The sequence below is a fragment of the Hippichthys cyanospilos genome, chromosome 11 (genome assembly GCF_059441005.1).
Source record: "Hippichthys cyanospilos isolate Australia breed blue-spotted pipefish chromosome 11, RoL_Hcya_1.0, whole genome shotgun sequence".
NCBI lineage: Eukaryota > Metazoa > Chordata > Actinopteri > Syngnathiformes > Syngnathidae > Hippichthys > Hippichthys cyanospilos.
This window is the reverse complement of record NC_142379.1, coordinates 16,421,994-16,494,082: the sequence shown is the minus strand read 5'-3', so window position 1 is coordinate 16,494,082 and position 72,089 is coordinate 16,421,994. Positions and strand designations below refer to the sequence as shown.

The window sequence follows — 72,089 nt, the reverse complement described above, 5'->3', positions numbered from 1 at the left end:
TACATAGACAGCAATGCAATCGCTAGAGTATGCATATATTTGGAATTTGGCCTTCATAGCTGAGGTTGCAGAGTGGCTAGCTTGAGTTCTTTCAAATCTGTTTTTATTTCCCTCGGATCAGAGCGCTACCAACAATAACACACCAGCATTAAAACAAATCATATCCAATTGCTGATTAAGGACACTAAATAACCGCTGGTGAATTGCACTAACATTGTATGATACAGCACTCCAGCGTAAGCACATGCAGCCTACGTGGCATTCAAATGCAGTTGGACATTTTAAAGTCAGACAGAAAAAAAACATCAATGCATGAAACTTTATCAATTGCAAATAACTAAACAATGGGCTTTCTATTATTCTATAAAAGCTGGCATTTATCAAGAAGTTTGATGTAGGTTCAATCATGTTATTTTACTTCATTACAATATATGGTTCAACTATTCACTTCACTAAGATTCTCATATGTTGCAATAATCCAAAGCCTTGTTGTTTCTGGTTCATGTATATGCAAAGTACATGTTACACTCGCCTCCCCAACAACTCGGTCTCTGCTTTTGTTAGTGAGATGGAGATGACTATAGGAAATGCAGCAGTTGATCTCATTGTTTTCCTAACTACGCTTTTTTATTTATTTTTTTTTATTACAGCTTGCCGTCTGTCCAGCAACAAGGGCAATTAGGCTGTTTTACTGCTGCTCTTACAGTATTTTACAAGCAAGTAGGTTACTCTATATAACACCAATTAGAGTGTACAAATACAGATATGCAGCTATTATTCAACCTAGCTGATTTGTGTTGATTCTACCAAAATGTACACAATGGTGCGATGCACACGTTCAACGTTTCAAGGGATTGATGGCCCTAACTAAACTGTTTGAATGTGGGAGAATGTCAGAGTACAGAGAGACAACTGATGTGGATCCCTCTGTGAGGCAGACGCAGCAACCGCAAGCAGAATGCAAAGCTCAATGCCAAACAACCTTGGGAGATAATGAACCTCATTTTATACTGAACAAAACCAAATGGTATTTATCATGAATAATGTCAAGGCAAGTGTATACATACAGGGTTTGGATTAAAGGTAAGGTACGACTCCTATGAATTTGTGAATTAGGAAGGTGCTGAACGATGTATTGTTGTAGGAAATATCAAAACTTAAAATCACATATCACCAAAAAATAAAATAAAATCTGTGGGGACAAGGAGCTTGTGTATGATGGACCTTATAAGGGTAGTAATAGTCCATGCTGGGCCCTTGGTGGGATTCGATTTAGCACCCCTCTTCTGTTCCCATGTGCATGTGATTAAAAAAAAAAAAAAAAAAAAAGTACTTGAATAGTACTGCTTTTAAAATTGTCTTTAATTTATATAAAACACACACACACACAAATAAGAAATACATTTTTTTTTCAAATATTTAATTATCTTTAAAATCAAAAGCCTAATGCCTTTGCTCCTCAATTGCCAAAGTGCCTTTTTTATGTATGTATTTATTTATTTTACATGTACCCGTGTGCAAACATGTCCTGGTGAATGACCAATAAGGCTATGTATCTTAAAAACAACGACAAACACAGAATCAGGAATCAATAAAGTAGTAAGTGTTTGACTTGAGCCAAGAGTCACAAAAGGGCAAGCAAACCAAGCAGGATCAAAATTCCTGCACATGAAACATTTAACACTCTGCAATTTATTAAGAAATCATTATTTCTATTAGCTATTGTAACTTGATATCGCGATCACGATATTGCCTGCCGCAATTAATTAAGCTGATCCACGGCAATATTAACATTTAAAATTCAAGCACTTTTTTTGATTAACTGCACAGCACAAGACTGGAAGGCTCTCGAGCATGTGATCAAGTCTTCACAAAACATCTGTGGTGCAGCCTTACCCTCACTGCAGGACATTTATGACACCAAGGTTCTGCGGAAGATACACAATATTATCAAGGACAAGACACATCCACAAAATGATCTCTTTGAACTGCTGCCATCAGGCAGACGTTACAGGAGCCAGAGGGCCAGGACTGCCAGGCTGGCAAACAGCTTCTACCAAAAAGCCATCAACAAGCCATTCTCGACAAATCCCTCACATACTAATCAGCCTTTTACTGCATAAATGATATTTTGGACTAATATTTTGCACTACATGATATTTTGCACTACATTATTAGCACCATTGTTTCTGTTTGTTGTTTTATTGCTATTTGTTGCTATTTATTTATGTGCTCGATTATGGAATGCAGTCTGCTGCTCGGGAAGTGAACAGAATAAGAGTTTCATTGTTGGGTATAATAATACTATACATATGACAATAAACTCTTGAATTTTGAAATCAAGCACTACCGTTAGGGGGCAATGTTTCCCATATGTTTGCATGACAGTAGCCTCTTATTTTCTCACCCTAATATGTTATTTAGTATTGAGACATGGCATTGAGTTTCTCACCTGATTCCTAATAATTACAGTACTAGCTGTCAATTAAGACCCATTTTGAAAAACCCGATCCAAAGATTTTGAATAAATTTGGTTTGAAATGACCAAAAATGACATTTTGACTGCTAATTGATTACATTTAAAAAGTAAATAATGTGCTTTGTTCTAAGTAGGCTTATTTTTTTCCATTGGTTTGTACTCCTTGAAATCTGGTTTGTGTTTCAGTTCTGACATGGGAAATAAAACAAAATGATAACGCTTTTAAAGAAATTCCATAAAATATAAAAATGTATTAAATTCTAGGTATTCTTAGTAGGTTTGTGGTTCGGTACTTGGACTTGAATGGACTCTGGTCCGAGACTTAAGAAATGACGTGGAATCTAAAGACTAGTTCTTGTGGGTCAAGTACTGGAAACTTTGCTGGGAATTTAACTTAATTCAATCCTTTTTTTAATCTTTCTTTTTTTTTTCTTCTCCAGAACACATGTAGACAGCCTCTGGTCATTCCACTCTTCAAGTACCTGGATTACATCTGCTGAATAATTTCACTTTCATGCAGATCTTAATTCTCTTTGAATATTCAACCGAGTGAGCCAACAACTATGCCCACACCGTTGCTGCATTTGTTATAATGACACTGTCGAGTTCACTCCATTGTGCATGAAGTTGCTGGCAGCAGAGGAAATCGTTGATTAGATTTGATCCCACAAGACATTGTTTTCTGAACCGACTGTTTCTTGCCACCTTCATTTTATCACATCATCTTTTTATTACATTTCAAGAAACACCACTGTGTGAGTTCTGCTAGTCAATCAACCTCAATTTCTCTGAGCCTTGGGTCCCTGCTTCACCCACTGCAGAGATAATCTCCCACATACTTAATTACTTCTTGTTCTCAAACTGACCCCAATGAAACTGTATGTATGGCTGGAAAGCCTATAGCGTTGATTCAAGAATGAAGTATTGTACCTGTCAGGTTTAGTCCACTGAAGAGTACTATTTTTTTTTAACTGCAATTTTCCAAATGTTGTATGCATTAACGGGTATTCTCTAATAACTTACACAACTCGAACAAATTAGAATTTATGGTTACCTGGGCTTGCCATAAAAATTGGCGTATCTTCAATTTTGCAAGTCAGGTTTAAGTGTTTTATGAATTTGGCAGACCTTGTGATCTCTTTTCGGGTGTTCTGGGTGGACCGAGGCCACGTTCATTTACACGCTGTTGGTGCACTTGACAATTTGATGAAAGAAAGTAGATTGGAATCTCAGCGAGTCAAAAATTCAAAATCTTCTAAAGTTTGATCCATGTGGCTCAATAGGACTGGTAGATTGGAGTTTCAGGCAGATGGATTCTGAGTTCTGCGGAGATGTTTTGAAATATGTCATCATATTCAATTTAAAAATATGACAACACCATAGGTTGATCCCTGTGAATCATTGCAGTCATAAAGTTAATGAATGAAAAATGAATGTAATTTCAGAATGCACTGCTAACTTATTCCCAAATAGGAATGAACTATTCATTGACTGGCACTGCCATGCCTGGAAACTTTGACTTTTTTGACTGTAGTTTCACTCACAATCTGTTCCCATTAGTACGTACCATAACGATTTTATAGATTACCTTCAAGAGTCTTTTTTTAAAATAGTTGGTATTAATTGTACAATTTGTAATTTGCATCGTTGAGTCTAATCATTCACTATTATCAAAAATCTCCCACAATCCTGATTTAGAGTTGCCGCAAGGATAACATGAATTCCTATGAATGAAATCTTAATTAGAGGAGCAGCATCTGAGTAGGTGTGTGGATTTTCACCATGCTGAAAAGACACCAGAGAGAAGAGGTTAATGCTGTTATTAGTCAGGATTGACAGGAAGGCCTGTGCAAGAGGTTCTGCCAGAGGATAGAGACAGAACTTAATGTGGGATGCCTGGACTTGGAGAACTCACACGAAGTGTTCCAGACCAAAGTTTCGCCAAGATTAATTACTGTGCCATTCTTTTGGGAAGAGTAAAATAATTCACAAAACCGGAGTCAGTTTATTTAATAAGACTGCTCATCAATTGGACACTGAGACAAAGTCTGTTTCGTGATGATACGCAGAGTCAAGGTTAAAAGACGGATGGAGGGAAAGAACAACTTGTACACAGAGGAGAATGACTTTTAAGTTTAAATTGGGCTTACATTTCTTGTGTGCATGTGTGTGTGTTTGCAGGCGCTTGTAAAGAAGGTTTATCCACTTCTGCTAATAGCTGTTATTTTATTGGCTTCATGGGGCATATCAGCAAGCAGGCACAGCAGCATGAACGTAAACAAACTTCATCTTCACACCCAAGTGGATCAGCTACGCAAATATACACAGACTTTTTCACAATCCTCCAACAGAGGTCACGAGGACAAGTTCGCCTTATATTAATGCAGCACACATTGGCTCAAGCTCCGGACGAACTGAATGAAAGAAAAGGAAAAGATGCAAGGGACCAGGATTTAGGGGCGTTTTAAAACAATAAATTTACAAAACAAATTGCAGAAATACTGGCTGCAAGATAAGATGCTAAAGGCAAATGATTGCCGACCAGTTGACTTCATGCTTTAACCCTTTAATGGGCAAAGCGACAGGCGGAAGTAACTTTTATTAGGCACACATTTTTCTATTTTTAACAAACAGGCAAGCAATTTCATGATTTTTGAAAAACTTAGGGGAATACGTTAAAATTTAAGCAATGACCGTTACGGACACTTTCGGCCTTTCTGCCCATTTAGACTATTAAATGGCCGAAAGCAGCTGCTGTGCCCAATAAAGGGGTAAATGTCGATTTGTTGGTTAAACCACTACAATAGAACAAAAAAATGTTGACACAAGTTTGGTTTTTCTTGTTCTTTCCACTCTTTTTCATCACACTTATTCCAAATACATGGCGATTGAAAAATAAATTCTCAAGTTCTCAATGCTTGCAAGCAAGAGACACATCACGTCCTTTTTGGAAGGCAGAACATCATACTGCTTCTGACCATACCTGGAATGTTGACAAAAAGTTTTGTAGTCTTGCATGTTATAATTCTTTTTTTCTTCTTTTTCCCCTGATTCCCTTCCAAGAACCCACACTAATCTAGTGGAACTTGCAAGATAAAGGGATAAGATGAGACAATATGATGAATTGTTGCACAGACAAGGTAGCAAGACTGCCTCAGTTGCTTGTTAAGCAAAGGAAAAGACGCAGACGATTGTGCTCTCTCGCTGAGGAATGACACTTTGTCATCAAGAGGTTAGAAGATTCGTTAGGAGATACACTCCCCCTTTTCACAGCATTTGGAAACCTTGTCAGCAAGATCCCTGTCCCAACTAACAATAATGCAAAGGTAAGCTAATGCTAATTTTCATAGTATATTTCTATTAATAATAGTCTATAAATAGTTCTGGTCAATGTGTATCATGATGAAGCATACAGAACTCATGTTAGCCAGTACATTAAACATCTTTGCAAGGATGTTAGCTCGCTCCTAATGTTAGTCCCACCATAACCATCTATTTTCGAAACATTTGTTTCTAACCTAGCTAACTGTTCTTGAATAAATATTAACAGTGAATTGCGGAATGCATTGTTTATGCTGTGAAGCTAAGTAATAAAGGGATTAAAACACAAAAAACAAGATTTTGTATTTTGTCTCTAAAGGTTTACAATACAATACAGATTAAATGATTTGTACTGGTTTTAGGCTTAAGTGAACTAAGTTGACTTAAGTGAATGAGCTACATTCAAATGGTAAATCCATTTTTCCAGTTACGGTGGTGAAAGTCATATAAAAGCAATGCAATAATAGTGTAATGCATTACATTTCAAATTGTATTGTAATGTAATTAATTACTTTGAAATGACAGTAATAAGTAATACATTATGCATTACAGTTTTGAAGTAATGTGCCCAACACTTCATGCTTATGGATACAAGATGCGCTAAAACAATCATTACAATTTACAAAGTGCCTGCTCCTTTTCTGCCAAATTCTTGTGTATCAAAATGCAAACCAATGTTAAGATTAATCTTTCATGCAGTCAGTTAAAAAAAGGTATGCACTGTATATGTGCCAGTGTATTGTTGTTAAAATTGCTTTTTTGAGTCACTGCACATTCAGACACTAAAACAAAATCACCCACTTCAAATCAGTTGATGTGTGTGTGTGTGTGTGTGTGTGTTTTTTTTTATGTCACAGTACTTAAACTCACACTCAATGTCATATTTCTGTTCTGCCAGCGTGTTGTGCCACTTTGTTTGCGCCTCCAGTTTCCTTGGTGATTGTTGTGGGCGGAACGGCCTGCTGGCCATGGCAATCAGCTGGTTGTTTAGGTGCAGCAGAAACGGAAGGAAGGCGCCAGATTATTAATTTGCTTCGTTTTCCTGTTTTGTGCACTTTTTTTTTAGTTTCGTGTCCAAGTGGCTTTGCTTTCTATTTGTTCATTGGTTTGGTAAAGCATATAAAGTGAACTTAAAACCCTTCAATTTCCTCCACAACCTACCTTGAATTGAAACTTCAAATTTGACTCATTTGTTGTACCATTTCCTTCCCTTATATGCACTTTAATGCACCTAGTGCCTTATAGAATACAGTACAAAAGTTGTTTTTTCTCTATTTTTTTTAAAATAAATGTTTGTCTAATTCTGTGTGTATTCTTTCACTTTGCTATGTCCATCTCTTCGAGTTTTATTTTCTACACCTTGATTCATGCAAACGTTTGTTATTGTTTTACATATTTATATGTATATTTGTGACTTATTTTGGATCTTGCATTTATTGTGCACCCTTGGCTCAATAAATTATGTTCGATTGTCCTATTTTTGTTGAGTCTCCTTAAGGATCTACCATTTGCTGTTGATGCCGCTTGACACGGGAGGCCTCAAGGTATAGATTTCTGGGCCCATAATCCACAGAGTCTTGAGTTATATCTGCACTTATTTTTATGTATTTCATGTTTTATTGCCAGAGAGAGGGGCCATGTGTGCTTGTGTCTGGGAAAACACATAGACGTGTCTGAGTAAGAATGAGGAGGTAATACATTTAAATGAATTGCAAACTCCCCTTATGCTCGTCAAATATATGTGGGCCTGCCTACATTCAACTAAGCACACTACTGACTCGGCGGGGGTGATCAAACATCAATTTGCACAGATTCGCTATGTCTATCTCCTCCTCTTCCAGCTTTTCATCTCAATCTAGTTCCTCATTCCCTTTCTTTGCAAATCCTATGAACTTTTTTTTTGAAGCAGACAGCCTATATGTGTATTTTTTGTGATGAAAATGGCTTCTTCATGCTTTAAGAGAATAATGCATTAGTGCGATAAGTCATTACCCTAAATTTTGAACCAGAATATGCTACTTTTTTCTCACGCTTTGAACCCTACATCTTACAGTCCAGTGATACTTAGCTGCAGTTTTTTTAACTTGCCACCAGGGGGCAATCTCCGGGTAAACAAAAGGAGACAGAAGACAATGCTATCAAAGTATCAAGTATGAGTTTGAACTGCTAGACTACCTGCCATCAGGCGGGCACGCTCCAGAGGTAACTGCAATCAGACGTTTTGTGGGTTCGGTCCTCTAACAATTCTTGTGCGGCAATGTTAGGTTGCAAACATATTGCTGCTGCTGCTCTTATTTCTAAATGTGCAGGCATGTTCAGTCTCTATTGATGGCATGATGCTGCTGTAACCACCACCGCTCCCTTCAGTGAAGTCAGGCCAGTGTACTATTACACATCAAACAAATACCTGGAATAATAAAACCTAAATATTTGGTGAAGCGTAGCTAATGCTAGTACTTGCCCAGGTCACTTTAAAAGAGACACGGAAATATTGAAAAAGAACAGACCATTACAAGACATTGATAACTACATGTGTATGTGAATCCTCTTCTATTCCCCTGTATCACTCCACCCGTTCCTTCTCAGCTTTCACAGGTCATCCTTTGTGACTTCCTGTTCCCTCACCAATGTTACATTCCATTCTTGGTGTCTTTCACCTTGCACCCCTCGGCTTCCTATGCTCCCTACCTCTTTTTCTATCTCCTCTATTCTTTGGTGGAGAGTAAGCACATTAACATTAAGGACTTTATAGTCACATTCACACGTACACAATGGCCAATGAGTGAAATTAACCTAACATACACGCACATGTGCATATTTTGGAATGTGGAAGGAAACTGGAGTACAGTAATTGAAGAAAACCAAAGCAAACATCCAGAGAATAACAAGACCTTAGCTGAGATAAGGACTCAGAACTATAAACGGCATTAAGGACTCAGAACCATAAATGGCATTTCATGGTTTCAATTTTTTACTTGTCCCCTGCTACAACAAATGAATGTTGATTTTTTTTTTCTTTTTTTTGCCCCCCACATTTTCTTGGATATTGGAATTACCTGTTGAATTGCTGTTTTTCGTGGCGTGTGTAGCTGTAACTAGGACAATTTCAACACCAGAATCTATGTTTATGGGTTTCCAGTAGTGTGCTGTGCATTTCAACCATGGTCCTTCATCAATCCATTATCAATCCATCCATCCATCCATTTTCTATAGCCGCTTCTCCTTACAAGGGTCCCAGGCTTGCTGGTGCCTATACCAGCTGACTCCAGGCAGGGACACTGAACTGGTTGCCAGCAAACTTCAGGGCACACAGACAAACGACCATGTACATACACAATCACACCTAAGGACTAATTAATCTGTCCAATACACCTGCCATGCATGTTTTAGGAGTGTAAGAGGAAGCCGGAGTGCCCAGAGAGAAGCCATGTGGAGAACATGCAAACTCCACACAGGAAGGCTGGAGCTAGCTGGATTTGAACTAAGGTCCCTGAACTGTGAGGTGGACGTGCTAACTTCTTCTCTGGGCCTTCAGTGATGTTATATTTATCCCTACCTAATACGCCCAGATTTCCATCAATATGACATCAGGGCTTGAGAATCTACACATATACGTAACATCACCCTTAATATAGGCTAATCAAGTAACATCTAATTTTCAATTTAAGTTGGCAAACCAGGTATGGCTTCAAACAAAAAATCAAACTGTTTATTGTCAGATGCACCGTGTAGAATCATGTTTATATGTATAATCAAATTCTTACTTTGCCATCCATGCGAATGTTGCAAAAATAAGTACTAAGTTAAGACAAAAAAAAAACCCAAAACAAAAACAAGGTACAGTACAAACACACACAAGCATTTGATTAGATGTAAACAATAGACATTCCCAGCAATATAATTTGCAGAGACTGCAAGCCACAGGTACCATTCATAGTTGCTCGGATGAAAATGACAGACAAAACCTTTTTTCCTGCTGGGACAGGCTGGCCAACCCTTGCTCACAATATTCAGGTTCTTGGATGGTCCGTCATGAAAATGGAGTGCCAAGTATAACTGCAACCAGCTACACCTCTTCTCCTGCCACCATGGGTTAAAGATAAAAGAAACAATGTGTCAGTAACAAAAAAATCGCCTGATTCAAATTCAGGCAACAATGTGGTTTTGTAACACTGTCAGACCTCCGGAAGAGCTTATCAAAAAACAGGACACGTATGTGACTACATGTTGATTTCTACATAGGGCCAGCTAGATTTCCCTGCGGTCGCAGTCCCTCGAGATGACTGGTCGGAACGCTGTAAACACAATGAGTTGTGTTCATTCACTTACTGTAATTCTGTTTTCATTCTGAAGACTTTGGCAGATTTCAGGGAACCTGACAACGCGTGATTGAAATGATTGGATAAAAAGTTTTTATCCAAGTTTTTAAATATATAGAACACAAAACACTGGGAAAATTTGGATATAATATGTCAGACAGAGACCAGGAGAATCATTTTATTTTTAAATATTTATGATGTCGTTGTCTGAGTATGCTTAGGCCAGCAAAGAAATGGCCCACAATTGCATGTTTCAAATGTTTTGGAAATTCATAAACATGCAATGCATGAGTTCTTCATCACAGGTTATGCAATCGGCAAACAGTGGGCTTTCTTGACAGAGCATCTGACTCATTCTGGCATTTTGATTGATCACATAGTTTAAATAATCAGTATGAAAACTTAATGGGCATCAGTAGAACAAAAACACATCCCCCTATTCCCATTACATTATCTTGTTCAGGTGGAGAGTTCAAGGAAAAATTCTTATTAATCTGGTATCTGCAATGCAGTGCCAGTGCATTGTCAAGAAGAATAATGAGTCATAGAATGTGCCATGATGGTATGTGGGTGGACCGGGACCACTCGAGAGCTACATAACCTCTACATTTAAATGTAATGTGAGCCACATTTTTCTTGAATATGAAGTCATGGACATTCAGTTTTTAATGTTTCAATTTTAAAAGAAAACATACTATGAGGCGTTGATGCTGCCATTGAACAAAAGAATGGATTATATGGGGGCAAGGATTCAATAAAGCAACAACAACATTGGTTTCCACAGCGCTTTTATTTGAACCTTCGCTCCAAGGGGTTGTCAATGCTGACAGGAGAGACCACTTTCCCCCATGTGGTGTTACTCTAATATCACAGTTACTGTATAGTGAATAGGTGAGAAAACCTCTGAATAATACCTTGAAAGCTTTATTTCAAGAACATTAAGACAAAAAGATAAAAATTGTCATTGCCACTGTCATTGCTGATAAAATAGCCAAGCAAACAGTATCATCATTGGACTACTGTATGCACCCCTTTAGTAACTGTAGCAATTGAAAGTCATGTTATCATCTTGACCTTTCTAATATGCATGGACGGATAAGCTACTGCCAATGTTTTTCAGCGGTAGCAAAGATCACCAAAGAGAGGGTGATAGTTGAAAGGACTGTGATAACTCTTGAATGAAATCCAAATCAATAGCTCACTTGAAGTGAATGCTTTTACAAACCTAATACAACCAAGTATCGATTGAAAGTATCTATTATATTTTGTATAAATGTAACAATAGCAATTATTGTGGTTGGAATTTTTCTGTAATGTACTGTGTAACTTCATTAAACTGAAAGCTGTTTCAAAGATTATGGTGCATGCAATTACTGTTGTGGCAATCCAAACAACATTATAATTAAACACACATACTTTTTTTAATCTCTTTAGCGTGCACGTGCATTTTAAATATTGTGTTCTGTAAGTGAATGAAAGCATTTTACAGAGAAATAATTTAACATGAGATAGTGAAAAACGGGTACAGTATTCTGATCGATCCCCCACTTACTCAGCAACAACATACATTTTGACACATGATGAAAATTTTATTCATTTGTCCAAGGGAGGAACACACCTTCAAATTAAATGCGCTGGAAACACGTTGTTGCATCTTGTTTGTTTCACATGGTGTACTGTAAAATAATATGATGCTGACTTTCGTTATAATTATTTTTATGTAACCGCGACAAACATGTGCCACTGTAATTAAATCAGTCAAATTATGTTCTGCATTAAAACAAAGCACGGTTAAGGTAACAGAATTTGCAGCACTTCCGGTTTGTTCTCATTTTGAGACTCTTATTGTGGTACCTGTCATAGCAATGTGACATCAGCAATGCGTTTATGTGGGTAGGTGGAAAATATTGTCTAAAACCCTTTAACGGTGGAACAGACAATGTAAATAAGAATAATGCAACTTACTGGTCATCAAAGTGCTTGGCAAAACAAACTCACAACACTGTAAACATGGTATCCCCAGACTTCCTACAGTGGAAATATGCACTGTTAAACCATATCCCACTGGGCAGCGAAATCCTGCGAATTCCTGCAAATGTGACGTTTAGCCAGTGGTCAGTAGATGTCACGAAGCTGTTTGCCAAGAGTTTTTCATGTTGCAAGGACATTTTGAACATGTTGAATGATGTGAAAACTTCCGAGTCCACCGTGTCACCAGCTTTTGGTAACGTCTGAGGCTGTGTTGTTCGAGGTTGGATGACATGTCGCCAGAGGATTCAGCAGATGTCAACCGTCGCGACCAAGTGACCGAGACCACGTGAGCGTGCCTTGTCCAAAGGTACCAGTTGCGTCATTTACTGTCCCTCACTCGACGAAGCCTGTTGTTGCAAGGGTAACAACATCAAGAGCGGTCAACATGCCATGAAGCAAAAAAGACAACAGGATCACATGGAGTTGCAAGTCAAAGTCCCAGCTGCGGAACTCCCTCTTGGTGAGGAAGTTCATTTCTGTTTACATTTACCATTGTCATAACAACAACATCAATAATAATAATAATAATAATAATAATAATAATAATAATAATAATAATAATAATAACACCAAGAACAGGAACACAAACAGGTAGTTGGTAAACAATTTGTGAAGGACATTTTCAATAGACAAAGACAGACCAGCACCAACCTAAAAATAACAGCTTAAATTATTATTTTACGAGTAGATTTCAACCATGAAGAATTGAAACATGAACTATGAACATTAGTTAAAAGATAATGAACAAATTGCGTGTTGTGTTCATGTACAGGCTGTATCAAGTCAACAAATTTATTCTTGTTTGATTATGCTAAAACAAAAACAGCATGTAATATTTACATCTTTGAATCAAAAAGGAAATGAAAGAAAAATGTTTTTAAACAATATTGTTATTCTCTGGGTAGTGTATTCAATTGTGGTTTAAATCATTGGCCAATCCACTTTGCTCAGAGACCCCCCCCCCCCCCTTTTTTTTTTTTTGCATTTTTTAACGTTCATTTTTTGTGGAATATAATGTTCCAAAATTTAGTAATTTCCGTCTAAATCTTGTTTAAATAACCGAAACATAAATAATTTTTCTGACCGCCAAAAGTGTGTTATTTGATTTATGTGTTATTATTAATCATTTTTCATATACCAGACCTTATTTTACTTTTTATGTCTTCTTGAATTTTTTCGTGTATGATAATTGTTGTAGCAGCCAACTACTTCTTCAGCAGCTGCATTTTGAGCCTCTTCCTGGCATATTCAAACAAACTGAAGTCCATCTTCAACAGTGAACATCTGAAAACTAAATGCTGGGGAAAAGCCACCCTTTTTATTTGAAGTTGGGGTTGGATGTTCCTGCAACCTAATGCAGTCGCAAAGAGATTCAATCATTTGAAATATACGAGCAGATAATTGCTATCAGTTGCCAAATTTGACCAGCAAACTTGACAAGATCAAAGGTACCGTTTCCTTCACAGAGACTCGACAGCCTTTGCCCCTCAGTGGATTACTAACTTTATACGCCAACAGTTCAATGTAGAATAGTGCTGTTTGGTTTGCTCTGCTGCTTCGGCCAAAACGGCTCCTTTCGACGATCACTGAGAAGCTCTCGTCACCTTTGTGTTAAAAGAAGACATAAGAGAATCAGTTCATTGCCGTGTCATTTATTTTGTATAGTAGAGCTTGAAGTTTCTTATCACTTAGGGTAGCAGTGACCCAGTTGTGAGAAAAGCAAGCTTTTGGAAAGCGGCTCACCAGTTTGATCCCTTAAATTGGCAAATGCAGCTAAGACAAAAAAAGGCACCAAAGGCAAGAACTCATAAGAGCAGCTGAGCGGGGCCTACTTGTTAATATACAAAAATTCAACTTCATGAATACAAAGTAGGACAAGTAGGGCTGAATATTGCCGGGATTTTGTTTAAGTCAATAAAAATTACATCATCGACCTGTTTCCACATGAAAGCTAGAAAATTTGAATATTCAGATTTTGCCTTGGAATATTTTAATTGGAGTAAGAGTTCTGGAGTTTCCTCTATCTTCATCCTTTTCAAAATTAGAAAGTGTATAAATAAAATGCGAAATGAATTCACAATCATTTTACTGATTGGCTCACTTCAATACTTTCCATAGTTAACTCTAGGTTAGAATATGTAAAACTGTGTATCACCTGTGTCATTGTGACCATTTAATTTCTTAAGAAAGATGAGTTACTGTATTTTGATGGTTATGTTTCTAATCTGGAAGAAAGACGTCTGACTTCTTTAAACACCACCTCGCACCATTTGACTGCCGCACCGCTCTCATGATGTCCTTGTGCACAGCTAGGTGAATGTGGCCCTGTGTCTAGTCTGCTAGGGCTGTATGGGGGCGGTGCTCAATTCATGGTAACAAATGGAGGACCCTTTCATTTTGATGATGGGCGGGGCTGGTAATCAAAGCAAAGCAAAGAACAGGAAGGCTCAGATGTACGTATGTGAGATTTAAAAAAAAAAAAACACTTTGAATTGTGTGTGTTTTTTTGGTGAGGAAATTGCATTGTGATACTAAAAAAAGTTTAATTTGGATGATACAGGCCTCTTAATGTGTATCTAATCATGTAATCATGTTTTTTCTGCATGCTTGCAAACAGATAGGAGGGAGGTTTTTAGCATACATACATTACATACACAATGGCTGTAAGATAAAAAGCCATAAAGATAAGCAGACACGATGTTAATTGTTTACTGATTTACATCCATTCCAAACACCACGCGCACACGTAGCATGCGCACATATAAAGGATCAGGCTATCGTGTCACGTAACATGCTGAAACATACAGGCCACCAGTGAGGCATGAGGATTAATAGGCCATTAGAAGCTACTTGACATTTCTGATGTCTATTCTGCAGGGAATGGGAAACATGACCCTGTACTGGCAGTCTGGCACACCCACACACATTCATGCACACACACTTATAATAAAAGATGTATTGTACATAACCCTTCTATATCAACTTCGGTACTTAGCACCCATGGCTGAAATGTGATATATTGAATATATATAAACGGCATGTTATTTACATCGCCACCAGACACATCTAACCTTGAGCACATTTAGGCACTGTGATCACTTGAATGGAGTTAGAACAGTAATGAAACACAACCTTAAAAGGTCACACGTGTATACGCGTTTTTCAATCGTCTTACGTTTAGCTTCAGTGTAAAATGACAAGCATTAGAATTTAAATTATTTGTCCTGAGATAATTGAAGGCCTACTTTATCACTGCTCTATCTACGACAACTGCTTTCCGCGTTTTATGACAGCAATTTATACCACACAGTAAAGCTGAATAAGACTGAAGTTGTAAATTCGCAACAACGAACTGGGTACCTTCATGAAGTTTAGAATATAAATGAGTTAGTTGTCATCGGTGTGTGGGGAAGGTGGTTCATCATTAAGTCATACAGATGCAATAATTTTCAATCACGTGATCAGTACCATGGTTTTTTTTTTTTACTATACGGAGCACCGGACTACTGTATAAGGCATTGTGAGGCACACAACCTTTTGATGTTATAAGGCGCATTTACTGCACATTATTATAAAAAAATAATAATAAAAAATAGCACAGCAAATGAGTCAAACAAAGAAAAGGCTGGAAAAGCGCCCAAATACACAAAATCACTATATTGAGGTAATGGAATTTAAGCACATCCAGGGACTATACGATGCACACATGAATTGCTGATACCAAGAGAAGGCAGCAGCCTTTATACATGAAGCATTGCTTGCCTTATATACACAAATATATATTTTCTTTCCTACATAATGTATACTGTTCATGCTGATGTTTATGAATCTGCTTGTTATATTTAATGAATGTGATGCGGGGTTGCATAGATACAAATATATAATCAATTGAGTCAGCCTCAGCTGGTTGACGACATGCAGATTATATAACACATTGAATTCTTTATTGATTTGAACCCAGATTGGTTTTCCACATGTACTTGATTGCAAAACTATCAGCAGACACTAAATACACATTTAGTACGAAGTAGTCAGCTTGCCTTTGCTCTAAGTTGCACATTTTCCCCTCCATCAAGGGAGGTGACCAGCAGGTGTTATTTTTCATCTTCACGCTGAATCAAAATCTGCAACATGCTGGCTATGTGGCAAGGAGATAGAATGTGAATGAAAATGTAAAACACCTGCATGGTAGAGTGATACTGTATGTAAAGTTGAAAGTCAGGGTACTGCTGTACTCTATAACTTAACGTATGGAATGAATCTCACCAATCAAATTTCTTGGTTGGAACTGACATATAAAAAGCATGGACACTCATGGCGGCACAGGGCGGAGATGCTTTGCTCATCTCCTTGATCATTCATAGCCCATCATATAGCTTGGATGGAACAAATTGTTGTATGAAATGGATTTTTAAAATTCTATTTCTCATGACAGCAAGGTGCTGTATTGGTTTGCACATTGGCCTCACGGGTTCGAGGTTCCACCATAAATATGACAACTGTGATATTAACATGCATTTCAAAATAATTTCAGTCTTGAGCCTTGTCGGCAAACTGTACCGGTTAAAGATTGTATTTAAAATGTCATTAAATAGAGTGCTTTAATGTCCTTGTTGTAACCACAAAGGATTTTGCCAACCATTTTGTAACTGCTGTATGTTGGATAATAAGGAGCTAATGCACTTAAGTCTCATCAGCTCTGTCAGAGTGGAGTTTTTAGAAGCAGTGATTAGTTTGTTCACTTGGATCATGTGTGCGTGTGTGTTTTCGTGTTATGTGCTTCAGTGTTTGTGTGCTACTGATATTCATTACATGTGTCAGTTAAACTGTGAGAATAACTAATGTGTGAAATAATTTCATTTAATCTGCAAAGCTGTCACCATAAACAGCTGTTGTTTATATGCATAATGAGTATGTGTTGGTGTGTGTATGTGTGCATGATAAATCCAGAGTTACAGACTGAAATTCACACAAAATATCATTTTTTTACATACTATTTAGAAAACACTTTTTTTTAAACATGAAGTACAGATAATAATTGATACTTTAAGCCAGTGTGTATCAAACCTTCAAAATACCAATCACATTGTTCAAGCTTGAAAAATCTCATGACACACCATCAACTAACCCTAACCCTATCATACCGCCATTTTTTTTTAAGTGCATTGGATTTATGCATATATGTTAATGTCAGATTTACATTTTTTTTCTACAATCCAGCATTTGTTTCATTGGGAAATAGTGCAGAATCTACAAAAGTTGGCCAAATACATGTCAATGAGATCTCTACATTGGATGGGGCTGCAATTTCAGTGTTTGACCAGTAGTTGTGCCAAAAAGTGATTGTCTGCTGATAATTAATTCTTACTGTGAGGCAAGGACATTACTCTGGCCAAACACGACAAGGAGAAGGAAGGGGCTTGCTCTATTTGGAGCCATGCTTTATCATTCCAAAAAAATTTGCAAATTTGCATTCCAAACAATAACCACAAATCTATCACATATAAACACATCTATAACATTGACATGCCGGCGCATGCAGAATTACAGCACATCCACGAACACAATAAGGGAGCCGCAACTAGTACACGGTACAAACCCCTCCCAAGCAAAAATCCAATATTTTCCAGGCCACTTTTTTTTTTCCTCAGCTCTCTCCAAAGGGCCACGGTTAATTCTTGGAGGATTTTGATGTCTTCGCTCTGGTTGGGTTTTTTTGGGGGTGAGGTAGGTGACTGCAAAGGCATAGAAGATGAGTGATATGCCGAGCTGAAAATCTGTGGGGGCAAACCTTTGGCCCTGATATTCTTTGAATCAATAGCATTAAATACAATTAACTATTTTATGATCGTTTTTATTCCAAAACATGAAATCACCCAAATCATATTTAAAAACCACAACAAATAAAGAAGAGGTCTGCATAAAAGACACACTTTTGGGAAGGGTTAGGGATTTAACACAACCTATCACATACTAAAACAATAATGAGCCAAATGCACAATAAATGGGAAGAATGAGAACACATCTGTCTTTTGCTTTGTTTGGGCACAAGGTAGGCTATGTATATGTGAGGTCATACATTTGTCATTTTTCTATAAACACACAGGGATCTGAATTTTAAGAGTGAGTCAAATTTCATAAAATAATTTATAAAAACCTTTAGCAACTACCTGCTGTGATCATGTTTCACTTGAGGAATGATCTCGGCATTACAAAATACAGTGGACCCCCGGTTTACCTGGTTCCTGTCTTACGTTGTTTTCAGCTCATGACGAAGACGACACTGTTTTTTTGTCCCCTCTTTACGCCATTTTTTCGCCTTACGATACCTCAAACATGGCGGTCTTTGGGCGTGCATGACTGCGAGTCACCCCTCGCTCATACGTCTATACACGCGTCACTGATTACATCACTAGTCTGCTATTGGTCGGCGTCACGACTCCCTAAGATGTTGGTCTACCCTTGGTTGCGGTCACGAAACCACTAAGATGCTGGCCTCCTATTGGTTGGTGTCACTCGTTGCAAAATGGCGAAAAGGTAAAACTGTAACACTGTGTTCTCCTGCGAGTGCTTATAAAAACATATTTATTGTGCATTTTAGTGCTAAATTCAAATTTGAATTCGTTAGCCATGGGTCCAAAGATTGCCGGTGATGTTAAAGAGAGAAGTAAGAAGATGTTTTATATGGAAACAACGCTGGAGACAATCAAGAAATATGAAGAAGGCTAAGCCAGCCTATTAGGCTACACTCACCATGGAATATGACCATAAGTCGATCAAAGGTAAATAAATCCTTTATATATTTTTTTATTTATGATGTTATTTAATTGTATGCATGTATATTATATATAAATAGCATTCATTATTTTATTTTGATACCAGTTTTTAATATGTGTACAATTTTGATATTTTTATCTGGGGTTTTACATGCATTAGTTAATTAGCATAAGTTTGGATTGCATGAAGTTGTGTGTATTGAAACCTCGGTGTCGTTTAGGTGAGAATTGTGTTCAAAAGACTTTGCACTCACAGGTTTTTGATTCATAGTCACAAGAAAATAATTCGCTCACAGTTTTGATTCCCATGAAAACATTTGAAACACCTATTATTCCTGTTACTGATACGAATTGTTAATGACACATACGTCTTTTTGACAGTGATCTTACCCCATATGAAAGGCTCCAGCTCCCCACGACATAGAAAATGTATGGTTGGGCGGATGACATTGTTATCATACCCTAACCCTTCAACTCAGTATGAACGCTCGTCATTTAAGTAATGTTGTGGCAACTCTCAGCATTACAGTCGCTATATATACGTCACTGTGTGCGTGTGTTTGTGGGTGTCATTGCATGCGCTGAGTCATAGTGAAATACAGCACATTATGTACTTTTTGTCTTTTGACAATACATTCATGGATGTAATCACAGATGATGGTGATAGTTTTAGATAAACAGTCTGCATGATACTATCCACTGTATGTGTGTTACTAGATCATTTGGTCACACACAGACACAGCTATGTCCCTCTGAGCAGTGTAGTCTCAGTTAAAAGATGATTTTTTTTTTTTTTTTTAAACATGTTAGGGCACAAACACATACTTGCACAAACCACTTTACAAATTCATACAAGCACATTGCATGGAGAAGGCCTCGGAAGAATTTCAAGCATCATTACTTGTATTGTGAGACACAGATACAACGAGTCCTGCAGGGGAAAGTCCCCTCATGTTATAGCGCAGATGGAACAAGCCCTCGAGCAGTCCACCAAGGCTCAAGAATAGGAGATCATCTTCTTCGTGCTGCACGTGGCTGCCCAAGCAGCACCCTCAGCATCCCTCCCGTAAGTACTTTTTGTCACCAAGCACATATTATATACCACCATGCATCAACGCAACTCGCCAACAACAATCATTGTCACACACCCCAACGTAAACCGAGACTAAAGAATAAAAGTAACTTCCTGCTGAGATTTAGACTGGGAGTATGAAATGAGAATGATGAGAGACAAAAATCTAGCTAGCCTAGATCGTCTACCAAAAGTACTGGATCCGATTTCACCGGCACTTGTGACCTCGTCAGAGTACGTATTCTTGATTATGATACTGAATCCCCATATGTTTATGCTGCTGTCTGAGGGTGGGGTCAGTGTTAAAGCACTTTTCGCGCCTTGTGGGTGGAAACGTGCTGTCCAAGTGACAGCCCAAGTCCATTCAAAATAATTGCTTTGGCCTGTAGGTGACTCTCCAACTGCAATGAAATACAAGTTCTTACATGTCTTCAGGTCAGTACTCTCATCAAATGTGTGAAATTTTCACACTATATCATGATGTGGGTCAAGTTACAGCAGCTTTCTTAGCATTTGACCCACAAACCCATGTTTAGTTTGATGCCATTTCCTCCTGATATACTACAGCCATTTCCTCCTTATATCACAGTTATATACAGTTATATCAACACCGGCACTGTTCATCAATTTCCATGGTGACTAAAGAGTAATAAGTATGCATTAAAAACAAAAGACACACCCACGAAAAAGTTGTGCTCCGCTCAGTGATTTACCAATGCAATTGTGGTCTTGTCCCCTCTGTTGTAACAGTATGATTCACGTCTAATTACTACACACCACCAATTTTTGGCTTTCGTATCCCGAATTTCCTTCATAACAAGACACTATATGATTTCCAAAGAGGCGTTTGGCAACCTGAATTTTTCATAACAAGAGACATTCGTAAGTAGAGGTACCACGATATGTTTCCTTTCATTTTGTGCTGTGCAATGCAGTCTTTTCCTTTCTGTATTGCATGAGTCGATCTGTAGAAAATATGCAGTGCAAATAATAAAAATGTAAATGTCATTTGTGTCCACTTTTTTTGCAATCTACCACAGACACAAAGTGAGCTGCATGCTTTATTCTACAGTGGTTCATAGAAATACCAAGTAAGCATTTGTTAATGATGGCGGGTGGTGATGGTTGCTGGAGTATAATACTGATCCCGTAAATGCACCGCTGCAATATACAGTGTATGCTCTGTTACTGGGCCTTGAACCAGTGGTGCACTTGACAAACTGTGAAACCTCTTAAAGAGTGGATTTGTAAGGTAAAAAAAAAAAACAATACTATGCTTTGTGATTTTGAACATAGCTGTACAGTATAACATAAAACATCTCAGCAAATGATGGGTTGCGCATACTCTGTCCTCCAAGGCCAGTGTACTGCATGTTTTTCAGGTTTTCTTTCCTGACACACCTGATTCAAATGATCATCAACAAGCTCAGCAGAAGCCTGATAACGATCATGATCATTTGAATCGCGCGTGTCGGGAAAGAAACCGGGAAAACATGCATGATATTGGCTCTTGCGGACAGAGTTTGGAAAATGTTTAAGTTTGATTCTCCAAATGAACAGAACAAGGTTGATATAATCATTGGATGAGTTTGTTCTCGAAGAACAATACACTTTGCTCATTTACCTGTGAAATGTACTGAGATTTTTAATATTAACTCTGTATCTCATTGGATTTTGCGACTGCACCAAATCAAGTGTCCATTGAATGGATAATAGAATGATATGACCCCTTGCTGTTCTTTGTTCCAAATAGGGTACCTCTGTAGCTTACTGGAATTTGGGTCACTTATAAACCTCAAGCATTCACTCCTGAATATGAATATCAAAACAAGCCCAAGCCACATCCCCCGAAAGGTTTGTGCAACATAATCCATTTCTGTTTGTATGTGTGCTATTTTTCAAAGTGGAGATATAATGCATACCTTGCCTCTAAATCTGGCTCGGCTGAGTTATTGTTAGAAAAAAAATGGCTCTGGCAGTCTCAAACTGCAACTGTTGTGAAAACCAGACGCAAAACCAAACAATTTGTATCGACTACATCAATGTATTTCAAAACAATTGCAATTTTCTATTGGATCATATTAGAATGTGCAAGTGTACATAATATATTAACTGTAGTTGTGGACAGCCCACATTTCATCAAGGTATTGTCTGTCACCTTATACATTGTAACTAAAAACACTGCTCACTGTTGGCACATCCAGAACCACTCCCTTTTCATCTCACATCAAACCTAAGAACAGGAGGCTAACAAGGGAATCAGAGGCTCAGACCTCTCGGCAAATGAGCGTAGTAAATGCAGACAGCTGGGTAAAAGCAACATTTTTTGAGGTTATTGAGATATTTTTAAGTTCTTCGGGTATTGTTTGTCTAGCCTTTTCTGAGGGGGAATCCCTGTCATACAAGCATGGAACTGGTGTTCCAATACATATTATGAACTCTAAGCTTTTAAAAAAAAACGTGGCCGTGAGGCTCACTCAAAGAGAGTAATCTTATGGATTGAATTTTCCCTAGTGGAGTCAGCACTTCTACCAAGACACAATCACACTTGTCAATTAATATGCAGATATGTGCCTGCAAATGCCAAACATATAAAAGATAGCACCATACCCCTGGCATATCTGGAAAAAAAAAAAATCAAGTACGTGCAGAATTGGTACCCTGCCAGCTAAAGCTCATCGTGCATCCAATTAAAATCTCTATATAGATAAGTAAATTCAATGTACATAACCTATATAAAAACAAATCTTGGTGATCTTGTCAGTAAACTTAGGCATGCTAACATTTAATGAGTCTGTCTGTTTATATAACAAGGGGAAAATGCATTTGTGTGTGTGTGAGCCTTTATATGGGATGTATGAGAACATTGCAGTAGTGTTTAAAAATATTCTTGTATGATATGGTTGAACTCTTGAGATAGTCTATTTCAAATTTGCATGCCCTTCAAAGCAGTCTACATGAATTTTGTTGTTGAATGAAAAAAAAAATGTATATATATCAATAGTGATTATTGTAAGTGTATGCTAAAACATGCATAGCAAGCACCGTGACACAGCCATGTAATCTTCACTTGGCATCTATGGATTCATTTCTCGGCTGTGTGTGCATTTGAATCCCTGCCGGGTACTCTTAAAACATTTTACTTTTAATTAATTTCCTCTCTCTATTAAGAAACGATATAATCCCCTAAGTGGTCCTAATTTATTAAAGGTGCTGCATGATTCATCAGCCAATTGCTGTGTAATAGGGAGAGCTTTTTGCCTTGTCAGCTGAACCCACAAGTTGGCAAGTTCATCTCAGAAGTCAAAACAACTCTCAAAAGTGCAACGTGAGGAATTAATGTACACAGACCTGGAAAGTCTTCAATGGAAGTGGCAGAATGTCCACCTGATTCAGTGCTGATTTAGCAACTGGCAGATCAGGTGGATGGATGGATGAATATGAATGAATGGAGAGACAGACAGACTTTGGATTTTATATAATCCGCAAGTAGAGATGTTTTAACAATTACTTACGATGTTCTTCTCACGCGCCAATCTCCTGCACATTACACCATATAGACAGTGCACTTCTCCTGCGTTGAATTTTAAAAAATGAGGAAAGCCGCTTTGAATGCTCCAGAAGAAAGCTGGCTGTGTTCACGTCCATTATGGCGCAAATGTCCATTTCTAATCACAACTATCTACAAAACTACAAAAAGAAAGGAAAACTCATCCATGTCACACACTGGTATTGCACTAGACTTGCAAAATAGGGCTCATAGAGTAAACAGTGGTTGACCTCATCATTGGTTGATTGAGAGATTGAGGACTTAAAGGGCAATTAGCAGGAACATAGCAATATGAAGGACCATAAACTACGGAGTATAAACAACCAGGACAGAACAGACTAGGAGATGTAAATTATTCCCATATCCCCATCCCTGGCCTAATTATTTGATGACAGCGGTAAAATTATTTGTGACAAATGCTACTGTAGTTAAAAAAAAAAGCACCACCTAAAAAATATATATATATATCTTTAAAAAACAAACAAACAAACAAAAACCCACCCATGTAAAGTTAAACGGTTCAGTGTTTCCTCGCTATAATGTGGTTAACTTTTCACCGTCTCACTAGATTTCACAAAATTGTTATATGTTAATAGCCTACCTTTTGGTATGATCTTTGAAAGTGTTCAACAGACTGATTGACAGATATGAGAAACTGTTAAAACCTGCCAGATAAAAGTGTATTCAATGATAGGTTTATAGCTTTAAAATATATAATAAATGAAAAGATAGCTTTTTTCCATTCATTACAGACAAACAAAAACATGAATAATAATAATACTAATAACAACAATAATAAAAACCAACAGATAAAATTACCAAAATATCAACCTGCACTCCAAAAATTTCACTTATTGTGTTTTTAATGTAACCTCAGCAATAGAAAACACTGTATATATGTGTTTATGTTTTGCAGTCGTTATCATTAGCTAGATCTGAACTTAAAGGGACACTGTGTACAATTTAGACCGTTTTTCATTAAAAAGGAATAAATTAAATGATTATAAATTTTAAAGACTTGCAAATAAATGTGTTCTTTACGACCAAACGTCTGTTCTAAATATAATCTTAGGTCTTGTTGTCATTAAACTATATTACATGGGGGAGTTGCACTCCTCCGGAGGTGGCCATGTTTGTTATAACTATGGACAATGGTAAATTGTCCACTAACCCCTGCTGGCCGTAATGAAAAATGGTTTAAATTTGACACAGTGTCCCTTTAATCGTCATCCATCTCACAACATTTGCAAAATTATAAAAGCATATTTGATTTTAATTTTGACACTGCATTTTTGTAAGTTATTTTAAACCCTCAGCCAAGTTATCAAAATATTAATTGTGTTTGTATATTAGTGGAAAAATACTTACTACTTAATACTAAGCTGTTTGCCACATTCGATGACCTTAGGGATGTTCCAGTGATTCACTACAATTGCTTTGCTCGACTGAAAAAAAAAAAAAAAGGTGAGTGATGCGGACTTTTTTCTTTCCTGCAACGTAAATTGGATACAGATATACTGTATAAACAGAGTAACAGAGCTTAATTGAGACATTCCTGTGCCAAGGCACGTGCCGTGCAGACAGATCCTCAGATCCTCACCCGGACAATGACACGCAGACATTACAAGTTGTGTGCGCCTTCCACTAAGTTTGACGCGCCGGTTGCGTGCAGACAAACAGACTGAAGCTCCAAATGCGCAGTAAACTATGCAGGATATTTCTCTGAGACAGGATTGAATTCACTGCTTTAGGCGTGATAAGAAGTCCGGCGCCTATGTGACCATGACGGGAGCTATATTATACTCTACCCGCACTTAGTCCGAGTGACTTGTGTACTTTGATCATCGAGGAGGCAAAGTTTTGGACCAGGACGTTTTTTGCGTGCGCGCCACGCGTCAACAAGTGGATGGAAACTTTGTTTTGTATGCTTGGGTCGAGTTATTCTGAGTAACTATACACTGTGGAAATTTGGCTCATTAATCATCTGTTCCGAATTTATTGTCAGCATGAGTGGACCAGGAGATTTCTACATTCGCGTGGTGCTTTTATTTTTGCTGAGCACAGGAGCAGTGGTGAGAGCTCAGGTCTCCATGATCAAAGTTATAAGGGGAAACATCAGGAGAGATGGTAAGATCACTTCTTTCACATATTTTTTTTTCCAGACTGATTTTTCTGTATCTTAACACATACACACAAATCCTGTTGATCTTATTATCTGTCCTTGTCATCCTCACTACTAAAACAATACAATGCACCAGTAGAATGACACCATTGCACAAAAACAATTATTCTGCCTAAACTTTTTCTTTGACTGCATTTCACGACAGGAGGATATTTCCATACACCGGTAACTTCAGCATAGGACCATACATGTTGCTAGTGTGCCCTTGTTGTTGTTTTTTTAGTGCACAGACTTAGTTAGGACTTAGTGCATGCAGGTACATGGATCTTGAACTAGATTTGATACTGAGTAAATCCTCAAAAGGTTTTCCATTCCTGATTTCTCTATTTACCAGCCAGTCTTTTGGTTCATTCTTTTTGTAGCTTGTTATCTTTAACAATGAACTCTGCATGTATTACGAGTAACAATATGGCAGCGTTTTTATATTTATCGGTTGGTTAGGAAACAGCTTGTAAGCTTGATGTCATTAGCGGAATTAGGAGGCGGAGTGATAGACAGAAGTACTTAATTCAAGTAAAAATGCAGTCAGGGGCACATTTGTCACTGCAAACAGTCGCTGTCACTTCATCCTTCCTTCCCTAACTCTGGCTTCCTGCAGGTGCACACCATGCTTATTTTTTGCGTCACCCCCAGGCTACACTTATGCTATAGTACCTTTTATTAAACACAAAGAGAGGCACACAGACAGCTGCGGGGTTGCTTTTGGCAGGGAAACATGAAAATACCTCTGTTTTAGATTCGAACCTGGACAACAGCCCCAGGGGTTGTTCCACCTTCTACTCTGGTGTGTTTCTGAAGGAACATGGATGCATTTGTGTGGCCTCCTCACCCAATGCTCTCTTGCTTAGTCATGCATAAGGAAAAGCCCTAGAGCTGTGGATTTTCACATTTTCTCATTTACTTTTGTGCATAATGGCATTTTTCACAAGTAAGAAGGGAAACTGCATCAGAGCGACTAATGCTCTCAAAAAATGTAAACAATGTGAAGCCTGCATTGTGTACTGTACTTCACACGCAGCAAGTACTATGACTGGCTGAAACAATGCAAAATATCATCTTGCAATTACACTGACATTTTTGTGTGCCCCCTCAAGATTTGATTGATGTGAAAGCTAAAAGGTGGGAAGAAAATTACAGTGCTATTAGTAAGATTCAGTGAGAAGTTTTAGCTGAAAATGGGGGGTAAATGCACTTACATATTTTTAGGAATTTAGACACAGTCATTTAATTGCCACTCTTATACTTTGCTGCATTTCTCTTCAGTTCATCACCAAAAGTAACGAGTTCTTCCTTCGTACTTCCCGGCACTTGAAAAACTCAGGGGGAAGGTATCCTGTTATCTGCAGCCATCCAATCAGATATATTTATTTTTGTTTCAACAAATTTGAATTCCATTTCGCTTTAATCTGATATTAAAGGGGTCCTTATACGTTTTTAATGGGCTGAAGTGTTTAGAAGAGTATCATTTTTATAGGGCATTCTCTTTAATTGTTTTATTTTGCCCTCAGTCATATTAAATTTGCATTGTATTAAATATGAGCTGAATAATAGAAGAAAGACTATTTTTGTTGCATGTATTTGACATCATGCAGATTCCACCATGAATTGGGAAGTCCCTGCGATGATGTCGTTAAAAAAGTCATTTGTTTTTGCTCTCTTACACAAGTAGCATCATACGAGTCAAACGCGACACGAGTCAAACGCGACACGTGCACGGTACTTTCCTCACATGTGTACTTTTTTATTTTTTTGCTTGGTTATTTTCAATTGAGTAAGTAAGCAAACAAGTATGTGGTCACGCAATAAGACTTTTTTTTAAATATGCAGTGGTATATCAATTTAGGTACTCAAAATCGTGAGGTGATGAGAGACTATTTCCCACAAAGAAAGTGTCCTGAAACTTTGTCTTAGATTGGGTCTACAAGTGAATCTTTTAATTTACTGTAAAGTTGTTCAAATATGTTGAATAAATGGAATAAAATATAAATGCAGTGCGATAGCATGAAATGCAATAAGCTTTGGGAAAAAACACAACTTAATGTTATTTTTTGAACAAGCATTACCAAAATCTGCTACTGGCTTTGCATGCTAAATCCAACTTCTTTTCCAATACTGCATGTGATTGATAAAGGGTAAAACTATAGTTTTCTTACTTTTGCTATTCTCTCGTCTTTCTTATCAGTAGCTTTCCTCTTTCGGCACCGTCTTATCAGTCTGTGCCTGACTACATATCGTTCCATCTCTCCAGATCCTCTTCCTTCAATCTTCCCTGTTCTCATTTCTTTCTTTATCATCCCATCTTCTTCAATCTGTTTCAGCCCTTACCCTGTCATCTCTCTGAGCTCTTATAAGGTGGCAAACATGGCAATGTCATAGACGCGCATACACGAGACACGTCAATAAACCAATGGAATCTGCACAAAGAAAATTATCTTCATTTTCTTAAATGCATACTTAAGTGTAAGGGATTCATGACATTTTCCCAGTTATTTTCCCCTACGTTCATGAATTAATTTCTTCTTGAAGTGCAAGTATGTGCCAGCTGATTATAATGACAAATGCTACTCCCGTTTAAGGACATAAACTGCAGACATAAACAGAGGAAGAAAGTTAACATTAGAGTTGAGCACACAGCGACAAGCCTGGGCTGAAGTTATGTCACCAATTAACACTGGCTGGTGGGTTTACACGTCATTAATGAAGTCAAGTAGATGTAAAATTATCTTAAACTAAAACCGAGGACTATAAGTTTTTAATTGTGACAATGGAGTTCAGGTAGTGGGAAATATGAACCAATTGTGTTTGAACGTTGTTTCTATCAGTAAACGGACTTTGGACTTTCACTTATATAGCGCTTTTCTACCTTGAGTACTCAAAGCGCTTTACACTAACTAGTCGTTTACTTACTGATGATGCAGCTTCAGGAGCAATTGGGGGTTCAGTGTCTCTTGCTCAAGGACACTTAGGCATGGTTTTGATGGTTGGGGGATCGAAGCCACAGCCTCTCAGCTGGGAGACGACCGCTCTACCACAGAGCCCTGCCGCCCCTTGTTTGTCTTTGTTGAATGCTGTGCCTGTGTTGCTCATTTAAAGTTGGAATTGTGATTTTAGAAAATGCCAATTGTGTCACAAGAAAAGTAATTAAACATGACACAAAAACGAACTTGTTAAAAATATTTACTACTTTGCATATTCGACAAAAAAAATCAGTTTCCCAAAGTGAGAGCCTGGTGGGTGACAAACGCTGAAGTGCGATGTCACTTACAGGAAAGCAATGGCATTGCTGAATCGAAAGTCGATAAATACAGTCAGAGATAGACTCAAAGAGATTGTATCTGAGGGGTTCCTGGTGTTTGAAGAGTTGGTTGATGGCATTATGTATGTTTGCAAGTTACGAGCCAGATGAAAAGTGTTTTGTCCAAAAGGCTGGACATTAAGTAGATTAGAAGAATAGTATAACTATATAGCCTATATTGCGTTATTAGTTGAAATTCGATGTGATGCCCTGCTGTAAGTTATGCATGATGAGATGACCCCACTGGTCCATTTGCACCTCAAGCACCGGCTGAGTGGGGACGTCATAGTGCAGTCATGCTCATTGCGTGTTCATCCAGCTTCAATGGCGGCTTGAGTGGCACCGTATAACTATATTGAACCCACAATCAATAATACCAGAGCTGGGCAAAACCGTTGTTCCATTAGCTCATTATCGGCAGGTACACACCTTTGGGTGAGAGATTATGCATTTTTGTTGTGTGCTTTATGACGCAAAGCCGGACTGAACACCAACTGAAGCGGGTTTAGGGCTGCCCATCCAAGCTCGTACTGACAGTCCTTCCCAGCCCATGTATTTTTATTACCCTTCACATTATATAGCACTTGCTGAAAGTACGGAAGCGTGTGTCCTTTTACATGTTCTTATCTTATCTTTTGGCTGCTCGAAAATCTGTTGGCCTGAAAGTGAATAATGCGTCTCATGGCATTGAGACAGCTTAGAATTCCGCTGAATAACAATGAGGAAGAGCAGTACGGTGGGTGACCATCAACGAGGACACCCTGGAAAGTGCATCATAGGAAATTATGACGGCAGACTGCCCAACAAATGCATATTCATTAATAAGTGAGCTGCTGTAGATCTAACTAGGAACCTGGGTAAAACGCTTAAAAAAAAACCCAAACAACTAGGAAATGTATGCTTAGAATAGTTTTGACTGTTAGTATTACTCAAAATATGGATATGGTTGGTCCTGTCTACTTTATCTCAGAGCTCTTACAGGTAGTCCACTTTTTAAATCAAATTAGCAATTGCACTGCTGTGCGAGTCCCAGCGCATCCGCCTAAAGGTCTTTAAGGTTCAAAAAGCAGGGAGAAAAGTGTTATCTGCAGTTATGAATAAGAAAAAGATGTGAACACGCTGTAAGGAAATGAATAAAAATGTTGACTCTGCAAACAGTATGACAACTACAGTCTTTGCCAAAACATGAAAGGAGACTAAAGTGCTGGTGATGGACTTAAATGAGGTAAAGATACCAAAAGTCAATTTACAGTAACCTCAAAATTGATTACAGAAAAAAAAATGAATTGAATTGGAACACAATACTTAATTATATTGCTGCCTCAGTGCATAAGCATGCTGCTGAATATATGTTTTGCCTTGGAATAATATCAGAGAGTGTGCTGTCATGGTCCTTGACTACTTATGAGAGCGCTGACAATGTGCATGTACACACACACAACACTTACATTTCCAACAAAGTATCTGAATATGCTCGCAAGGACATTTGAGCATAACACACAAACATAGTTTCCCATTTGTCGACACAATCGCATATGAGGATCAATTTTTGTAACTGCAACAATTTTGACATTTTCCCTTCCCTTGCAAATGTATTCATTTCCCATGCTACTAACTGTGTGGGAATGTCAATTTGAACATTAACTCTTGACCTTTTAATCCGTGTCACGTTCTCAATGACAAATGTTATCAGAACCTCCGTTTTTTATAATCAACGTGACAGAACGTGAGGAATTGTACACGGTGTAATGTCTCAATGGTTTGAGGGACATTTTCCCTCGGTATCATCGGAAAGCTATGTCGTGTTTGCATCAACTTCATCGTCGTTTCAAAGGCTGCTACAAAGTGCTTCCACATGTCACGATATAAAACCCAAGGGTGGGAGTGGGGAGGAGTGTCATTATTGGAATTGGTGACTCACAAGACTACGGAAATTGAACTACTTCACACCCACCCAAGTGGTCACACTTCCAAGCAAGCACAATTGTAGGATCTCCCTTTCAAGGAATCCCCTAATAAAATCTTGCCCCTTACACACACTCTTTCCACACACAAATAATACAAGCCGAGGCAGCCCCACCTAAACATGTTTGGCAGATAATTATTTCCTCCCGTGCAAAAAGAAATAGGGTGGTAACCTTTTGAACAGTCTGATGGGAGGCTGCGCACATGTTCCTGTGCAACAAGACAGAGGCAGCCGTGTGATGAGGTCGTGAAAGGCCAGTGGTGGGAGGCGGTGCTTAATACTCCTGCCTCTGGCAGGTGAAGGCACTGGGCGGAAGTAGCACTTCAGTGTAGAGAGGGATTACAGTCGGCGAGGTAAGGTGTTTAAAAAGAGATATGCCAAGTTAAAGGTGCCAGAGGAGTTGTCCCCTTACTTTTCAGTCCTGTCAGCATTAAAAAAAAAAAGAAACTCAGTTGAAGCCAAATGGACACAGTATAAAAGTTGAGGGGCCTCTCCTTCGCTCACCCACCGGCTTTTTATCTGAGCATATGATGAAAATGAATGATGAGTCATAGCAGAAGAGTCACAGATTAAAAGTCTAGTCCTCTGCCCCCAAAGTGACTCCCACATTTCTTATTTTAAAATGATTTTAAGTAGCGGTGAGTTTTCCAAATGATCATCTGAAACATTAAATACTTAAGCATTTTACAGGCGTTTTTTTAAAGTTTAAATGACTGAAGTTTATAAAACGCTGCACCCACACGTGTGAATAGACCAACATTTAGAGTTGTGAAAAAATATGAATTCCACCAAAATGCGATTTACAAGATCTCGGCCCATCACCAGCGATTTGGGATAATCGATACAATAACAATTCACCAGGCTGACTAATACACTCCATGTCACTCATATAGGGAGACGGAACGTTAAAATCAATGTAGATGTTATCCCTTGCAGTTTTCTGCTAGCTGTGATCTGGTCAGAAACAACTGAGAATTGTACATAATCATTTGCATGGATGTGCCAACTCATTTGCAATTTGGCTCAACTACATGACAACATGAGTTTTGGATGTGCACATGTGACACGCCAATGTAAAGAGTGAACAAGTGTTTTTGGGAGCATCTATTGTTATCTGAGAAGTGTAACGATGCAATTAATAAAAGTGAAAATATGGTCGGTAAAATGGGTTTTGCAGATACAGTAATTCATAATGCATTGATTATTGCACAATTTGTATTGAGAAGTAAACGTGTTATGTAAATGTTGAGGATGATTCCACAAGTGTCGATAATGACAAGTTATTACTCAAATAAGTTATTCATTTTTCCCTTGTTTTTCATAGTTAATTAATGGGGACCGTAAAGTGAAATCAGGGAAGTAGGGAGCCAATCACGTGTCTTCTAGGAGTGCCCGTGAGTTGATTGACTCGTTGCCTTGCCTGTTTAGCCCAAGCTGTTGATTCTTGACAACAGTACCTCCAGTAGCTATCTCCGAGTGAATCTCACATGCCAGGGATAACACACGGCTGAAGGAGTATGCTGGGGACAAAAGAGGGCTTTGGGAAGATGCTAAAAATGATGTTGTAATAAATAGGAATCTCGAGAGTAAACTCTGCTTCCCTATTTTCATGTTTGGTCAACTACGGGCTCCACTATAGGTCGACATAAGAAGAGAGCACGCGGCATGCACGATTACAGTCAACTTGTCTGTTTGTCTGCAGTAAACCTTCATAGCCCGTCTCGCTGCAATATAGATTTTTTTTTTTTAAAAAGCACAGAGGGCAGATGAAGCACAATGTAGCAAAGGAACACTATATATAGTATATGAGAGCCGTGCCATAATTAAGGCAAGTTGGGGTTTTGTGTTTTTGAACCTGGTATGTTGGAACAAATTTTCATCCCAATCATTAGACATAATGCCATTCTAAAGTACCATACTCTAAATCGGCGAGTACTCAAGTTCTCATTCTTTTTGATGCTGCGACAGCAGTGTATAAGGAGAAAATGCAACTAAGCAAGAGACATTTATTAATTCAGGGAGAGACTTGACTGAAGCACCTGACTGCCATTCGATGCAGAATGCATAGTAGAGCAGCTAAATTGGATGTGGGAAAAGAAGATTAAGGCTGTAAGGAAGGAGCAACAGAATATGTTGCGAGTTCCCATGGAGAAGGTGATGAGGCCAGATTACGAAAAAGGGAAAGGGTATACACTGGAGAGGGATTCGTTGGATAATAAAGGACAATCATTTGTGACATGATGACTTGAAAAAAATGTAGGTAGCAGTTTGAAATGATGAGCACTGTGTATCCAAAAGCTGGAAAAGGGAAAGGACCGCAAATTGTAGTGTAGAACAATCCCGTTCAAGGTCATGAGCGAGTGATTGGTCGCCAATCAGTCAGACTCACAATCAGCCACTGAGTCAGAATTGATCCCACGCTGCCTACATGAAAGTCACTACGCTATCATTGAACGTACCCTCCTTTACCATAAAAAAATATATAAAAATTCCGTTGAATCATCAACATGATTTCAAGCTCAAATTCCCACAGCCCATGCACACACTGCTTACACATGAAAAAAAATAACTGGCATGATGTGTTTCCGTCCAACGACAGGGACCTGGCAGAACAGCTTTAAATGGCTTTGCTTCATAAAACTAACGGGTTCATTACAATGCCATTGTAGTTGCAGCTGGCGTGTTAATTACACTGATAGCCCTCTGGCAAGGTGGAACAGGTTCTCTGAGGGGAATGCAAGGGGAAATTAAAAGGATCCCCGGTGAAGCCATTCGGCAGCTATTTAGGCTGAGCAGAGAGCCATGTTATTACTATTAAGCTGTAGACAAGGTTTTATGTATTGACTTCATTTTTGACTGTTGCGGAAAATCTCGGCTTTCTGTTTCAATCAATAAAAATAATCAAAACTAAAGCAATGTTTTGGTAAATGTTGTTTCTTTTATGTTGGAGTGTATTTTATGTTGTATCTATAGGATACAATTAGCGGCATGAGTCACCAAAGAGATTGTGGTCTTTTATTTGCACAAAAGCACAGTCACTGATGATAACTGCGAAGCAGTCACCATATTTAGGTTTTTGTTTTGTTTTGTTTTTTTCTACTGCATCAGCAACTTTAGCCCCCAAAAACAGTTATGCTAAGGAACGCCAATATAAAAGGAATCACACATATTACAAAATGAAGCAGTGGAAGGCAGTCGATGTCATCCGTGCCAAACATTGTAATATACATGCTCAATCGTACGTTGCAAAAGCGGTGATTTATGGACATGATGGATCTTTTTCACCCAAAGACAATACAGTGGACCCCTGTGTTACAACGTCCCTGATTTATGTCATTTTCATGTTGCGACGTGGAATACTGAGGTTTTTCATTCCCACTTTATGACATTTTCCTGGTTATGCGACCAAAATAACTGTCATGACCCTAGGGGCTTGGCTGTATTTTTGTTGTTTTGCCTCCATCTGCTGCCGTTTTTCGGTGATTGCACTTATTTACTTAAAACAAGCGGCACTCAAAGGTAAATAAATCCTTTCTATATGTTTTATGTATGATATTTTCTAATTGTATACATGTGTATTATATACACGTAGCACTTACTATACTGTTTTGGTACCAATTTTTAATATGTATGTACAATGTTGATGTTTTTACCCTGGGTTCTAAATGCATTAGCTATCTAACTATTTGGATTGCCCGTCATACGACAAATTAGCCTTATGACCCCAACCACGGAACGGATTAATGTTGTAACATGGGGGCCCACTGTACTTCCAAGCGACAAATACTTTGCTGATCTTACCAGTCTACATCATTACTATACTACATAATAATAGAATAATGTGAGGGAGCTTGAATTGCTTGCACAATGAAGCGATGTCGAATTTATGGTACACACAACAATCATATCAACACTTTTATTTGGCTGAATCTCTAGGTAAGAAAGATTAATTGGTTGAGTGGAATTGTTGTATTGGCACATAGGTCCCCAATGCCGTTATGCACTTTGAACAACTGAATGGTGCAACAGATTTTTTTTGCAAAAAATCTTGTGGACCTTCAAGTTTGGTTTGGGATCCCCAGACCACAGTTGGAGAAGCAAAGCTGACTCTGAACAGTCCTGATCTGAATGTTTTTTCGCTCAAGTTTGAAAACCACTACTAAAATTAAAAACGACTTGGTCTATCAGAGAGATCATTTTGGTGACTTTTGCTCTCCCAATGACATTATGCCTAAAATGGTTATTTCTCAGTAATTAATACTACATGCATTTTGTGTATAAAAATTTTGTAAATTGTGAATTTGAATGAGAAACAAGTGGCGGACAACACTTATGACTGTCAGGGTGCTTGGGGCTCAGCTGATTGAAAAAAAAAAGCTTTTTAGTTAACTATTAAGAACGTTTATTTCAGTTCATTCTTGATTCATTTGAGCTCTATGTCCTTAAGTGCCAAAACATCATGACTGTCACAACAGCCTGTATTAGATGAAACACAGCTCCACTTTATCTAAAATTGGCTGAGCCATCTAGAGTAGTGACCACTCATCCTCAAACACAGCATTGTCAATATGTCAAACACAGTATTGTCAATATGTGCATCTTCTAGTGTGTGTGTGTGTGTGTGTGTGTGTGTGTGTGTGTGTATATATATATATATATATATATATATATATATATATATATATATATATATATATATATATATATATATATATATATATATATATATATATATATATATATATAAATATTGGTCATTTTAAAGATTTTCCTTTATAAATTTTTGTTTGTTCAGATCAGCAATTTCAGTTAAATATCTCATTTAGCAGACAAACGCAGTGATATTTGACAAGTGAAATGAAGTTCATAGGACTTACAGAAAGTGTGCAATCAACTAAATTTGGGCAGGCCAACCAAATTACACAAATATTTATTAGATACTCCTTTAGCAGAAATAACAGCTTCTAAATACTTTCTGCAGTATCCAATGAGGGTCTAAATTCTCGTTGAAGGTATTTTTGACCATTCTTCTTTACAAAACATCTCTGGTTTAGTCAGGTTTGATGGGTTCCGAGCATGGGCAGGCTGCTTTAAACAACACCATAGATTTTCAACCATAATCTCTGGACTGGGATGGATGGCCTTTCCAGAATGTTGTACTTGTTCCTCTGCGTGAAAGCCTTAGTAGAATTTGATCAGTGTTTATGGCCGTTGTCTTGTTGAAATATTCAGCCCTGGAGCAACTTTAAATTTGTCCCTGATTCTTGAACATTGCTTGCAAGAATCTGCTGATACTGATTGGAATCCATACGATCTTCAACTTGAACAATATTGCCAGTAACTGCACTGGCCACACAGTCCCACAGTATTATGGAACCACCACCAAATTTTACTGTAACTAGCAAGTGTTAGTCTTGGAATGATGTGCTCTTTTTCCATCATGCACACCTCTTGTTACTGTATGTCGAAATAACACAATTTTAGTTTCATCAGCCCACAGCACATTATTCCAAAATGAAGTCTCTGCTTATCTGAGATTTTTCTTGGCCTTCCGCTGTGCCTCGAACTGTGCCTCTGGTCTACCATTTCCTCATTTGTTCCGCACAGTGGTAACTGACAGCTGAAATCTGTGAGCGAGTTTTTTGTATCTTTGTCCGTAACCATAATGTTGAACAAACTTTGTTTTCGGGTCATTCGACTGTTGTTTTGAGGCTCTTCTGCTGCCTATCATCAGAGAAGATAGGACGGCAACTTACAACCAGTCTCCTTACATACCCTTTCTCAATATTGGATTGTGTATGGAGGTCAAGGATCAATGAGTTTACCAAACAAATTTTGTGTTCCAATAATTAATAAATCAACAAAACAAGGGTGGCCAAATTTATGCACCTGCCTCCTTTTGTTTAAGTAATTATTGCATTCTAATCATTTAAGTATGGGATAGGCAACAAAAAACAGTTGTGTGCATACCCTCGCTGTTTCAAGAAATAGCTTGTAATAACAGAAATAAAAATGAAATCCACGGAATGGTTGATGGAAAACGAAGTGGAACCATATCACTACTTGGAGTGCAATAATTGGAAATCACACCCCGCCACCTGAACAAGTCTCCTGCCAACTGATGAATCAAATTTGCTATTTGCTGGGAAACGTATGCACCATTCAACAATATCTGTGCTTTTAGAAGCAAAATGAAACTTGGCTTCCTGATTCAAGGAGATGCAAATCTGCGTTTGCTTGATTATGCTGGTTAAACACAGATTGGAGAAAGTGATTTGTCACATTCTCAAGAATAAATAAGAAATTTTATTATGCCAGTTTGAGGTATGTGGTCCCAAAACCAATTCATATCTGATCTTTTGTCATGCGACTTCAGTCTGAACAGGCGGGTCGCATTCATCCGAATTGAACGTGATCAACAAGCGACTAAGGTCAAAAGTTGGAAGCCGGTTGGGAAAAAAAAAAAAAAAATAGCAGACGTGCAAGGTGTATTAGCTTACTTGCTCAGAGGGCGCAAGATGTTGCTGGTTCTAATCCACTAATTCAGTTTTGGGCTGTTTAGCGTTCACACACAGGTCACATTTCTTTGGAAATGTGAACGACCTCAGAGATTACACACAAAAAAAAAATGTTTGAGCATTAAACCCTGCTTTGTGAGCATAACAATATTGTAGCTTGACACTCAACAGTGACAAGGCAGGAATTGTAACTTATTACATCTTTAATGTTACTTGTACCTGTGTACATATGAAGAGCTTTGTTGGGGAGCACAATAGAGCTAGTGGTTTCATTGGCTGCTAAAAATGGAGCAGAAAGAATTGAAAGTTGTCGTCACGTTTTTGCTAGCAGGGCTAAGGGTGGGTGAGACACATGACTAATGCCAGAAGTGACACTGCAGAAAAATGAGAGCAGAAGCCACTCACACCCCAGGAGATTGGTCCCTGCTGAAGGAGGGAGATAAACACTTTGTGTATTTATACTGTGTGTCTTGTGTGTGTGTGTTGTATGTGCAAGAGGGGGAGTTTGACAAATCCTCTGGTGCCCTGTGAGTGCTACATCTTTGTTATTTTGACAATGGTGCTCTGACACAAATGAAAGAGATTCTTTCTTTCCTCCGTCAAATGCTTTTTATCTTCCCCTCTCTGAATCTCAGCGTTTCTCCACATATTTCCCACATTACCAGCGTTTCTCCATCTGTCTCCACCCTGTCTATATCAGTCTCCACTGGTCTTCATTAGCCTCCTTTCTCTTGGTTTCAGCTCATCGTTAACTCTCTCAGAAGTTGGTGTGCAACGCATTGAATACGGGAGCATAGCAAGTGCAGATTAAAAAAAAAATAGAGGCAGGCAACTATGCAGGCTGGTGGAAGAAGTGCAGTGTGGGAGGACAGTAAAAGTGTAGTTGTGAGATGGTCAAGGAAAAAAGGGTGAAAGATGACGACAAAGCAGTTAACAGACAGAACTGCAATTGAAGATGAGGAGGAGCAGGTGGATGTTGATGTGCTACTGTTGAACCTTTAGTGAGATAAGTGATCCCAGTGGTGGACAGCTCAGATACATACTGGCAGTCAGACCACTGACACACACGCACACGCATCTGATGAGAGTCAGAGAGCGGGACTTCTGTCAAAACATAAGCATCTGCTCAGTAACAGAGCAAACGTACATCTACCAAACATCATTCAAGTTGCCCTTGGAGAGAATGGGTTTGCAAAAAGCTGACTCATGCACACACTCATGCACAGAGAGCCAGAGACAGAGAAGTGAGAAACCTTTTTAATGAATGACGCCAAAAATAATAATACAATTGCAAAATGTGCACCGGATTAAGTGTAGACCGCACCAAATATAGGGTGCTGGTTTATAAGGCACTCTGGTGGGTTATAATGTGCACTTTGTGAAATTTGGGGGGTAAACTAAAATAAATACCCTTGCTGGTTTTTGGATGTTGCATAATTGTTTATCATAACATTGGTTACATTCGACCTAGTTGGTAGTCATGTGCCTATCTATCCTTTCGGAAGGTAGAGTTTTCAAGTAATTTATAATGGTAATAGGACCAACCAATACAAAATGGACATTTAGACCAAGATATTGGTTAGTTTTCCCTCCAAAATGAAATTGTAAGGAACCCATTGATGAACAGTCAGTCACATCGAGGGAGAATTGAATTTGCCTTAGCCTGGATTCAACCTCTGGATATATCTGTATTGGAAGGTAGATGTGCTCACCACCGGTGAGATACTGTGCCACTGTACATACCATCACAACATACCAAATATATTGTTACAACGAGGTTCTTTCTAGTTCATCTCAACAACAATACGGTTATAAGATTGGTATTGCTATAACTGACAAAATTAGTCAAATTCTGACCAATCTCTTGGTTAATGTAACTAATATCATATGAACCAAGTGGTTTGGTACTTTAACCAATCAGTTTTTAGAATGTACAGTATGTATAATGGTCGCCAGTTTCCGGGTTTGTGTTTTTACCCCATGCTTGTGTGGATTTTGTCCAGATGCAAACCTCAAGAAGAAAAGCGGTATAAAATTGGATGGGAGTATTAACAGCAGCAAAAGTCATTCTATGCACGAATATATGTTTGCGTGACGCACTTGCTTGCGTATGTTGTGACTTGCAGCAAGTATTGATTTTTCTCTTTAGCGTTGGTGTTTAAACTGCAATTACTGTCAGCAGGAACCACATACGACTGTATCGAGTGTTAGGGCATACTCACACTAGACCACACAAATAATGCTGGACTTGGCTGAATTTACCCCACCTCTCCTGTGCCGTCAATACAAACTGACTAGAACATACTGCACACACATTCGCGGATATACAATCATTGACATGTAAAATCTCTTGCAATATGTTCCATAAACTAGAGTATTTGAAAAAAACATTTGGTATTGCGGTGGTAGTTATGGTGAAAAGCATCATGTTTTGTGTCAGATTTGGGCTTCAGCTGCATAAACTGGCCTAAATCCTTTGTCGATGAACCCAATATTCAGGCCCGCAATAAATGATATGACTCAAGAAATCCCCAAACTGCACAAAATATTGAAATTTCCCCACCCAAAGTTCCAGCAAACATTACTGGGTGCAGCTTTGGAACTGCAGTTCACAGATGATCACAATGTTTGATTTAGATTAAAATCCAGTAATCATGTAGTAACAACGTTACTTTTTCATGGTAACTTTGGCAATACTGCTTAACACACAAAGAGAATGATGTTATTGAATGTTGATGAATTCATCCACAGCAGTGCACAGGGGCACACCCCTTTCATTTCTCAGTAGCTGTCCAAACAACTTCAGCTGCATTTGCACTCCTCCTACTTGCAGTACATCACCCGAGTTCTGTCCCTTTCAAAACAGATTTCATTATGATTTGCCCATAGCCTCTCCATACTCCTTTTTCTCAATACCTCCTGAAAATTTTCAAGAATTCAAATTTATTCAAATAGATGCTGTCCTTTGCTTCTTAACATTTTCCCTTTGCACGCAAACATGTAGGCATGTTTGTGCGTCAGAGGTTCGGGGAAACTAACACAACTTGCTCTCGAATAGACATGAGTCATTCATTTTATAACTACACTGAAAACGGAAAATATGAGCTCAATTAAACAATACTGTATTGTCACAGCCAATATTCACGTTTCAATCAGTTTAAATTGGTGTTACACCAATTGAGTGATTTTCAAATGAGTGAAGCTTGAATATTGACTGTGATGGGTTACTTCAATACAGTATTTTTAAGATAAGCCCATTAGTTCTTTTTCCACTCTAATGCTATTGTTTGGTAAATACGCAGATAATAATAATCCCATTTTTTTGTTTTTATTTAAGTTTGATAATTGATTGAATGATGATTAATTCAAAATAAAAGACTATGTTTTTGAAGATTTGGACCAAAAAAATGCCCCTTGTTGTCGATTCAAAATGCATCTGCGTCATTTGCCTGTCTTGCACATTTCCGCTCTATAGTTGTATTATTAAAAGTGCAGGATTACAAACATTTGCTCAAAGTATACCGTAGACACATTTGAAAGATTATGGCTTCATCCGCAGTGTCTCCACTGACCGATCCAGAGTGCTGACTTTGCAAGAGTTAGTCTTTTGCATTATTCACTGATCTTAACCAAGGTGTTAAACAGGAACCTGCAGAAGCACATCAAAGGGAAATGCTGAAATTCAACAAGCCATGCACTGCACTGCATGTGTTTGCTTTGACAATGATAACTATACTCAGTGACAGGGATATGATTTTGTTGTGTTTGTGTTGATACTTCATTAGAGTTGTTGATACTTTATTGGACTGAAGTGCACTGCATAGGCCTACCAAATGAAGTCTCAGTGGAGAATATTTTGAAGTGACCAAAACTGCTCTTTAGCTTCATCCACACTATCATGACCCAGTTGAATAATTACTTCAATACAATTCAAGCATAACTTGGGGTATAGATTATTCAATCGAAATCAATGTTATCCTTTAGTAGACGTTATTAAAAAACCGCCAACACTTTGGGGTTCACTGTAGACAGGGATGCTGTTGTAGAGGCAAAGTGGGTGCTAATGCTATTCAAGGGACCACTGAGACTCACTCGTGAAGATATGAGGAGCAGATAAAACGCTCCTGAATCATTTAAATGCATTGAGAGTCACGGCTTTTCAGTAACGTCGCTCCTCTCCCTTTTGACATTGAAATGAACAAAAACAACCGACAAGGAGTGACACAGCTTCACAGACACGCACACATGCTCACAAAGCAGATTGTATCATTGCTTATTGATGAGTCTCAGGCATGTTCTTTGGTGTGGCTTATCTAATGGTTTGAGCTCTCCTGAGTATTTGTGGACTTTGTTACTCAGCAGTACTGTATACACATTTCTACTGCTCATGAGTTTTGAGACTTTTTTTCTTCTTTCACTTAGCGTGTCTTCGCCTCTTTCACACCTCCATCCTTCCTCAGCTCACTCAACGACCAGCCGTGTTTCACGTTTCCATCTGAGTGTCCTTCACCTCGGCCAGGTCAAATTCCCCAGGCTTTTCTCAGTTTTTGCACCCTTCTTGTATGTTGTTTAGTCCAGTCTGTCTTGTGCGTGTCTGACAGCGTGAGGCTGCAATTTGTGTTTGTTCATCATCTGATTGGAAAAGACGGCAGATCGTTTGTCATGCTGCTCCTGGGCTGTGCGGCGGGAGCCTTCAGAGGCAGTCTGCCAGTTAGCAAGGCATAGTTCAGCAGTTTATGAGATTGCATTGATCTTGCTTACAAAATATGTCCTTTGGCTGTGCTTCACGTTCACCACAAATAACCTCTCAGGATATTACTTTAAACATTACTACCTGGGCTACCTGGTTAATGCCAGCGTCTTTGACATTTGTGCTTTTACTGATTTGTGCTTTTTCATTGATAGGCCTGTGTCTGTAAGAACCAAGCCTTCACATGCCGATATACTTGATAGCAATACTTGCAGAAATGGGGAACCCTTACAGCACGGGCAAAATCTTGAGTTCAGAGGGGAAAAAAAACAAACAAACAAGAGAATGGCAATTTGTGGAAAAATTGCCCATGACTGAAGAGAGGCTAAATGAAAAATTGTGACATTATCTGGAAAGATTTCAAATGGTGTGGAATGATATTGAATGGCATGGAACAATCTACAATGACCTAGAATGAGCTGAACATGAAGTTGGAATTATTTGAATCGGTCAAAACATTTGAAAGATAGAAGTGACAAGTGTACAAATCTATATATTTTTTTTTGCTTCGTGAATGTTGTGTATGGAATAAATGACTCAATTGCTTGAATGTTCTGAACTACTGAAGGTGACATTTTTATTGGTTAACTAATGTTGGGGTAATTGTGAATAATCTTGCAAATGTGGTAATATGTTTGTTTTAAGGTTTATAAAATTGGGATTTTTTTGAATGAGCTGAATGTTTTAAATTTCTAATGGGAAATACATGAACCTGCTGATTTGAATGTGCATTTGTGACTGGATGTTATTTAAGTTTTTTTTTTTTTTTTTTGAGGAAAACCCTTTACAGTGCAGGAAAGCTGCTAAATACATAATATTTTGCACTACACAATATTTTGCACTGTATACATATCCCCGTGTTACAGCGTCCCTGGCTTACGTTTTTTCCATGTTCCAATGTGAAATACTGAGTCTTTTCGTCCCCTCTTTATGATATTTTCCTGGATTTGCAACAAAAACAACTGTCATGACCCTATGGGGTTGGCTGTATTTGTGTTGTTTCGTCTCCATCTGCTGGTGTTTTTAGGTAATTGCACTGTACATATGTATCATCCACTCCATAATGTTTTTTTTTTTTTTAATTGCCTACTTTAAGATTTGCTCGATTATGGAATTTAGTCTGCTCGGGGAAGTGAATAGAAATAGAATTTTATTGTGTGGGTTTACTATGCATATGACAATAAAACTAAATCTTGACTCTAAGAAAAATCCAAGCACATCTCATGACATTTTGGGATATTGAAGGAGATATTGAAGTCGCACATTAAAGAAATGTGTGGAATAAAATCAAATAATAAAGTATTACAAAATTAAAGGTAAACAATAACATTTGTGATGGTGTTTAGCCTTCACAAAAAACAATACAAAATACAGAGCTGGCAGTGGCTAGATTCATGCACACCAGTACCCCCAAATATATATATATATATATAAATAAATAAAAAAGCACATGAAAAATGGGGCCTATGGCAATTATTAAGCATTCCTTCTTGTGCCATGTGATGAAATATCCCTGCGCTGGTGTGGAAATTAGTTGATTGCAAACTAGTTTATTAGTTCCAACTCATTTTTCGTCTGACCTTTGAAATAAAAAAGCTGTCATAAATCGCGGTCACCCCATAACAGTAGCTTCAGGATTTATATTTGCAGTGTTTTCTGAATAATATGAGCGAAATACATGTATTCATTATAGCGTTTTGCATTTGACAAAAACATCCTGCAAATAGAATTATTTTTTGCTGGGGCCTCGTTGTCTCGTATGCCGCAGCAAAAAAAAGATAAAAGATGGTGAAAGCCTTCTGTAAATCTGTCTGTGAGTGTCCTGAGTCAACAGTGTTTTGATCCATTGCTGTTTATCTAACCTCCTCTGTCTGTGTCACAGGACATCCCTTTGTCCATCATCCAGGAGAACACATGCACATACACTCATGCGCACACGCATAAAAGGCATTAAGATCAACGCTCACCATTCCTAAATTACACATTGACAACGATAGTCTTTCATGAGTTTTATATTTTCTGTCACGTTTCAAAAATACACACGCCACATACACATGTCACCTGTTACAATAAAATTAACATCAACAGCGCAGAGTCAGAGTGAACATAAAATGAATGACCTTTCGTGAATCAAGCCCTAAGTGGTTTGATATTTGTTATTATTCTTTGTTTGAAATAATCGACCAGGATGATTGTTTGTGTGGTATTAGCAAATAAAGGAAATGCATTCACGTGATTTGGATGTTTGCATTTCACAAGCATTTGTTGTTTATGTAATTGTTGCTGATTAAAGAAATGCACTGATAAGCATTTGGTCATGTTCTCACACACGTTTTGTTAGTTCTAGTCTAACGTTGCTGGTTACATTGCTCATTTATTTTAATCTGTTACTTTTCACAGTCACTTTCACAACTTTGAATGACTTCACGATCATTAAGCACATTGAACGTTGTGAAATACAAATGTGAGAGCTCTGTAGTATCCAATTGAAAGACCATTACGCATATTTCTACAATCATGCAAACTGTATAGTCCTGGCATTGCTACATCCCATACATATCCACACGCCAGCTTCACCAACAGAGAAGTCAAATCGATTCTTAAGCTGCCTAATGCACTGGTCGCTTCCATGTTGTCTACCATGCTCAAGATACAAGTATGTTCCATTCCAGTGGATGCTGTCTGTTCCCATTAACAACTTTGGTTGTTATTACGTGCTTTAATTTATATAGGATGGAAATTTAGAAAAAAAAAAAAAAAAGGAAAAAACAAGCTTAGGTCATAAATAGGAAAATAATTTAAATCATCAGGAGTAGAACAAGGAAAGAAAACAAATATATCTTCCTCTGTTTCCTCTACGTCTGTGCAATAAATTGAATTAATTCATCATTGTAAAAATCAACAGAATGATAATTAGCTAAAAAGTAAAATCTAAGTTTTACAAAAGTGGCAGAAAAAAGTGGCGCAAGCAAACTATGAGCGTTAAGTTTGCGTTAAAAAAGATATAAAAATCAGTATACCTTATTTAGGCTGGATATCTTTATTCATGGTTTATTAGTCAATCAATCAAATGAATAAATAGTGTATTGTTTGCTTTGTTATTTTGCTTCAAATAGTAGTCATCCAGAATTCCTCAAAAATAAATAAATAAATAAATCTCCCAGCCCGAGTTTCCTCTGTACGCAGAGAAAGAAGAAGAGATGTTAGGTGAAAGCTGATGGTGACCAAAGATGACACGTATGGCATGCAGTGTTCACCCAAAGTGTGTGTGTGAGTGTGTTTTTCTTTCATGCCTCTATGCTTGTGTAAGCGTGACTTAGAAGCAAGAGAGCATATTTAAAGATGACTTGTCATGAGACAGTGGCAAAACAGTGGAGCCAGCACTGGCTTTGATAATCAATGCACACCCACACACATCTACACACACATGCACGTAAACACACACGCAGGCCTTGAGCTATTATTTAGCCAGATGGAAAAGGCTTTGGTCATTTATTTCTCTCTGGGTGGAAATTGTCTGTAGGTGCGAGCAAAGCATTGCACATCAGCGACCACACTTTTGCAGGGAGACACGATCACACGCAAGAAAATAATACACTGTAGAGCAATGAACAGATGTGCAGAAACCCACTATGCACAACATCCTATAGTAAGTAGTACACAGTGGATAGCATCACTTACAGTCAGTAGCTAATTGGACAGGTTTTACATAACAGCAAATTACAGATGAATACACAATGGAGCAGATAATACACCGTGAAGGACAAGACATGGACAAGCCCCAACAAAGAAAGCAAAACATCTATAATGCATACCTACATAATACATGCATATTAAATGCTTAAGGGCCAACAATTAGCTACTGAGTTGCTAAGAAATTGTTAACCAAATCTATTCCAACAATTTAAAAGCATCTACCTCTCTTATTTTCTGCATTTTCTCCATAGCTGTTCATGAGAGTGTGATTGGCACTTGGATCAGAAATAGATCTTAGTGCCACAGTATGAAGAACATCACACCCTAGCAATGAAGGTGGGAGAGACAAGTTTCATCCGTGAGAATTTACCCACCTGCATCCTGGCACTCATTAAATCTAAATCTTCTGGGAAATATACACTGCAGAGAAATGAAATATGGTACACAGTCATATTGGACAAATCTTGAAATGTACATGCGATAGACGGTCCAATTGATCTGATATAGGCTTTATATCACAATTGGGCAGTTGTCGTGAAAATGCATAAAGACAGATTAAGGATTTAAAAAAAGGGTTTGACTCAACTTGTCACTTCTGTTCATAGTTGCGATGTTTGGTGGGTTAAATGTCTATTGTGACATAGATTGAAAGGAAACATTATAATGTGGGCCCATTTTCATAATTTTAATTAGGAATAAAAATGCCTCTCGTTTTACTTGCTTTGACAATATCGTGCAGGTTATTGAAATATGGACTTTAACCTAAATATTAGCTTAGCTTTTGCATTTATGTGCTGACACACTGTTTCAATTAAAATTGTTGGCTCAGTGTTGACATAAAATGCAATTTATTATTTAGCGTAGTCAGAAAACAATGTCAATTCATATAGAGACAAAGAACAACAAATCCAATCACACTAAAGACAATTTAGTGTGTCCAATAAACCTGCCATCCATGTTTTTGGAATGAAGGATGAAGCCGGAGTGCCCGGAAAGTACCCACACGGGCTCGGGGAAAACATGAAAGAAGGCCATAGCCAGGTGGATTGGAACTCGGTTCCCTGAGCTGTGAGGCGGACGTGCTAACGACTGCGACACCGAGCCGCCCCGAAATTGAGATCTGGCACTTTAAAATCGGAACAATTCTGGGAGAGCCATAATCTCATTTGATTCTCGATGCCCAGTATTTATCTCTGGGCCCAGTTTAGCCCTTACCCAAACCCACGTTAAAAAATATGCACGTTAGCTAAAATTAAGTAAATAGGTGTTAATGTGTGTTTGAATATGTCTTGGTCTATTTCCGTCTGTGTCCTGCGATTTGCTGGGTAAAGGTGGTTCCTGCCTTTCACCTGAACTCAGCTGGAATAGGTTCTAGCATACTTGCAACTCTGATATAGAACATCCATGCATGGATGACATTTGGCGATACAAGGTTTGACGGGACAGACAGAGACAAAAGCAAGAACAGAGCAAAACAAAAGAACAGCATTCACATTATGTTGGTGTTGCATTTTTTGCTTTTCACTGCTGTATTTATGTCCACTTCAGCTTGCCAGTAGTCTACTGCAACCTGCAGTGCAGCAGTCAACAGTGAAAATGAAAGTGCTTTGACACCACATTAGCAGACAACCACACACACACAAACACACACATAGATGTATCCCTCAATAACCTTAGAGGGTAAAAGTTCCTGACACCCAAGCATTTTTATGCGTTAATGGAACTTTGTAGTCAACCTTCTCAACCATGCGAAAAGCACTTAAGAAAACACACACAAATATCTGCATATATAGGCTTTAATGCTATCAAAATGTTCCATATTTTCTGATCAATGAAATAGCATAGTAAAGAAAAGAAAACAACTCTTAAACGGAAATTGAATACGGAAGGCACAGAAGTAATTGGGTGGAAGGAGAAAGCCAAAGCTTCATCATCCTCATCTTCATTCTGGGGTGCAGACTGTGCTGCCTTGATTATACATTCAGCTCCTTCTTACAAAATCCACACAACTTGGAAGAAAAAACCAGCCCTGTCAGCCCACTTCAGCATGTTGCTTGACCTTCAGACATTGCGTGAGTGTGTGTGTCTACACCAGGTATTCCTAATTTATTAGGATATTAATATGCTTGCACAGTCATATTATATAGAGCCACCCCTCATTTAAAGAGTAAAGTGCTATCCGCACCAAGAGCAATAAACTTACCATAAATTTATCAGTAGAAAGTAGCAGGGGGAACAATATTGTTATGATGTAATCAATTTGAGAGACAATGACTGATAGCCTTGCTTTATTCAGCATAACATGGTCAACATGGCAAGACTCATTCATCTGTGTGAGGCGCAAAAACAATTAGGAGCATCAAGAAAAATGACGAACATTTAACAGTGACATGTACCTTTAGCAGGAATCTCGGATCTAAACTTGAACCTGACTTTTAACAATCATATCAAATAAGTGAGACAGTCTTTACTAACTGAAAAATATCTCCAGACTGAAGATTGTATACTCCAAACAGAACAGGAGAAATGTGGCCATGCTTTTATCTCCAGTAGATTTAATTTTTGTAATGGACCCCTGATTGGACTCCACAAAAGAGCATCTAAAAGCTCCAGTTCACTCAGAATGCTGCAATATGGGTTCTGACCAGAACAAAAAAATCAGAGGATATTATTCCAGTCCTAAAGGCTGGCTTCACATCAGCTCGAGAATATATGTTAAAACTTTGCTCCTGGTCTTTAAAATCACGGGATGGTTTAAATCCTAAACACATCAAAAAAATGCTGACAGCATAAGCTTGTAAACCCAGTAGATCTCTGAGGTCTGCAGACTCAGGTTAGTTAATGAAACCCCAAGGCACAACTCATTGACCCCAATGATAAATACAAAAAATAGATGGCAGTTTCCCTCAGCTCCCCCTCAGACACGGGTCACCAAGGCTTGGGGGTGGGGCTCATTGGCAAGCCGGGTATTGTAAGAGCTGGGCGGCGGCCTGTGGCGAGGACCTTGGCTGTCCTAAGGTAGATCTGGGGAGATGGAATGTCCCTTCTCTGGCAGTGAAGGATCCTGAGCTGGTGTGCAAGAGAAAAAACAACAGTACAAAATACTCATCCTTTTTGGTGTTTTTGGAGGGTGTGCTGGAGAGCACTCCCTCGTTCTGCCCGGGGGACTTCAATGCTGATTTGAGCAATGACAGTGAGACCTGGAGGGGTGTGAGTGGGAAGGATGGCCCTATCCATCTGAACCAGAGCGCTGTTTTGTTATTGGACCGCCGACCTCCGATTTGCAGCCACACATTGGGTGTAGAAAGGAGTGGCGCAGACAACTGTGGTGTGTTGGCTCCAATGGTGGGGGAGGATGCCAATCTGACCTGGTAGACCAAAACGTATTGTGAGGGTCGGCTGGAAGCATTTACCAGAGTTCATTTCCAGTGATAGACAGAATTTCGAAAGGGGCTCAGTGTTTTGGTTTGCTTTTTACAGATGGTGTGGTGCTGTGGACTTCTTCAGCTCGTGATCTCCAATGCTTACTGGTGGGTTTTGTAGTCGAGTGTGAACTGTTGGGATGAAGCACTTTCAAACGTGAGACCATGGTCCTGAGTCAGAAAAGGGTGGAGTGCCCTCTCCAGGTCCCCAAGTAGAGGAGTTTAAGTATCTCGAGGTTTCATTCTTGAGTGATATCAGGAAGGAGAGGGAAATCAACAGAGGAATTGGTGCAGCGGCTGCTCTGATGCTCTGTCTGTACCCATCCGTGCCGTGGTGAAGAAGTAGATGAGTCCAAAGGCGAAGCTTGTTGTCATGTTTCTATTGTAGATTAGGGTTGCTTTTTTCAGTTTTGGGGGGTTTTGGTATTTTCAAGTTGTGGGTTTCTTTTCACTTCTTTTGTCTTTTCCCCATTTAGTTTCCCTCGCGTCGGTCCTCATTATCGTGATTTGTACCTGCGTGTCTGTGTACCTGCCCTTCGTGTGTCATCCAATCAGCTTCCTCTGCCTTTTGTTCCTCTCCACCTGTTTTGCGTTGCCTTGTCGAGTCTGTAATCTATTTAAGTCAGAGTTTGCATTCAGTTAGTTGTCAGGTCATTGTCTACGTCTAAGGTTGTTACGTGTTTCCGTCCTAGCAGTACTCTGCGTCCCTGTTGCTATTTTTCCTGGGAGTTTGGTTTCAATTTCAAGTTTTGTTTGTTACTTTTTGGATCTTGGCAATAAATCCTATCTTTTGAGCTTCTCTGCATTTTGGGCCCCCTTCCTGCATCTCTCACCAACATGTCCCGGAATCATGCCACTTGTTATGTTCAAATGTTCTGTTTTTCATCTTGCGGTCTTGTTTTTAGCTCTGTTAATGGAAATTATAAGTCAACATTATACTTCAAGGTTTTGCTGGTCATATTATATTTCTTCAATAAAATGTTTTGTTATGAATTAATACTCATATCAGCTAACAGACATCACATGTTTCTCTGCAGATGTGTACCAAAAAGAGGACAACATCACTGTCACACCGCCAGGCGGAGTCATCAATAGCCCACGTTTCCCTAATTCGTACCCACGCAATCTGCTGTTGTCATGGATATTGGTATCGCCACCGGGAACCCGGATACACCTGGAGTTTGACGGTCATTTTGGCTTGGAGGAGGCTGAGAACAACGTTTGCAGGTAACACATTGAAAATATATACCGATGAGCGAGAAGTCAACGGATTCTGGGGACATATAGAAGGAAGATTAAATGAGTCTTTACAAATTGGAAGAAAAAGTTATGTGTTTCTGTATACGGTGCATACAGAAATGCCAGGCATCCCAATTTTTGTGCAAGTGGAAGCATCGCTGCATGTGTTTAACAATTTGGCTGACCGGTCTGAGCAAAACTGAGCATTCCAATGCAGCGAGGATATGCCATAAGATCACTGTCGACATTTTTCAGTTGGCCCGAAATGACCCACAGAACCTTCTTTTGACCATTACAAAAATTGAGCATTCCTTATCCTGAGCAGTGAGGTGTGATGAGCTATTCCATACCTTTGTCACGTACCATTGCAATTTTGATTCTTGATGCATGCGCGGTGGATAACTTGCAGGATCGACTACTTTTCCTAGGAGATTGGCATGATGTTGTCTTGATTTACATATTGTGACCTGTACTCATGGAAAATAGATTCATATTCACAGGCAGCAATCCACACGAGAGATTTGAGTTGTGATTAAGTGAAGCTTCATAGTTGTACAAGTGGGAGTTCTATTAAAAAGACTTTGTACATGTAGGTTTTCGATTCATAAAAAAAGTCAAACACAAAAAATGGTTGTACTCACAATAAATCATTTATGTACACAATTTCGACTCGTACTAACAAACAAAAACTATTATGGATACGAATACGAATGGTTAAACACCCATTCGCCTTTATGACAGCATTCTTACTCTATGCGAGAACGTATCCATGAAGATGAACAGAGCAGCATGACAATTTGGTGTCAGAAAAAAAAGCCAAAATGAAATGTACACACTCACAATTAAAGACTAAGCAACCAGATCAAAGAGGAAGACACGAGGGATAAGAAAGAAACTTGTATGGTTTAATATTAGCTTGAATGTCATGGCGTTAAAACCATATTAATGACGTAAAATAAAGAAAGGGATCTACAGCAGAGAAGACTATGGGAGTGCAGAAGCTTTGAAAGAATAAAGAATGGCCCTACTATATGTGCACCGTATATTTGATAGATTTCATGACCAGCAAGTGCTTGTATTAATGTGCCTACTTCATTAAATTAGGCAAATTATCAGCTAATATTTGCATTTCACAAATCCTGGATTTACAAAATCTCAAGCAAGTCTTCAATAAACATGACTTCTTCTCAAAATGTGAGGCACAATGATGATTATAATAACAATGTAAAGACGAGGAAAATAGCCAAGGAATCCTGGGTAAACATATGTCAATTAAATAGCAATGATAGATACGCTAAACAATAGAATTTGTAATAAACAATAAATAAATCCAAATTATAACCTGTTGAAAATACAAGATCCATTGATGCTAAACGCACATGATGTGACAGCAAAATGGACATAATACTGTTATAGAATCAATCAGGCAGAACCTAAGGTGTCTCATTAACAGACATTGAATTAACAATTACTGCTGATGAAGAGGGGATCCAGCAATTATTTGTAAGGAATTGAACAAGCAATTAAATGCTGGAAAGTTGCAAATCCGCCTTCACAACCTGGAGGAAAGGTCATTATTGATCTTATACTGAAAATTGGCATATTCACTTGGAAAACCGATCAATGCCCATTGCCCAAAGAATTGAGTGGAATAAATAGTCACTCTTCCAAGAAAGAATGTGAACAAAGAAATCAGTGGAATAAAGGAATGAATCTGATGTTTTAATTGGTTAAACACACACACACACCTTTAATAGGGTAAATTAGAATCAATCATATTTTAAAAAATTATAACTGAAAACATTCTAATCAATTTTGTAATCGTTGTAAGCACATTGTTATCTCAATTAACAGGTGTTTGGCCTTCAACGTCGAAACAATATGCAACATTTATATCAATATCGTTCACATCTCTTGGGTCTACAACTTTGTTTAAATCGCTTTTATCTGTACCTGTGAGTGTTTTACAAACATCAATAAGCACATCATTGTATTGCTGTAATGTATGCATTTGTTGTCTTGGGCCATGATAGTGGTAATATATGTGTAAGAATATGTTTTGTCATCATTTACTTACAGATGTGTTCTTGGACTCTTCCTATTTATTTTTCACTGCAGGTATGACTTTGTTGAAGTGGAGGACCAATCAGAGACCAGCACTATAATTTGGGGTCGCTGGTGTGGACAGAAAGCCCCGCCCAGTCTCAATTCCAAATCCAACATCCTCAAAATAACCTTCAAGTCTGACAATTACTTTGTTGCCAAGCCGGGATTCAAAGTCTACTATTCATTTCTGGTGAGATGCGCACACGCTCGCAACCATAGCTGACAGCATCTGACCTGAACTGGTTCTTTCACACCATTGCATTCGTTTTTTGAATAAGGGAGAAATGTGTACAATCCTCGACTCGGTCCCCTAAGGATAAATTAAATGTTCATGCCGCATTTTTTCTACATACACAAAAGCAAAGAGAAGTTTAGCGATACGCATGAATGAGGAGGTGTCAATTTGAACAGGCCAGAGATGAGCGAGCCTCCTGAGGGTCTGCTGCCTTGCTCATGTACTGGCATCCTTTGGGACAAATCATCTAACTTACTGTAAAAGTCAAATTAATACAGTATTTGCTTGCTATCTTGATGTGACATGTAATTAGACAGTGGGACATTTGAACTCTCACAGCGAACACTCGAACGTCCAAGCCAATTTGGATACTGGTGGACTTTGATTTGTGCTGTTTTCCCATGGGAAACCACTGACATGACAAAACTCCAGTCCCAGTCCAGAGATGGCACAAAAAAATAAAAAAAACATAAATTCAATGCACTGTATATGCATGCTTCAAACAACACTTTACATCTGACAATGAAATGACAAACCTTAACAGGTTTCACTGCATATTGAATCCACTAATGAAACACAATACTTTTATCAACATTTCAAATATGCATCTTCTTTGACAATGCCGAAACAATATCTAACAAAGAGGTCTTCTGAGAACCTATACAATTATCTCCTGAATGCCCAGAACTACATCACACCTCCTTTTTGTGTTTTTCATTGCAGTACTGTTTTTTTCCTTTTTACTCAGAATGGTATTCATTTATACAACGACTTTTACGAAACAAAATGTAAACAGTAAAGGTTTTTAAACACGTTTTTATTGTCTCTTGCTGAAACGCTGATAAAACATCCAAAAACAGGAAGTTTTCTCGTTCAAGTGTGTCACAACCGAAATGGCAGACAGGAGACACAGTGCTGTTGTGCTGCACAAGTCAAAGAGATTGATCAGGTTCATGTAACAATGGGTATATTTTTGCAGGAAATAGTTTCACGAGATCAAATAGTGATCAAATGTGATCAAATAGAAAGAGCTACTGGCCCAGCATCAGCTCTTTTAAGTTTGTTTTTTGTTTATTCGCCGTAAAATCATAGTGGCCTAAAATCATAGTCCTTTCAAAATGCAATGAAATATGAATTGATAAATTGAGGGATGTGTGAGCGGTTGGATGGAGTTAAGGTGTTGATAGTACAGGAACAAAAACATTTCCTCTTTGTCAGATGAGCAGATACGGAAATCAGCAAACTTTTTTTGTTGGGCAGAGGAGAGGAGAACCTCTGGCATTGCGCACCCTGTAATCAGAGCTATAGGAGTAAGAGAAATAGCAGCAGAGAAACAAACACAAGGTCATTTGAAGATTTTTCTTTAATGTCACAGATGGGGATGAACATTGGCCATTATCTACCAAAGAAGAAAAAAATGTTGCTACACAAGGCCAAGTCGCAGGAGAAATAGTCCATTTGCTGAGCATCCGTTGCTTTCATTTTTCTTTCATTTTGACGTTAAAGCTCCCGTGACCACAGCTGCCTCCCATTACAATCCGTGCAAAATGCTCTGGCTATAAATAGCCCGCTGTACAGTATGTTCAGGTAGCATAGCTCATATTTGAATGTTTACATGCCAACATGCCATGTACCAAAGTTGCTCATAAGTATGCTGTTTAAACCCACTTCTCCCTCTCTCCTCTTTCACTGTCAAATTCCCATCAAATCACCCCTTTGATGAATTGCACTCATTTGTACAATTTCTTGCCTGTATCTGAGTAATTGTTTACGCAGCCGGACTGAAGTTGTGTGGCTAGTGGGTCTAATTTGCTCTCTTCAGAGCTGTCAAACTGATAAGAGGGAGGAGATGTGGAGGCAGGGAGTGAGAAGGAGGAGGAGAAAGGACGCATCCCTGGAAAGAGAGAACAGGTGTCTCAGATGGTATCAGCAAGTCAGCTAATGACTTAAATGCCTACGCTGAGAGAGAAAAACAGACAGAGACCGTATAAAAGCAGCCAGGGACCATGAACTAAACTGGATTCATTCACAAACACAAAGGTTAGAAGAGAACAACATAACCATAAATGCTTTGTTACAGTTGTTACGATGCGTCTAATAACATTTTCAATCTGATTTACAATGACGATAATTGGATGGTAAATCTTGAAGCTCAATAAGCTGTAGTAGGGAAAAATACAAAAATTCATCCAAAAATGTCCGGACTTTGTAGTAACTAAATCACATGAATCAAAAAACATAAATACAAAAATTGTTGAAAACTCACCAGGTTTTTTTCCGCAATGTCATAACAATTAACTCCTTCTCAACTGTTAACTACCACAATGTTAAAAATATTTTTACACAAAATAGAGTAAATGTTACATTTTGAATCGCTAGTTTTTCCCATTTTGAAAGTGCGGGGGTTTTATGTCAGCAAAATCATTTTTCCCGTTAAACCTAAGTTGTTTTTAGAAGAAAATACTTTTTTTTTTATTATTTATGTTTGAGCTGTCATTCAAGCGAAACATGTTGGTGTCAGAGCTTAAACTTTACCTGCAATGAGTCCTTTTACAAAACCTTCAATTTTTCCCATTTGGGACACTGGGATATTCAGTTAAACTTGCCTCTTTTCATATTACAAAAGAATTACAAACAGGAGAAATAAACTTTTTTTTTTTTCTGACAAGAAAAACCCTACTACTTCTAAGTACAGAAAAATGATACCAAAAAGTTAAATACAATCAGATTTTAGCTGGGCAGTGAATCTTTAAAGTACAGTACCCCTAGATTGAGCCTGAGCACTACACATTGAGAAACACCAGTTTAATTACATGCAAGCAGGAATCCTCTTTAAATAAGTCTTACCTCTTAGTTGATGACATTTACACCCTAGGTACCTTCTGAAACGATGTGATGTAAAGAAAAATTAAATCAAGCGTCATTTTCATAGCTAATAAAAAAATATGTTGATAGACACCAATAAGTTGCAGTAAGAACCTTTAAGCCTCTCTTTTCAAAACGTCAGTGTCCTCCAGATAACTCTTTGTGTGGGGTAAAAGTCGACAGTGAAATGCTCGGGCCGCCGTGGTCATCTCGGACACATTTAATCCTCAGCTGTCTTGCTGTCCGATTGGACCAAATGGAGGTTGAAAAGGCCAGCTCCCTGGTGTCCACAGCACTCGACTGCTTTTGTAAATAAGGGAGTGCCCTCTTGCCACCAGCAATACCGCCAATATTCACTGATGTATTTTTCAGTGGCAAATATTGTTTCGTATATTGTACAACAAAACTACATTGGGAAAAACAATAAATCTTTTTTTTTTTTTTTTGAGGGCCATTTATTGACTTTGGATCAAAGTGAATGTTATATCCACCAGCATTTTCAGCTATCTGATCAGTATGGGTCTATATGGGCCAGATGTGGATGACATGATACATTTAACCTTAAAAGGAGATGATGAGTCAGGTGGTATGCACTCATTTGCGCACACTCACTTACAGGAAAGACTGAACTCATTTACACAGCTGGTCAACCAGCATGAATCAGCGTGAGCTTTAAAAAGCCGCATGCCAGAATTTGTTTAGATTTTGATAACATTTGCAGATGTAAATGATCACAAAATGACTTTGCAGTGTCAAAGGTGACATTTTCCTTCTGCACCAGAGACACTATTAAACACTTCAAGAGACGGAGATCATAGCAAATGTGATTTTTGTGTCAGGGCCTGAAAGTGATTGAATTGGTTTTTGCCTGACATATAAAGGATTCATGCACTCAAACATTCATTCACTGCCGGTGGCAAACTTCATTATGTAGCCACAGCTACCCTGGAGCAGGATGACAGAAGCACAGCTGCCATTTTGCGCCTACGGCCACCGCTGGATATTTTATACTTGTCACATGAAAGCAATTATACACTCTCTGTAAGCCAACTATTGTGTGCTTGCCGTCAAATAAACGTACAAAGCCATCAATGTAGAGATTTCGTTTTTTCATTTGAGAGACCAAGGTGCATCAGCCGTTTTATTACCGTTCCAGAAAAATAATCATTATTTAGTAGGGATGGTATAACATAAATAATCAGTTGTTGATTAACGGGCAGTGAGTCATGATAAAACTTATACAACTAAAGTATTTCTGTTACTTTTTACATTTGTACTTCTCCTTTGAGGAGTGTTTGGATGAAGGAAGTCCAACATATTATCTAACTTGAGGCAGCCTCATAAATTTTCCTTTGACATCAATTCAGTGCAAGGCAAGGCAAGACCTTCCTCAGACACATCCGTGTATCGCTATTTTGTCTTTTTGCTGATGAGACTGTTTGCAAGCCTCATCACACTGTCACTTTCACTGGGCTCAAGGTTGTACGGTATTACAGCTGAGTAGAGCCAGCACCTTAAAGTCAAAGGCTTTGATTGCTCTCTCAAGATTTAGAGGGAGTTTCTGCCCCAAGCCACCGATATCTTGAAATTGTCAGGCAAGATGGGACATAAGACATTAAATTGCAGAAATTGGTTTCCTATGAGGGAAGGTTAAGTTTTAAGGTCAACATGTCCAGTAGGTGCGTAAAATAGGGGCGAGGTAGTTGGGTCATCTGATTAAGTCGCATTCTCTATGCTACTGCGTTGAAATGACCAGGCATGTGTTTAGAGGTGCTGCAGCAGGATTATGCCTTAGAAATAAGCCTGTGAAATAAGGGGGGAGTCCAGGGAAGAGACAACTGGGACCCAGTGCTTTACTACATATTATTATTATTATTATTGTTATTATCATCTTCATTATTATCATTATATTTGGGTTTACTTAGCGATCTATCTAATTGGATCAGAAAGACACACATGCACACATTCGAATTGCATAGCCCCAAATCACAAATATATCATGTATATGTATTTAAAAATCCTCATTACGCCATTCTAATTGACTTGTTTTGAATTCATGACAGCAATATATTTTGTTTTACAATTATGTTTTTACTTTTATTGTGTCAAAATGAAAATCTCATGTTATTTTACTTCAGATTGTTTTGTAGGAAAGTTTTGACCATATCTATATTTTTTTGTGATCTGTCAGACCTCACAAAACGGATGTTTGACACACTAATAAGGCAAGGTTCACACTGCAGGTACTAATGCTTGATTCTGTTTGTTTTTTTTTATTTTATTTCATTTTTTTTTTTTTTTAACATCCGATTTTTTTTGCGGTTGTTCATGTTTCCAACTAAATGCAACCTGTATGTGACATGTGTTTGAACGCTAAATGTCCCAAGATTGTGCCACATGTGCATTGAGGACATCACAACGTCACAGAAAATGGCCGCATTTAACGTGTTTGTAGAAGTACCTGCAATGACTTAAAATGACTGTCATAGCAAAGCCAGAATATTTTCAATCCGTTAAATTTGAGGAGTAAATTTAGAAGGGAAACGGTGAGGTTTTCAGTCATGGCATTTTGTGCACTGCCAGCAACGTCTCTTTCGATTTCACCGAGCGAGCGGTTCACTCACTCTGAGCGAGAGGGAAAGAGACAGATGCAAAATACACATTGCTCTTACTTTGTTGAGTTATCTTTGCCCCTTCCACTCTTGTTTTTTTTGGATTTCCTGATCTGTTCCTGTCTTTTGATGCAGAATTGTGATGTTCATCGCTTTTTTTGTTCCAAGTTAGATGAATGCGAACTGGCCATTCAGACTTAAGTCGCATGTAAAAGGATTAGATACGTAACAGATTTAGTACCGCATACCAAAGTAGTCTGGGTCGCATTTGAAGAAATTGGATTTGTGTCAGTCACATCAAAATATTAAATACAGGTTGGATAGGGACAAGAAAATCGTAATTGAGTCACTTCAGGCGTCAATGTGAACCTAGCCTAAAATCTTTTTTTTTTTGGTCTTTTAAGATTTCTGCTTGATTACCCCTGCAATAGAGATTTTAGATTTCTGCTTAAGTACCTCTGCAAAAACACAATCAACATGAAAGTGCAGTAGTAATGTACACCCTAAATAATCCCTTGTTCAACGTATTCATTATTGCTATTTCTTCCTCTTAGCCTGATATCCCTCTGCCTGCGTCCCAAACTAACTGGGAGGCTGTTACCACATCGGTAAGTCCTACACAGGTTGTATGAATTACATGATTGTATGATTACAACATTAAAGACATTCGCACTGGAATTCACGGTAAATATAATTGTAATACAGAGGAATTCCTCTTCAGGAACATGCCAATCTAATTCAGACAGTTTAAAAAAGTCTCACACCTATTTTACTTTATCCATCCATCCATTTCCTGTAGCCGCTTATATTCACTGAGGTCGCTGGCTTGCTGGTGCCTATCCCAACTGTCTTCAGGCAGTAGACGGGAACACCCCAGATAGGTTGCCACGCAATTTGCTTTATAGTACAACATATTTTGTCCCCTAAACAAGTATAAACTATACTGTTTAAAACATACAAATTTGTGATCCATTCAACTCCTATCACGTATGGCTATTGCCACGCAGAAAGAAATGTTTAATGGTTACATTAATAATTGTTATGACATGATGTCCATTTGTATGGACCAAAGCACAGCCACTTACGGCACGCACATATCCGATTCATGCATACACAATACTGTGTATATTGTACACGAGGCTTGAGATGTAAAATGTCATGCTTTCTTAGACTAATGTTTTTGTAAGTACATGTAATTCCAGTAATTTGTGTATGTCTATGGAAGCGCCCTGTGGTCGGCGACGTATGAAATCATAATAATTAGTGTGCATCGTTGCGTATGGCACTTTTTCTACATGGACTGACTGTGTGTGGGCGTATACACAATCCGTACATATGTAATTTATCACTAACATAGTGGATGCAGATTGCTCTAATTTTCGTATTTAAAATGAGGTAGCGAGCTTATGAACATCATGGCACTGTATGTGCAGAGTCTATCGAGAACTATTACAGTTGACTGGACAAATAACCACACTTTTTTTTTCGACATGCACATGTTTTAAAACACATTGCAATAAAATGCAAATGTGTTGCTTTATCCGCTGTTGTCATCTACACTTTGCTTGTCACAGACATTTTGGTTACAGTGAACACTGAATTCAAAATGATTCATTGACCTAGAGTATAAATAGGGTGGAATAATTTATGTTTTGGGCTTTTATTCTTAGGATAGCAGTCCAGCGGGGCCGGTGGCAGTTACACAGGTTCCATTCTCATTAGATGACCTGGATCGAACTATTGCTGCCTTTGACACGGTGGAGCAGCTTTTAAGATCGCTCAACCCAGACACTTGGAAACAGGACCTGGACAGCATTTTCACACAAACACACATTCATTATAGATCCAGGTCTTATCATCTGGCGAGCAGGCACAACAAAGGTATGGTATACTGTATATACACTCCATTTACAATCAATGATTCACACCCATCAGTGAACAGTTACTCGTGTCCCATTCATCGGACAAATCCTTATCTTTCTCATCCTTACAGGTTATGACTCGTGCCATTTTCTTTTTATTCTGTGCATTTATTAGTGCATGTTTGTTTTAACTCATTGATTAGACTAAATACATTTATTTAGCCATTTTCAACAATAAAATGTTATTTTGTCTAGAATGAATTTGATAACTAAATTATTTTTAATGTACGGTTAATACCCATGAAAACACATTTTCCAAATTGCTGTCGACTGAAAATAACATCACATGATGCTCGAGGCTCAGGAATCATCAATCATGGCTCATCTGTTTTTTTACATTTGGTCATCTGACGCTCTCAAGCTGAGCCATCATTGGTTGGTAACTGAGCCCAGAGTGTATGTGATGCCAATTTCTGTTGACAACAAGTGGCAAAAAGTGACATGAAAAAAATAAGATTCAGACAAAATATTAAAATGTCGAAATCTGTACAGCATCCCTTTAATGGAGGCTGTTATTGGTAAAGGAATCCATTACTGGTGAAGGAAACCATTTAATGGAAGTACTCAAGAAAATAGCCAAACCCCAAAAGTATTCAGTATATACTATTATGCATATACATTTCTGGCATTTTGTCACTCTTGGGGCTTCTTTGGTAAATATTTGAACTAGATGGCAAATCCATATTTATCAATGCATGTGTGTGCGCATGCTTTGTTAGCTGATGATAGTCCCATATGTTGAGGAACACATATTGCAGCCCCTCAGAGGAGTAGTTGCTGCAGGTCGTTGATACGACAGACCGCCTCACTCTAATTGGAAATTCAGCTTGTGCAGTGGAGCGGAAATGTGCCGCAGTCAGCAGCTTAGCTTTGTTTTCATTAAGACGCACACATCCTCTCTATCTCTCGTTCTCCTTTGTTCCCTTAAAGACACCAAGCCAGATCATTAGGAACGGTTAAGTACCGATACCAGGTAATGGTACTGGGCCGATACCGCCGTCTTATTTCAAGCCATTGGTACGTGCAATGGTGCGCCATACTTGTATGGGCCCTCTTGTGGTTCTTTTATAACCGGGAACTAAGTGCACCCATTAAATGTTGTTGAAATAAAACATTGCCGTCAATCTCTTATAATATTAAATAAACATGCGGTAATGGAGTTCTTGGGAATTTTTTTGAAATTGTCTATCATTGTTCTTGCTTGGAAATGTTATGCATCAAAAGTACAAGTAGTACAGAGCTTGGTATTGGTGATTACTTAAGAATTGAGGTCTCATACTGGTAACAGCCTGAAGAAATGTATTGTACATCCATACAAATGAAAATTTTCACTGTTTTAATTCCAAGTAACCAGGGGTAGCCATACATGTGTTAACTCACAGGTCAGAGACTAAACCAAATAATCTTGTTGATTATTTTATTGCTTTTTTATCATCAGATTAGGGCTTAAAAGCTGTAGACATCAAGAAAATGAGTTACTGTTATCACCTAACTTTTAAAAATCCTAATTGAGAAGAACTGCATGCAAAATCCTAATTGACAAGTACTGCATGCAAAACAGACTATACGAAAATATTGGTTGACTTACAGTGTATGGGTGCAGGCAATGACAGCGATATTCCAAACCAAACATCCCCTCACACTCTCAAAGAAATCGTCAGCTTCCATTACTATCTCGTGACTTTTCCAGCCTCTTCAGGAGGCCAGCCTCTTCAGTCACCAGATTTTTCAGTACAATGTTATGTTTTCATATCACTATGTGAAAGGGTTGTAGCTTTACAATGGTTAATGATAAAGGGATACTATAAAAGTTGTTTAGCGCAATTGTGCTGCTTTAGCACTTAAAGGGTTAATTAATAGTCACCCCTCCGTGTTCAAACTATAAATTGATTAGCATTTGCCCAAAGGTAATGTGAAGATATCTTATTTTCAAGACAGATTTAGTGCTGTTCACTAGTTTGGAGCAAAGGCTCATTTTAAACACATAGCATCTGCCAGACTACCCAATATATCCATTTACAATTCAGTTCAAGAACTATGCTCATAAAATTCTTATTTTTAGTAGTCATTTCAATTGTACATCAACAAGAGTTCCAGAATTGGAGAACATTTGGGCTTTAAAACTTTTGAAATGCAATCCTTCACTTTAAAGATTTCCTTCTACATATCCGCTAATAGCAGGTGATAAACTATCATACTTGTGCAGTTGTACACTTGTGTCAATGGTCCATTTTTTTTTAATACATGTTAATGTTTAATACAAGTCTGGCGCTTTAATCACAGTAACAGGGTTGCAGGTAACGGGTGCAAATTCTGACCAATGTTAACGTTTTCTCAAGAGTAAAACCTAGCTATCAGAGACAATCATATGAGGCTAACTCACATATCTTGAATAATCAATATTATTTGAAATACTATGTTTAGGCAAACACACTTTCCCAGCAACGAAACAAATAATACCTCCAAAAATGGCATTTAAATTTTATTTGAACTGTTTTATTTGAAATTGAATTTGGTCATTGGGTAGAGTGGCACAAGAGAAAGCCTTTGGTGAGGACTCCAGACTTGATTTTAGTAGCTTATATTTGGATTATTTGATATTTGATGAATAGAGTGGAGAACACAGGTGTCAAATTCAAGACCCGGGGGCCTGACCCAGCCCGCCACATCATTTCAGGGGGCCCTCGTAATGCTAATTAGGACTTCAAGTCGTCTTTTACACATTTTATTTTTTGTTAGCAATACCTCTTTTTCAAAATGTGTAAATTTGTGACGATCATACTTAACATTTATTTGACTCGCAATGGCCCTCCATCAAAAAGTATTACTACAATGTGGCCAATGATGAAAATGAGCCTGACACTCCTGGTGTTGAATGTCCTCCAATCCTCAAATGACCCTGGATTATTTTTGGTCAAGGCATGCAGAGTTGAGAGTATTTTGGTACTTTATATGCAATCATGTTCTGATTTGGGGAAAAAAACTGACAGAAATGCAAATCTTTAAAGCAGGGGCATTTTGTTGTTCAGTGAAGGTAATGCACATGCTCGGAGGTCACAACCAAGACAGCAATTGTGGACCGAGGAGTTGTTGTGGTGTTTTTTTTTTCTTTTTTTTTCCCTCAATATAATTGAGTTTTGAAATTACATTTCTGCTGCAGCCAACCAATATGCAGTACCGACGGTTAAATCAGCCGATCTATAAATAGTTCATGTGTGTAATCACCACGCTTAGGGGTGACAGAGGGGTGATGATTACTGTCCTTACTTTGACCTGTGTCAAGAGAATAATCTAGCCCTGATTGCTTCTCTTTTCCCCCTGTCTTTTGTATTCCGCAACATGTGTTCCTCAAGTCACCCTATTTCACAGAAGATATATTCTAGAGCTGCCTTGCACTTATGTGTCAAAGATCACAATTTATGGTTTTGTGCTTACTTTTGTTGGGATTAATATCCCTTTAGTCTTTGAATATTAGCGAAGATGTAATTATTGCCAGCATTCAGTACATTCTTTTCAAAAATCCGCTTGTGACAGATTCTATCCCAATGTTTTCCGTCACTGTTCAGTTGACCTGAATCGCCTCTACGATGACGTAAAGCGGTACAGCTGCACCCCTCGCAACTACTCGGTGAACCTGCGTGAGGAGCTTCGGGCCACCAACGCTGTCTTCTTTCCCCGGTGCATTCTGGTCAAGCGCTGTGGCGGCAACTGTGGATGTGGCACTAATAACTGGAACAACGGCTGCACCTGTCAGGCCTCTAAGACCACGCTAAAACTACATGAGGTGGGTCACACAACATGACGTTCACACACAGTCAATAGAATAGGATGGAACAGACATAAAAGCAAATGGAAGAAATAATTCACTCGTTTTCGCTTCTTTTTCTTAAATAACTTTGACATTATTATTTTAAATACTATATTAAGATACTATATTATTTAATACTGTAAACCGTTATTATGTGCGGTTTTGTTACACTACATGCATGTAGGTGCCTCTTCAAATATTTGTTCATTTTCGCTATTTTTAGAATATTTATGACATATGACGGGAACAATACAGTAAGGTAATTCACATGCAGACTTCAAGCCTTACAGTAGAGAGCGTCTGGGATCAAAACTTTGCTCAGGTACATGCATGATGATGCAAATTAAGTTTGAATAATCATGTATAGCTTCACATTCGAGACTGATATTTTTGTATGGGAGAGTGACTTTACATAGAGCCATTTCCAACTCCAAAGACAGAAAAATACACCCATATCAATTCAAAATTGGTAACTTTCCAAAAAGAATACGACTGAATGTGTTCAGTCCCAAATGTGATCCCAAATCAACAATTAATTAGCAGCACACCAGTACTATCTCACTTTTTCCCCCTCTTTTCAGCTCGCTCAATTCTTCTCTGAGCAATGTTAAAATCCCTTCCTTTTATGGGTTCCAATCATCAAACTATATTTTCCTAATTCCCTTTTAATGTATTCCTTTAAAGATGTCATTCAGGCTTTTCTCTCTTGTCCATCCATCTCTTTGTTCTTCCATGGTTTCCTTTTTGAGTCCCCTCTCTCTCTTTTTATGTCTAACAATGAGACTGCAGACAAGTAGGATTTACTGTAGTTTCTAATTGTGTGTGCAGCTTTTAGTTTTTATTGCATAATTACTCGTTCCATTGTTTGAGTGCCGGGAAGCCCTGATATTCATCATAGTCAGCCTTCACATACTACATTTGATGGGAATTAGAGAAAAAAAAAAAAGCTTCTATTTTAAAAGCACCACCTGCAGCAAAACCACATGATCACTTGTATTTGATTTCAAAGGCCAAAATGGCCTTCGGCTTCTTCTTCGGCTTTCTAATCCTACTTTTTGCGAGTCTAAAATATGTTCCTATTGTCATCAAATTGCCAGGTGCGCCGAGGATGCGGCAGCTCGTCTGCCGAAATGCCCGCTGAGGCGTAGCGTGTCTACCAATTTCACAAACGCACACATGAAAATAAAGATGCACTCGTTTTTACGACGAGTGCGCAGGTGCATGTCTATAAAAAATATTGTTCCTAATCCTTACATCAACTGCTCCAGTTGCACATACACAATGTAAAAAAATTCCTGGCCATTCACATACAGTATACATTTAATGTTGGCATCTGTCCTTTCAATGTACCAATACATTAGTATTTTCATTCAAACATTTTTCCAGCCATTTTACAATAACATGTGAGTCCATTTATATGAATACATAATACAAACTTATGCTTGGCCAACATTCATGATAAATTAGAAAAAATACATTGGTTTAGTACTCAGGAACCACATAGCTTATAGCCAAACATTTGAAGGCCCTGTGCTGTCTCAACTCATCCACCCTGTCTTCCAGGTACTCAAGTACGCCCCAGAGACCACTCTGTACCAGCGCCATCGCAGGACAAGGGTACGCTGGGTCATCGATGAGATCTTCCTCACACACCACGACAAGTGTGAATGTGCCTGTCCCTCACAGCCTCCGCGCTGAAATACTGACACAAACTGGCTTGAATTGTTGGACGCCTTCTGCTATTTTGCCATGAACTTTTTATAAAACTACCTATGCAGTAAATGCAAGGGAGGAGACGGTTTGACGGATGATGCCACCTATACGTAACAGTAACTACTCCGGAGGAATAGTGTAATGTAAAACTCAAACTAAAAGCCAAACAGAAATGAACAAATATATTTGGTTACATGAGATAAGTGGATATTAAGATGTCTTACTGGGAAAATGCTGATGCTTACTGGGAAAACAAGCCTAAAAAAGTAGTTTATTTATAATACCGAATTCCCCACCCTCCCAATGTTCCACAAAGCCCATCTTTTGTTTTGCACACATTCCTGCCTGCAAGAATTCCAGCATCCCTTTGTCCTTGGATCCGTTTGGACCCTGTTCCCTCCCTTTTGTTTCCTCTTGACTTGTCTCTTCTAACACACAGAAAACACACACGCACACATCCTTTCTTATCACTCACGACCAAACGCATCAGAGATGTCAGCACAGACTACCGCACTCTGCCCACTTTTCTGAGCGTTCCGGGCATTCCAGCGGCTAACCGGGAATCCTGCTAACACCATGCACCTCAGACATAAAAAAAAAATCACACAAGCCAGGGAGAAACAACAAGGGAACCCATCAGAGACCAATGGCAGATGTTAAAGGATATTTCTTTAACATACAATATCGCGTCAACATTGGGACACCGCTTTTGGTGTTTCAAAGCTCTTCCTGAATTGTGACTACATCCTATAAAGACTTTTTGGACAACCGTTGAGGAAGGCTGTTTTCTTTTCGCGGTAACTGCCTCAATGCTCAAAGAAAAGTAACTTAAAGGCATGGGAGACTGGATTTGATTGGGAAGAACCACTCTAGAGCTCTGTGACCTCATCCTCATCACACACCTTTGGAAGGAAGGAGACTGAAATGAACCGTGCCTGCGATTCGGGACCTCTCGGGTCACATCTCACAAATGCCTCTCTAATTGGGCCAAAATTCGGATGGGCACACTTTAACATCTTATAATGGCTCGATGGTTCAGCTATAAAGGGTGAGCCGACTCAATTTTTTCTGCCATTTTCACCTTCGGCCCGCCTGCTCATGTTTCCATTGTTATTTGTCAAGGATATGTTTTTTCACACATGCGCAACCATGTAATTAGCACTTTAAAGCACACTTTTTCTGTGAATTGGAGTGATGCTATTTTAGTGAGTGCGTGCGACTTTATGCAAATGTGGACGTGTGTATGCGGAAGTGCTTTTTTCCAAGCGGTGGAGAAGGCTTCCAACAGTCTGGAAGCGGCCAGCCCAAAAAAACCTTGTGACTATTTGACATGTGGCAGTGTGTGAGACAGTGTGCAAGTAAAGTGTGAGTGTGTGTTGGCGTATCACACGTACACATCTCAGATTTGGGATTTAAATAAAAGCAATCCTCGATTATCTCTCGGCCATTCACTCCCATGTGACTCCTAATCACTCGTGACATGGATATCTATTAAAAAAAACGATTTTCACACTCTGCTTTTGCTCCTAAGGCAGAGAAGAACAATAAATGGAAGCTGATCTGACACTGAAGCCATCGTATTTGCCTGATTCCTTGTGATGTCAAATGTTTGAGTGGCCTTTGTATGAGGCAGAATCGATACAGCGCGATCATTGTAAAGGCTCCAACAAATGTCTGCAGGAACACTGAATGAGAAATATCATCTGAAAAATATATAATGCGCGCTTCAATAGTGCAATAGTTTTCCAGCACGATGAAGTCTGCTGGATCTGGTGGGCCAGACTTGACTGGAATACAAACATCACTAACAAATGATGTGACTCAGATAATCTCTGTACGCGACTAACACATACGAATGCTCAGCCGATATCCATATATACGTTGGCCATTTGCATGTAAAGATAACAAGTGAATGTTCTTATAGCTTGAAAGCTCATCAAGGTCACGAATCATCTTTTGCTAAACGTTGAGATCCTCCAAAAAAGGCTGTTTTGAAACCCTTTGCCCGTGCTTGCGTGTGCTGTGTCTTTCAGGGACGGTGTTGTCAGCGCATTTCAGTTTTGCGCGCAACAAGTGGCTTTCATTAATTAACAGAGTACAATCGAACAATATAGCCACAAATGAACAACATGGCATTTACAGCTACTTGGGCAACATTTTACATCACATACCACCACATAAGTTCCAGATTCACCCGAAATGTTAAAAAGTCAGCCTGTTCTTTCTTTTTCTCATTTGTGACTCACACACGATCAGCGCTGCCAGTCCAGTGATTGTTTGAGCGAGACAAAAGTGCTGCTTTTGCTTTTGCTTCATCTTGGGAATATTCATGACGAAAACTGTAGCCTTTAATTTATTGTGTCTTTCTCGCTTGTTTTGTTTGGGGCGGGAAATCAGCTGAATGATTTTGATAAATAAAGTTTGCCGCTTCAGTGAGTTTTGCAGTCTTTGCCGCGTGTTTGATCATGTGTAGAGAAGAACACATTTGTGGCAGATGGAGAGATCTTCAAGATGAAGGAAGGGTAAGAAAGCAGAAAAAGAAACCTCAGGGAAGATGGGCTGGAAGATGTTGTCTTGTGCATCCCTGTGCATGAGTTGCCATGGAAACCACATATGTGCTTTTCAGGTCAATGTATCTGCAGTAAGGTCAGCAGAGTCAGCACCAAAGAAGTCAGATGAAAATTAATGAGTGCTTTGCCCTGGAGGGATGATTTAATTGTTGATTTTGTATTCAGTGATTGAGTGTGACAGCAGACTGTGATTAACCATTTCCTGCCTGCGTAGAAGGCGCTTTGATAAAAAGCTAATATTTGAGATGACATGCACTCAGACGTGGAACCTCTGAGGTCACTCATAATCCGCCCTGGGGAACAAGAAACATTCTTTTCCATGGGAAATAATGGAGAAAGATTCAACCTATTTCTCACTCATCATAAAATATCTGAAAGGAAACTTTTCTAAAACCCCAAAACGTCAAAGAAAAACAAAGCACGCAAGGGCTAGAGACGTTAGATTCAAGACTGTTATTGTTATATGCATAGAAACTCTACACAATGAAATTATTATTCTGTTCACTTCCCAGAAAAGACTGGCATTGCACACAATAGACATAATAACAAAATAGGCAATAATAAAAACAGTAATAGGGCAATAAGAGCAGTGGTAATGAAACACTAATACAGGAATAGACTCACATTCTTAACCTATTATGGAGTAGATGGAGTGGAAGAAACTACGTACATATGAGGATCCAAAATATCATGGAGTGCAAAATATTATTCTCTCTGTTTTTCTGGGGGTTGTTTTCGGCCATTCTGGATGATTGTGATTTTAATTGAAGTAACAATAAGGAAAACATCTCTCTTTTATTCAGCTTTCTGGACAATTATGAAATTAATTGAAGTAATTATACAATCAAGCATTGATTTCGAAATTGTATTTATAAAAAAAAAAGGCATCTGCAAAATGATTAGAGACAATCATCCATGCAGATTTGGAATTAGGTTTGATGTCAACTTAACATTTATAGCTTGTGCAAAAATATAGCTAATCAAAGTTTGTGCCCACTTGCTTGAATTTCTCAATGACGTAGTTTCAAAGTTTTGTTAACTTGTATGGTCTGCATTTCTGCAAAGCCTCAAGTTCACATTTTGGCTCATTTTCAAATTGTCATATATATATATATATATATATATATATATATATATATATATATATATATATATATATATATATATATATATATATATATATATATATATATATTCCTAATGATATGCAATTGTTGGAAAATACTTTTTCTACATGAAATAAAAGACACACATACCCATTTCTCACTCATTTTCACAATAAAAGCAAGAACAAATCTAGGTAAAAAGCCCCTTTACAATTTTCAAGCTTGAATTGATTCTTAGAATGAGCCCGTGATGGCTGGATGCCAAATGGCGTCCAACTGCAACATTGATTCCATCATTAAATCAGTGCACAGTGCCTATGGGACCATTCACAAAAGCAAACTCGGAGCAAATAAAATGGCATGATCTATTCGATGAAACCCAACAAAGCTTTATACATAGATTTGCTCCTGCTTGTTAATGTGTGATGGGAAATGTCCTGTACGCATAAACTTTTATTTCAAGGAACTGATTGTAGATGGTATGTTAAATAATGACACACGCATGCATAAATGTAAGGCCGGAGGTGTTGTGTGACACTGGCCACCAAAATGAAAAAATTCGGGCGACGCCTCTGGCATGCCATGCATCTCACTAAGACGCTCACTTCATTTCCTATTCATTCAGTTCATGAAAGTTCATGAATCTCGCTAACTTCATTTCATATTCATTTGATTCATACATTTTTTTCATTCATAAGTTAATTCATTATTCGTTTGATTAAATATGTAGTAAATATTTCAATTTGAGTCCGTCTCTATTATAGAGCAGCAAGTTTTTTGGACACATCTAAAAAAAACAACAATAATGTTCATTCTTGCATATTTATGATGCCATTATTTGAAAAAGACTTTAATGTCCCCGGCTATGTTAAATGTATTTGCACAAAGTATGATCATCAGATCATCAGGTTATGGCGATAACATTGAATTTTACTCACACTCAAATAGGTTCGACCTACTCCATGAGTCAGACTAGACTTTCTAGGGTCGAAAATTGAAAAAAAAAGGGAAAGAAAAAAAAACCTCTTATAGTCCAGTAATTTGATTGAAAAGGAAATCTGCAGTGGTGGTGGTAATACAGATATTCACATCTTAACAAGAAATACAGTGCATCAACAATAGCATGAATTCCACAGGCTTGTGTATTCCCCTCCACTGTACATCTCTCTGCCCTCTTGTATTTTAAACTGGTCGCCAACGTAAGAGATTTTTGCCCTTGTGTGTGTCATGTGATGAGGGCAATGGCGACACATAGTGGTGAACGCAGGTAGTGCAGCGATGTGATGGAATAATGCGCCATGTTGATGTAACATTGAGCCAAATTGATGTAAAATTATCATGTAAATTATTGGCTTAAGATACCAGTCAGAATTGACCTCGACTGGAATAAAACAAATAAATGAATATAATATAAATATATTATAAATAAATATATCATAAACAGCAGACACCAAATCATCTCTGAAGACAACCAACATTAAAGAAGTCCATGAAGTCAACTCACAATGTAGACACATTGTGAGGCCATAAGATCAAAGCAAGCTTTTAGCAATAAGTCATGCTCAATATTACTCTGTAACTGCCATTGGAAAAAGTGTCAATTGATCACAAATGTTAAGACCTATGTTCATGTTTATTCTGTAAATGTGCACATATGATATGTTATTGCCTTTTTTAGCCTGATTTGAAATATGCAACTTGTTATTACCATTTTAAACTGTATCTTTGATCAAGATACAGCTGAATCATATCGGAATGTTCGTGTGTTCAAGTGGAAAGTTACTAAACGGCCAGCACAGACACTGAGCTGCCAGGTCAGCATACCAAAAGAGGAACAAATGCCCATGTATGCTTATTCTTGGTGGAAAGGCTGCTGCCTGGCCTTGAGTTGATATTAGTCATGTCCGATCGTTCGATTAAAAGTGCTCAAAGTGTCACAGTGACACTTTCACTTCCTCCATTTAAGGCTAAGATCGTTCATTAAGGCTAAGATCGTTCAAAGTCCTCCATTTAAGGTTAAGATCGTTCAAAGTATGTTCCATTACGCGTACATCGAGTCATGGGATTGAGGTCCTATAAAAAGGCCAACACCCAAGACTCGTAGCTTCCTTTTTGCCTTTGCCTGCCAAAAGCGTGAGGATCCTCTCCAGGCTTCGGGTGTAAACCACCAAGTCGGAGTAGGACTCTGTCACTCTCAGAATTGGACACTTTTTAAATTCTTGCGACGTTGTTAGCCTTCGGAGGATTTCAAGCAGCAAACCGGTAAGGAAGTCATTCTAAATTCTAAATCCATCCGATAGCCCAACTAATAATGTCATTAATTCGCAATGTAGGAGGATTGAAACTGATCACTTTGATCCTCTTTCAAAATTGGTATTAGACTTTTTAGAAACTTTCCACTCCTTTCATTATGTTTTAAAATCTTTATTTCATTATACTTGTTTTTGTGCATGGTTTTTCATAGCCTTGGACGAAGTTTTATCTTAATCATTTATTAGCTGAAAGACAAAATGTATTGAATGTGTTTTTGTGTATT

General features: G+C 38.3%; 1 protein-coding gene and 1 long non-coding RNA gene across 5 annotated transcripts; one reads left to right on the top strand and one right to left on the bottom strand.

The window, feature by feature from the left end:
- Positions 1 to 11,683: 11,683 nt before the first annotated feature.
- LOC148416165 (uncharacterized) lies at positions 11,684 to 14,490 on the bottom strand. Of its 2 annotated transcripts, none has more exons than XR_015867232.1 (3): positions 14,418 to 14,490; positions 13,654 to 13,754; positions 11,684 to 12,497 (listed from the first exon to the last, which is right to left on the bottom strand). It is a non-coding gene; the product is annotated as an uncharacterized LOC148416165 (long non-coding RNA). The 2 variants fall into 2 exon arrangements; XR_015867233.1 differs by having other exon boundaries at positions 14,306 to 14,480.
- Positions 14,491 to 24,977: 10,487 nt separating this feature from the next.
- pdgfd (platelet derived growth factor d) lies at positions 24,978 to 68,313 on the top strand. Of its 3 annotated transcripts, none has more exons than XM_088427525.1 (8): positions 24,978 to 25,012; positions 25,554 to 25,675; positions 50,415 to 50,604; positions 52,735 to 52,912; positions 58,989 to 59,042; positions 60,105 to 60,315; positions 63,923 to 64,140; positions 65,728 to 68,313. In XM_088427525.1, the coding sequence occupies exons 2-8, from the start codon at positions 25,555 to 25,557 to the stop codon at positions 65,860 to 65,862; spliced, it is 1,107 nt and encodes a 368-aa protein (XP_088283651.1). In that variant the 5' UTR covers positions 24,978 to 25,012; position 25,554; the 3' UTR covers positions 65,863 to 68,313. The 3 variants fall into 3 exon arrangements, with proteins under 3 accessions (XP_088283651.1, XP_088283652.1, XP_088283650.1); XM_088427526.1 differs by lacking the exon at positions 24,978 to 25,012 and adding an exon at positions 25,172 to 25,470 and having other exon boundaries at positions 25,613 to 25,675; XM_088427524.1 differs by lacking the exon at positions 24,978 to 25,012 and having other exon boundaries at positions 25,172 to 25,675.
- The last annotated feature ends 3,776 nt before the right edge of the window (positions 68,314 to 72,089 follow it).

Excerpts from the sequence above, each read along its gene's own strand:
- pdgfd (XM_088427525.1), top strand. The coding sequence starts at position 25,555 with ATGAGTGGACCAGGAGATTTCTACATTCGCGTGGTGCTTTTATTTTTG. Across the intron at positions 50,605-52,734 it reads GCTGAGAACAACGTTTGCAG|GTATGACTTTGTTGAAGTGG; the intron begins GTAACACATTGA and ends TTTTCACTGCAG. Across the intron at positions 59,043-60,104 it reads GGGAGGCTGTTACCACATCG|GATAGCAGTCCAGCGGGGCC; the intron begins GTAAGTCCTACA and ends TTTTATTCTTAG.